Source organism: Calidris pugnax, unplaced genomic scaffold (assembly GCF_001431845.1).
Source record: "Calidris pugnax isolate Ruff unplaced genomic scaffold, ASM143184v1 scaffold68, whole genome shotgun sequence".
Taxonomy (NCBI): Eukaryota; Metazoa; Chordata; class Aves; order Charadriiformes; family Scolopacidae; genus Calidris; species Calidris pugnax.
In genome coordinates this window covers 5330215-5401700 of record NW_015090921.1, presented here as the reverse complement: position 1 = coordinate 5401700, position 71486 = coordinate 5330215, and the positions used below count along the sequence as shown (strand labels likewise).

At 41.4% G+C, this 71486-nt stretch overlaps 2 protein-coding genes across 2 annotated transcripts in view; both read left to right on the top strand.

Annotated features, from left to right (window-relative positions):
* Positions 1-21929, top strand: part of LOC106892841 (cytosolic phospholipase A2 epsilon-like) — a 26444-nt gene extending 4515 nt beyond the window's left edge. Inside the window, exons 3-20 of the mRNA XM_014950383.1 lie at positions 4866-5002; positions 6474-6605; positions 7854-7894; positions 8845-8887; positions 9438-9501; positions 10859-11019; positions 11230-11322; positions 11938-11975; positions 12659-12815; positions 13299-13435; positions 13947-14169; positions 15353-15467; positions 16058-16195; positions 16894-17001; positions 18163-18354; positions 18813-18979; positions 20116-20299; positions 21290-21929. Of these exons, the coding sequence (XP_014805869.1) occupies positions 4866-5002; positions 6474-6605; positions 7854-7894; positions 8845-8887; positions 9438-9501; positions 10859-11019; positions 11230-11322; positions 11938-11975; positions 12659-12815; positions 13299-13435; positions 13947-14169; positions 15353-15467; positions 16058-16195; positions 16894-17001; positions 18163-18354; positions 18813-18979; positions 20116-20299; positions 21290-21528 (2369 nt within the window). The 3' untranslated portion in view covers positions 21529-21929. The remainder of the gene's footprint in view (positions 1-4865; positions 5003-6473; positions 6606-7853; positions 7895-8844; positions 8888-9437; positions 9502-10858; positions 11020-11229; positions 11323-11937; positions 11976-12658; positions 12816-13298; positions 13436-13946; positions 14170-15352; positions 15468-16057; positions 16196-16893; positions 17002-18162; positions 18355-18812; positions 18980-20115; positions 20300-21289) is intronic.
* Positions 21930-25457: 3528 nt separating this feature from the next.
* Positions 25458-70994, top strand: LOC106892842 (cytosolic phospholipase A2 epsilon-like). The gene is made up of 20 exons (XM_014950384.1): positions 25458-25484; positions 26911-26983; positions 50666-50802; positions 54089-54220; positions 54585-54625; positions 55075-55117; positions 55833-55896; positions 56449-56612; positions 56868-56960; positions 57463-57500; positions 58375-58510; positions 60862-60998; positions 61478-61700; positions 62261-62375; positions 62468-62605; positions 67269-67376; positions 68440-68634; positions 69046-69212; positions 70381-70567; positions 70786-70994. The coding sequence occupies exons 1-20, from the start codon at positions 25458-25460 to the stop codon at positions 70992-70994; spliced, it is 2427 nt and encodes an 808-aa protein (XP_014805870.1).
* The last annotated feature ends 492 nt before the right edge of the window (positions 70995-71486 follow it).

The following is a 71486-nucleotide window of genomic DNA, read 5'->3' as shown; positions in this document are numbered from 1 at the left end:
ACACCCACGTTCCAGTCAGGCTCATTGGGGCTCTTGATATTCCTGGACTTGTGAACACTTGCCAGTTCCCAGATTTGGGTGTGTCCCCCATCTGCATCCTGACTCCCTCATGGGGTGAGACTTGGATGTGCACCAATCCAACCCACCCTTAAAAACAGGGCTTTCTCTGCAGAGAATTTCAAATTTCAGTCTCAGCCTCTCAGAATCCTTGGGCAACCACCATAGGCCCAGAACACACAGAAGGGCATGTCTTTTCATAGCGTGTGGTTCAGCTGCGGAACTCCCCACAGCAGGAGATCACGGATGCCAAAGGTTTATGTGGGTTCCAGGTGGAGACTGGACAAGTTCATAGGAGAAAAATCCAGTGAAATTGTGTGGGCTGAGAGAGCATTAAATGATGCTTGCCCTCTTACACTCTTCCTTAGACACCTACCACTAAGTTCTCCTCTGACACTGATGTCCATCCCTAGCAAGACCAAAGATTCTTCCCCAAAAAAGACAAAGGGGCTGAAGAACAAGGTACTGGAGAGAAACAAAATCATTAAGTGGAATTAATAAATTAAGAAAACCCACCCAAATCAGAGTGTTAATGGTTAAACAGAATAGTAAAAATAGGGAACTGGATGGAGATGCCAAGCTGAGCAATTTTAAGCCATCATACCCTGCTTCCTGAACACATCCAACCTCCTCAGCGGACACTGCCTGTGGGCCCTAGGTTAAATGAACCTCAACTGGTGTAGCATTAAAAATATTTTAAATATTGTTCAGCATTTTCTTAGTAAGAAAATTATATATGTTAAGCTTTTATGGGTTTTTGTGGTTTTTTTTGGTTTTGTTTTAAATTAGGTTTGTTATCTTTGGAAACTTTCAAGGTTTGGACTTTTTTTTATATAAGGCTTATATTATTTTGGGTACAATATTTTATAAAATTAGTAAGTATATTTTGTATTTTTATCAAAAAACCATATTTTATGGCATTGGAGTAGCAGAAGTTCTGCCATATATGAGATCAATTCATGGAAAGGGCCTTGAGATCCTAAAAAGAAATATAGCCAGTGAAATATTATTGTTGGAGGAACTATGGTCCAATGGGATATTTATTGCAGGAACCTACAGACTTCCTCCAGTGTTTTGTTTTTGCACTGTTGTTATTGTTTCGTTGTTACTTATTACTTACTTCACCATTTAAGCAGTTGCAATTACATACCAAGAGCCTATTGTTCTAGGTGTTGCTTGAAATCTCATTATAAAATAAAAGGATGTGGACTGATAAAGCTTGACAAAGGAGAAAACAGTGGAAAAAAAAAGTAAGGTTACTTAGCAACCTCTCAGCAAAGGGATATTTTAAGGAGGGATGAAAATGGGACTGATGATACTGTTATAGGGATACCTGTAGGGTCCTTCACCCAGTGTGAAGGGCAGGGTGGGAGAAAGTGTGAAAGCTTTTTGTTGAAGTTTAGCAATTAGGAGACTAATGTTGAATGCTGCCTGGAGGCAGGAACTGATCTCCCAGGTCTGAATGAATTCTGATAATCTGACTATGAAGAGCCTTGAGAAGGAAGATGCTTACTTTCACAGAAGTAACCCGCATTCTTATTTAAAAAAGAATATAAAAGTTACAATAATCTAAATTGACTAATATTCTGCACTCTAGAAAGCAGCAATGCCTGCCTGTTCCACCCACCCTCAGCCAAGGTGAGATCTCTGAGATCTCTGCTCAGCTCCTCAGTGTGGGAGGAAGAAGAAAAATGACCAGCTGGTGGTCATAGTTTGTATTTTGTGACGTGGATGCGCCCAAGTGAGGAGAGATGTGATACAAGGAGATAATCTGGGCTAGCAGTGTGTGAGACCACATTAGTGGTCTGTATCCCTTCAGCCCAATAACAAAAACAATACCCTAACAGTCATGAAAAAAAAAAATCAAAAATCTACCCCCTAGAAAAAACATATAACGTGAGCACTTAAAGGCAGTCCAAGCGGAGGAGGATGTCCAGGTTTCTGCCCAGGTTACTAACAGGCTGGAGGTTGTGTCTGTTAGCACCCAAAAAGGAGGTAGAATTAAAATTAAAATTTTTTGGTTTAGCCCTGTTGGAATTTGAGCTGCCTCTGAGGCAGGTGAGGTTTTAGCTCCAGCCAGAGCAGCTGGTGCCTTGCTCTTGTCTGGGATGCAGCGCGGTGCTGGGCCTACGGTGCTTCTCAGTGTGGGTCATGTCGCTGCAATGCCTTCTAATGGTGAGGCACAATTAAGATCCAGTCCTGCTGCTATCCTGGAAGATAATTAGAAACTTAGTGTAATAACTGGACGAGGAGACCATGCTGTCATAAATACCTGCTGCCACGCCTGCTATTTGGCAGGATATTGCCCCACAGTGATACCACGGCTGCCACCCCAAGCATGTTTGACAGCCGCTCACGTGTCGTGGTCGAGGGGAGGGACACAACAACTGTGTGTGTACCGTGCAGGAGCCTAATCACCGTAGTTAGGTGGTGGTTAGGCCTTACGTACCTGGGAAATGACGATTTGCTGGCACGTGGCTGGAGATGGGGTCTGTGCACAGGGAGAGGCCCTTGGTACCAGGCAACGGGGCACTGTGGTGTGACCGACCGGCTGGGGCACGAGATGGGCTGTGGGGTTCCAGTCCCCACATCTGCTTGTGCCTGCAGCTGGTTGGGCAGAATATAGGCCTGAGGTACTCCAGACGTCTGAAAAAGAACCCTTGGTGTTGTAAGGGCCTCCCTCGTAACACCTGGAAAATGCTTTGCGAACAAGAGGTAATTAGGTTTCAGAGGACGTGTCTGAAGTACAAAAGTCATCGTCCAACATATTTTGCAGATGGGAAGAGGGCAGCATGCTTGTCTAGGGTCTGTGTCAGAAGTCCCCCAGAGAAAGTCAGAGATCTAAGTGAGAAGCCAGGGCCCTGCTGTCTGACAAGCCATTATTTATTAGAGCAGTAGGATACAGCACGGTAGCAGGCAGTGATCACTCACAGAAAAAAAAAATAATTAATGGACTTTTGAAAAAATACTTTGTTCTTCACAACAGATGTAGACAGAGCATGTATTGCTATTTGGGAAATATCATTGAAATAAACTTTGACTCACTCACAGACTTAAGGAATCGTGTCCTTCTGGTCCTCCTACTGGGGACAAGAGCGGACAGCAGTCTGTGCTAATAACAATCTGGACTTTCCAAAAGCCAAAAAATATTTTCATATCAACATTTTCTGTAGGCAGATGAAGTTTGGGAGCTATAAGGACTGTTAGAAGCTCAAGGGATTCCTATGTGTATTAATATTTTATTTTTTTTAGAATTTAGATATCTTTGTACATACCACAACTACCTTCATCAGTCAAAGTTACTCTTTTTTAAACTGAGAATTACTCAAACAAAGATGACTTAAGTCTTGGGGGAGTCAGTTACATATGGAGTGCAATAAAGGGCCAAGTCAATTATTCTGTGTTTCCCAAAGTCAGGTCTGCTGGTAAAACTAAGTGGGACAAGACTTAAGTTTATTCAGATGAATGTGTGTCTGCTGTGCAATGAGAGGAATGCTTGAGTAGGTGGTGTTACAAATAGAGGAAATATAATACCAATGATGGGATTGGCAATTTACAGGCAGTACTGCCCCATGCTATCTTTGGCACTTGTGTAGGTTGTCATCCCTAACTAATAGATCGTGTTCTGTAGGGTGATCATCCCTGACTTTTGAGTGTGGGTTCACAGTATTCTTAATATCATGATTCACATTTGCCTTTTATTTCCTAATAACAATGACAGAACGTATTTGCAGCCAGATTATTCTGACCTCAGAATGAAAATGCTTGTTGATGACGTAAGCACCGCAGTTGGCTGATAACCACTGTTTAATACCCGAGCTTTGGCTCTGAACATCGCTCACCCACCCACAACGGAACTTGGGTAGGAAGCCAAACTTTACAGCTGGCCTCTTCAGCTGAGAAAGGAAAACAAAAAACGCGAAAGTTGCCCTCCCTCCATCTGGAAACACTGAAATACATGGGTGAACTTTATGACCTGAGCACGCCTCTAATTGAGACAGCACAGCAATGCAATCTTATGCAAAGCAGCAACGTCAGCTCGCTCTGTGTGGGGAAGCACAGACAAGCTTTCACCTGCACAGCACGTGTTGCAAATACCTTTAACCGCTCAGACCGATGCATAGAGATCCAGGTGAAAATAGTGGCATCCAGCAATAGTTTTTATACAGCTTTACAGGTGAAAGATCTACCTCAGAACAGCTGCTTCTCAAAGCAAATGCATCAAACTATTCAACATTTCAACGCTTCTTTTTATATGTGCTCATTTTAATCCACTTCACAGAAGATTAAATACAATTCATCTCCAAAATTATTTTTTTTTTTTAATTTTTTTTTTCTTTAAATGGAAGTCCCCATCACAGCTGCTGCTGTTACGCTGTTCGTGTTCCCAACAGGCAGCTGAACCATCCATGATGCCCAGCCTGATGGGACTGCCATGTGTGTGCATGCTCCTGTGCCTACGGATGGCTCTTCAGCATTAAAACCTTTGGAGTCTGATAGAAATAGACAGTTTTGCCGTGGATCTCTTGGAAAAGGAATGCAATGCAACTGCGTATTTTGAATGTTTATTGATTTTGCAGCAATTAAAAGAAGCAGTTCTCAAGAAGAGCAAACTGCCAGGCTTTCACAAGAGTAAAGCGAGCTGGTTGTCTAGCACTGGCTTGATGGTACCTTAGCTGGCATCCTGGCTTGTGTTCTCCATATTGTCCTGTGTATGGAGCCTAAAAATTCACACAGTGCAACATCTCATGGAGTACCTGATTTGTTTCATTGGTCCATTGCTTTCATGCTTTCCCTCTCTTCAACAGTAACCCAGTCTGATTGCTATGTGAACCTGAGCCTGCCAACAGCTTCAGTGCAGCAGTTTCGCACCAAGACAGTCCAGAACAACAAGAACCCGACATGGAACGAGACCTTCCACTTCACCATTCAGAGCCAGGTTAAGGTAGGAGTGTGGCTGTCCCCAGTAGATATTCTTACCCGACATCAAACCTACCATATAAACCTTCCACTCTGCGGGTCTGTCTGAGTTCCCTTATGAAGCATTCACACTCTCTTACTGTAGCTATTTGGCTTTTGATGGCTGGATAGGACACTATCTGCCTGCATAGTCAATAGAGTGGAGCTATCTGCCTGCAGAGTCAATACAGAACAGCTGACAACGTCAGCTCGCTCTGTGTGGGGAAGCACAGACAAGCTTTCACCTGCACAGCACGTGTTGCAAATACCTTTAACCGCTCAGACCGATGCATAGAGATCCAGGTGAAAATAGTGGCATCCAGCAATAGTTTTTATACAGCTTTACAGGTGAAAGATCTACCTCAGAACAGCTGCTTCTCAAAGCAAATGCATCAAACTATTCAACATTTCAACGCTTCTTTTTATATGTGCTCATTTTAATCCACTTCACAGAAGATTAAATACAATTCATCTCCAAAATTTATTTTTTTTTTTTAATTTTTTTTTTCTTTAAATGGAAGTCCCCATCACAGCTGCTGCTGTTACGCTGTTCGTGTTCCCAACAGGCAGCTGAACCATCCATGATGCCCAGCCTGATGGGACTGCCATGTGTGTGCATGCTCCTGTGCCTACGGATGGCTCTTCAGCATTAAAACCTTTGGAGTCTGATAGAAATAGACAGTTTTGCCGTGGATCTCTTGGAAAAGGAATGCAATGCAACTGCGTATTTTGAATGTTTATTGATTTTGCAGCAATTAAAAGAAGCAGTTCTCAAGAAGAGCAAACTGCCAGGCTTTCACAAGAGTAAAGCGAGCTGGTTGTCTAGCACTGGCTTGATGGTACCTTAGCTGGCATCCTGGCTTGTGTTCTCCATATTGTCCTGTGTATGGAGCCTAAAAATTCACACAGTGCAACATCTCATGGAGTACCTGATTTGTTTCATTGGTCCATTGCTTTCATGCTTTCCCTCTCTTCAACAGTAACCCAGTCTGATTGCTATGTGAACCTGAGCCTGCCAACAGCTTCAGTGCAGCAGTTTCGCACCAAGACAGTCCAGAACAACAAGAACCCGACATGGAACGAGACCTTCCACTTCACCATTCAGAGCCAGGTTAAGGTAGGAGTGTGGCTGTCCCCAGTAGATATTCTTACCCGACATCAAACCTACCATATAAACCTTCCACTCTGCGGGTCTGTCTGAGTTCCCTTATGAAGCATTCACACTCTCTTACTGTAGCTATTTGGCTTTTGATGGCTGGATAGGACACTATCTGCCTGCATAGTCAATAGAGTGGAGCTATCTGCCTGCAGAGTCAATACAGAACAGCTGAAAAAAATTATGGTTTATTCATTCTTGAACTTCTTTCCCAATTCCTTCAGGTAAAATGAAATATTAGCGGGATGTTGTTGAACCTTATATAACCTTTCTTGTAAAATTTTTAATTTTCTAATCACAGAACATTCTGGAGCTAAAAGTTTGTGATGAGGACAACATAACTCAAGATGACCATCTCCTCACTGTTTTCTTTGATGTCTCCAAAATCCAGCTTGGAGAAAACATTCAGCTGTCTTTCCAGCTGAATCCACAGGTACAGATAAAATTCAAGGACAAAGCTAAGGGGCTGTGGTCAGGTGAGGCTCAGTTTTCCTCTCACGTGTCCCATGTACGAGCCTTTCTTACTGTCCATTTAGCCACCTGAGTATGCCCATCTGTTTCAGGGGCTGATGCCCGGTGATGCTTCTGTAATTACAGCAAATTTTGGGTGCTGCTTCTACAATGTTATTGGATGTGATTGTCTGGTTGCTGTCCCTGACATCAAAATATCAAGAGCTTACCCCTATAGTTTTGGATGTCCCTTTGCAGTCAGAGCTGGTGGTTCTGAGCTGTGTGTTGTGTTATGTTATGTTAATATAAAAGTAGTGATCTACAGTCACAAATGGCAAACCCAATGTGGCATTCAGCTTATTTGGAACATGAGCGTAACACTTGCACAGTTGAACTATTTAAAAAAGTGAGTTTTTCAGCACGTCTCGATTTCATGTTGTTGAGGCAACTTATTGCTGAAGTTTTAAGGGTGGTGTTTAGGCCTAGAAATACTTAGCTTGAGTGAGTGCTGATTTGATTTGATACCTGTTTTGAAAAGGCTGGCTCTCCATGCTGTATTTATCTTGATGCTCACACTAGGAGGGCAAGAAGATAATGGAAGTGGCACCAAAATCTGCAAAGGAGGAAAGAAATCTTGGCGGGGGCAGAACAATTACAAAAGTCAAAGAGGAAGTCTTGAGCACACAATGATTCTACATGTGCAGGCTCCATGAAACCAACATACACCCTCCAGAATACCCTGGGCTTCATATGCCTAAGTGTGCTGCCATGCTAATGTGCCACCAGGCCCATCTGCACGGGCTGTTGGTCAGGGCCTGGAGAGGGGCAGGATGGTTTGGATGCACTGGAGAAATCCAGGCTCACTCATGCTAAGGCCCAGCAGGGACTGTGAGAGCCTGTGGACAGGGAAGGGAAAGGGGAGTTGCAGGTGGTCTGTGAAATGGGAGCGGTGAACCTGTAACTGCAGAAAGGGGGAGCAAACGCCCAGAGGCCCTGTGGTATGTTTTACATTTGTCCTGCAAGGAGTTTGCTAAAATAAAGAATATGATGTTAGAAGTATGTGGTACTAGAAGTATAACAGATGCATCGTGAAGAAAATTGCCTGTTGCATGTGCAGTAAAAAAAGGTGGACACTGGCTTATAGAGACCTCTGAAGGCCGCAAATTCCTGTAGGCTATCTCCTCTCCCGGAAGGGCCAACCTGCAGTGACTGCCTTCATTCTCTTTTGCAGGGAAAAGAGGAGCTGGAGGTTGAATTCACAATGGAGAGCAGGTGCGTGAGGTCAAATAGGTGATCAACAGAAATGCAAGTCAGAGGCAAAATATTACTGACACAAAACATCAGTTTACACTTGCAGGCCCCCAACTCTGTCACTGTCTTAATAAAACAGAGGGGGACTCTGGGTGCTCAGGAAACGCTTGTGGTAGGGTATTTTATGCAGAAGGGGTGCGTGACAGTGCATGGTGTGTGTGCACCTACACAGGGCATCCAGACACACGAAGTGAGCACAGATGTGATGTCCCTCATAGAGATGTCCCTGGTGGCTGCTGCTCACCAGGCTGCATGGGGCATTCTGTACAGGAGGAAGTTTTCAGTTTCAAACCCCACTTGCTCCTTACTGTGGGATCCCAGATGTTTGCTTTGTCATAAGGATGTGGGAAAATGATACTTGGAAATTTTTTTATTTGTGGGAATAGATTAAAAAAGTTTTTTACTGTGTTTCTGTGCTGACTGTACAGTTAATGAAGAGAATGGGCATGTAAATCAGTCCTAGTGCTGCTGTTGATTTTTAAGGTAAATGGTAATATTTTTTCCTTTTTTTGTTATGGCACATTGGATGAATTTAACCAGTTTTTCAGCTCCTATCCCCCAGGTTTGAACTGATCGATATGGGGAATAATGTAATTATGCCATCCCTGTGTAAATTTGCTTCAGTGTGTCGGAAAAGGATCCTGTCTGATCTAGTGAGGAGCTCCTCCATTTGGCAGGTCTCCATAAATAGTTTAAGTTGAGGCTCAAGCCTGTCAGATACAAATTGGATTGAATCTCCAGCTAGAATTTCTGATGCTCTTTGGCCATGCTGCGTCTCCAAAGACAGACTTTTAAAGACAAAGATAATGTAATAATGATTAAAGAAGAGTTTAGAGAAAAAAGAAAAAGAAACAAACGGAAAAAAAGAGAGTGCTGGTTTTGAACTGATTGTTTTCTATTTTGTCTTTTAGTCCGGATCCTCCTGAAAACATTGTAACGAATGGAGTTTTAGTGGTAATTTTTATTTCGTAATCCTTTCCCTGCCGTAGAGCAGTGCTTATTGCAAAGCTAGGATTAAAGGTGTGGGGCAGTTGCTCCACACGGTGCTATGAAGGCATGGGCCGAGAGGCAAGCTGACACAGGTGTTGGTGATGGCTTTCCCATGTGGTCCCCGCTAGTGACTCACACTGGTGGAGCCACAGCTGTGAAAACCATGAGCTGCCACCCAAACCGAGCTGGGCTCAGGCTGACACTGTCCCACCGTCTGCCCGGGAAGAGCTGGGATGAGCACCCTGCCCCGGGAGCCTTCCCCTGTGGCCAGACCTCCCCCAGACCCTCGTGGGGGCTGTTCCTCCAGGCGGGAGTGAGAAGGTCCCTTCTCCTTCCTCACTTCTGTTATGTGGAAGCCCAATGCCACCTCCCTAGTCCTGGTGGGGGGGATTGTAAGCTGGCACCATCTCTCCCCTGGGGCGCACACCCCAAGCTCCTCAAGGCCCTCACAGGCCGAGGCAGAGCTCTGCTGACAGCGAGTGCCTTTTTCTCTGTCCCTGGTTGTCTCCCACAGTCCCGGGAAGTCTCCTGTTTGGACGTGCAGGTGAACGACGGGAGGCTGAGGAAGGACAGTACAGGTGAGCCTTTCACTGAATTACAGAGCAAAGCTGGATGCTGCTTTATGGCAAAAGCAGACAAGGTTTTTCACTCAAACACCCTGGTTTAAAGTTCTGTAAGATGCAAGACAAAAATCTCACTGATGCCTGTGGCCTGCGGAAGGGGCTGTAGTTGGTCAAAAATACACAGATTGCTGGAGAATGTAGTGTGATGAGCACATGGTCTGGTTTCTCCACAAAATACTTTCCTCTATAATAACATCTTGTCAGATGCTCGTAATTTTCCAAAGTGTTTGTGCAGGGAATTGAATGTTTTTGAGTCCTAAACTGGAGCTAACTCCTGCTGTTTCTGTACTAAGAGACAAAAAAAATAAATGAGCAGAATGAAGACCGGGCCTCTTTTATCAGTTTAACTTCTTAAAATTTCTTTAGGCATAACAATATAAAACATGCCACTGGGTGAAACACGAGACACATAGTATATTACCAAAGCCATTTGTTGCACGTTTTAAGCAGTGCTTCACTACCATGTCGAGTCCATTTTTGTGGACCTGTGTATCTCCTATGCAGTTCTTAAACATCTCACTCTGACATCCCCTGATGGCCCGTCCAGCAAACTGCTTAAGGACTCAGATGATCCAGCTGAGCTCAATTGTCACAGTGAGGAAGTTTGCCAGATGTGGCTGAAAATGCTTGAGTGAGATAATTATTTTAAAGATGGATTATATACCTTTAAGTGTGTGAATTTACAGAGTGTATTTCACCTTGAACCTGGGTTGATTCCGTTCCATTCTATCCTTTTCTCATTGAAAAAGACCGTTTTTCAATTACTTGAGGAGACATATCTGAGGTTTATTATATGAAGGCAAAACCCCACCAGACGTTATTTTTGTAAGTGCTAGAAATTATTTCAAAAGAAGTGTTACAGGTGGAAGGAAAGGGAAACACGATAGAAGGACTGAGACTTTGCTGGTTCCAAAGAGAACTGTGCTCTCCTACAATAGCAAACAGTTCTCCCAAAAGTCTGAAATTTTCAAAATACTTTATTATTATGCTGGAATGGTACTTTGGTACCACATACTGTCTTACTGCTGAGGTACTTTGAAAATGTTAGTCTTTCAGGAGAGAGCACTTCTTTCTGCCAAAACTGTTATCAGCTGTGAATCATTATCTAATGAACAGAGTGGCAGTCTCAGCAGTCAGGGTGTATATGGAAGTGCAGTGGTACTATAGCAACAGTGACTAAATGGGGCATGTTCTGTACATGAGCTCTGAAGCTGAAACTCAAAGGCTTAGACAGGTAAGTCTATTTTTGCATTACTGTGCGAATTACCCACCGCTTTCGGAAGAGCTTAAGTTTGAAACTCCTTTGCTCCAGACAGAAAGTTTGCGTTGACCGTGGACGGGTCGTATGAAGGAACCCAAACCCACACGCTGAGCTCCTGCCTCTGCCCGACCTCCCCGGCCAGGTTCCACTACATCAAGTACAACCAGTCGGCGCTCACGGTGGCTCTGCCCCGGCGGAGGCGGCTCAGCAGGGTATGTGACTGCCACTAACCTCTAGCTTCCTCTTCGCTGTCTATTTCTTTGGGGACTTCCAAGACCTGAGTGTGTGTAAAGGTCTGTGTCTGCAGGGAATTGCTACGTGCCTGTATGTAAGTGAGGTAGGGGAGACTGCTTTAACCTCTTTTCCCCTCCCCCTTTTTGTATAGTGGTTAACTGTCATTATTTTTTTACCTTTTTTTCCAGTCTATATCCAGTCAAAATGAAAGGGATCTGAATGAGTCTGTGACTCTAGCTCTGAACTCGCTTCCTATACAAGAGAAAATAACAATAGCAGAGGTGAGAACACGTCTTTCTTAATAAAATCCAGCCCAACACAGGTTCAGTTTGGTGGGTGATGATTCAGTTCCTGTTAGACATGACACGTATGAATGACAGTCACCTTGCAACTATGCAATATGTATTTTTTTCTTTTGTTCTCCATGTGGTTCCAGGCATGCCCATCAACCCTGTTCTGAGTTTAATTTCCTCAGGACATATCTAGTATGTTCATCAACATAGTATGCGAGCTAACAGTAATGGATATGACAATTTATACTTATATTTGCAAAGGGAAAGCCTGGAGCAGAAGATAAAACAGAGAACATCCGTATGTCTGTGTTTCAGATGCCCAGCTTTCAATGACCTTGCCAGAAAATGGAGGTTAAAGTAGGTGTTCAGCTATGAAAAGCTGAGGGGCCCTAAGCCCACCTGGCTTGGGTGAATCGCCAGCTTCTATTCAACCCAGACCACACTGGAACTCATTATATCTCTCAAAACCCAGACCATTGCTGGGCAGATTTTGCAGCTGCCGACTGCAGAGATAATGGAATTAGGCTCGTTGATGGAGTGGGGGAGGAAGGAGCAGGATTAATGACCTGAGCATGCTTACACTGTTTGTATTGCGATTTTCAGGACAGGACAATTGACTTGTACACAAAGGCAAATGAATGGTAAGTGAGTCTCCAGCAAGACCTGGTCCTGTAACTGGGAGACATTTGCACCTACACAAAGCTCATTTGAAATCAGCAGGGGTCCATGCAGGCTCAGTTGTCAGCAGAGGCGTGTTCATCTTTGGATTGCAGGTGCTTGTTTGCCAGGTTTTCCTTTTTCAGCGATGGAGAATTAAATCATGGGTCCCCTTTCCTCCAAGTTGCCAAGCTGTTAGCACAGCTCAGTAAGGAGATCTCCATTTGTGTGCGCTGTTACACCCACAGATGGAGAGGGCAGCTCCACAAAGAAATCACATTTCTGTGTCACACAAACAAAATAACACCAAGGCATGGTAGCTGTTTCCCTAATCAACTGCAGTGACTGCTGGCAGTGGTTATCTGGTTACAGGCACACATGGCAGGCACTACTGAAACATGAAAAATGATTTCTATGAGCAAGTAAAACCCAAAGTGTGTTGGAGGATCCCTGTTCCCATACCAGGACAGTACGTCATGTTCTGCTCTGCATTCCCATTTGCATTCTTGTTAGCAGCTACAGCAATTAGCAGAGGCCTGTCTGTGGTGTTGCCCTTTCTCATTTATGACATTATACTGTCCACAAACTGGTCTGTAAACACATACAAGCGTAGCTGGAGTTAACCGTGGCGAATAATAATATAATAATATTTGTGCCCTGGTCTCAGGACGCAGGGCCTGTGTTTCAGGCCAAGAGACCTGGACGCCCGCCTGGGGTTTGACCTGTGCACTGATGAACAGAATTTCCTGCAAAACCGGAGGAAGGTGGTTGCTGCTGCGCTGAAGGATGTTCTTCATCTGGAGGAAGATCTGCAAGACCATGAGGTAACAAGGAAGGGCGCTGTTGGGGAATTTTTCTCTCTCCTGTCCTTCAGGCCTGGAGATGAGGAGTGATTTCTCACCTCCATCTGGAGGAGTAAGGATCTCTGTCAGCAGCTCCTCCTTCAGGGCACTGTTTGCAGCCAGATTCATCTCGGCTAGAGAGCTCAGAAGTCTGGATGAGCAATGTCTCTATTTCCACTTCTCTTCCAAGTGAGCCATTTGAAGTATCTTCAAACCAATGAGTTTGGTCTGTGCTTCTTAAAAATCCTTCCTGAAGTGCCAAGATCTTCTAATATACCCCACAGCGACATCCAGCAACTTGTATCATTTCTATCTCACAGAGCAATGTTGCTTTACCTCTAATCCACGTGTTTTATTTTACTAGTGTGTGGATGTTGCTTTTACATGCCTGTCTTCTTTTGACACAGAAGTGCCTTAATGCCGCTTTTTCCACCTGTGCTTTCTGCCCTTCTTTGTGTTGAACAGGTGCCTATAGTGGCTGTGACCACAGCAGGGTGTGGGATAAGAGCACTCACTGCCATGTACGGCAGCATTTTGGGCCTTCAAAAGTTGCGTGTTCTGGATTGCATTTCCTACATCAGTGGCTCGTCTGGCACAACATGGTGAGGAGGCTTTTTGATACTGTGTTTTGGATCTTGTTGTGTTAAGCAAAGCCCAGGCTTTGTCTAGGTTTTTAGATCTATCTTGGTGAGTGCAAAAGGGGTCTAATTGAGTTATTGTTTCCATCTTTGGTCTGTGAATGCCAGGGTCACCCATGAAAGGCCTATTGTGCATCATTCATTTGTTGTCACTGAAGTAACTTATATCCAACCAAAAGAGGAGACTTCATTGGAAGTGCAAACATCCTTAAACCTATGCAAAATGATCCTTTATGGTTATTTACTGTTGGACAGAAATAGCATAGGCGGCTGGTGTCACTCCTTGCTGATCCCAGATGAAGTGACTTTTGACTGATTGCCTTTATACTTGTTTTTCTGCTCAAAGTAAGCTCAAAGAGGGGAGTAACCTAAAGATAAAACACTAAGTGCCCAAAGCTCTTCAAAGTATATCCTCTGAGCTTCAAAAGCATCTTCTTCGTTTCTTTCCATTTTCCATCATGTTTCCTGCCTACAGGACCATGACAAAGCTGTACGAAGATGCTGATTGGTCACGTAAGGATCTTGGAGAAATAATTATTGAAGCTCGGAAGCAAGCATCCAAGTGCAAGATGGGGGCTTTTTGCATGAGAAGCCTGAGGAATTATTACAGAGAGCTGAGCCAAAGGACCCAAGCAGGACATAAAACATCTTTTATTGATCTGTGGGGGCTCATGATTGAGTCCATGTTAAATGATGGGGTAATGTCTATATACCTTTCTTCTCATAAAGTTGGTGACTCGATCTTTATGACCATTACGAGAAATTAAAATGCTAGGAAGAGACACCTGGCCAATAGCATTGTACTTGGTATGTAGACAGAACACTGCTTATTTACATTAATAGCTTGGAGACATAGCATATGTCTACCCTGGAGCCTGAAGTGTGATTGAACATAACACAGAAATGCTCAGACTAGCTCTAAAGTAACCAGCATGCTAATTAACACTGTATTTTTGAGGTTCTTAAGTGTTTTTTATGGCTCCATGCTTTTATGTCCCCATTGTTGCAACATTTACACAAGCTGCAGTCATTTCTTGATTGTACTGCAGATGTACCCCATATATAGTTACTGCACTTTGTGATTTAGTGATGAGACAGTATATAGATCTTGAGACATCTTAGACACAGAAACTGATTTTGCAGGTGTTTTTCAGCTACTTTGGATTTGATGTCTCAGGACCTTCCATTCCTAATTTTGTTGTAATGACATAAACAAAACTTTATATGTAAACTAGCAGACTGATGATAGCTGGAAAAGAGCTATTTTATTTTAAAATTGTGTAAACATGGTTTATATTTTGTCTAGGTGAATCAGATAAAATGAAACACTCTCATTTGATGTCATATTTCCCCTTGTATTTCTAGCTTCAGTGCTACATTGAAAAATTTGCTAGAATTTAATTTGGCTGAAATACACTCAAAATCTCCATTTCATGGGTAAGATAAGTTGCTAGTATTGGACCACTCAAGGATTTTTCCTCTATGGATGTTAAGTCTCAATATGGTTTTCAAAAAAAATCTTGACTGGAAGGGTCATTAACATGCTGCCTTGAAGAAATCATATGTTTAACAGATGAAGTATATGATAACAGCTGAATTACCCAGGTCTGCCCTACTTTTTCACTTACATTTAACAATGCAAAGTTAGAATAGGATGGGAAGCAACTCATTACCATTGTTGTACGCTGAATATAGAACATGGCTGGTTATCTTAACTACAATTATTCCTGTTCCCACTATTTTCTTGCTGTCTTCTATTCAAGCACATGGAAGTAAATTTAGGAGGAAATCCAGCAAAATGATATTCCATATTCAGACTTTATAAGCTGATGTCTTTAACAAGCCAATTACCAGCTAACTTTTTTTTTCTTCCAAATCCAGAAATGCTACCACAGACTTTCTGATCAACGTCGGGCAGTGAACCAGGGTCAGAACCCACTGCCCATCTACCTTGCCCTCAATGTCAAGGACAAAGTCACCACCAAAGATTTTAGAGGTAATGTTTCAATTCTGGAAGAGAGCTATGTTTTTACCTAGGGAGATTCAGCATGGGGATGCTGTAAATAATGATGAATTGTTTTAAATTCTCACTCCAAGCCAGGAGAAGTAAAGAGTAAGTAGGTGCCCACAGGATAGACAGCAACAGTTCAGTATTTTGTCAGATCTTCTGGCGTGTAATTTTGCATATTCAGATGATAGCTTCAGACTAATAACACAACATAGATCTGTGACGCTGTCTCAGAAACAGTGTGAATTCTTAAAGAAAGAAGCTTTTAGTTTGCTTAATATATGTTTTTCATGGTTGGCTGAAGGCAATAAAAGCAATAGAAGTCAACCCATGTTCTAGTCCACCTTCCATGAGAAAAATTCTCACTTGCCAGACAAAGAGAAAGAAGAATTTACATTTTCCCTTAACCTTGACACCGTGCTCTCACAAACCTGCAGGCAGTGTGACAACTGGTTCAGTGGTGGCCATCAGCAGGGTTTGCTCAGCAAGGGCTGATGCCTGAAAGGTTTATTCCACGTCCAGTGGCTTGACTGTTTTTAGTAGTGGAGCTAACATTGATGGTGTGTGTGTGTTGGCAGAGTGGGTGGAATTCACACCATATGAGGTGGGCTTCCTGAAGTACGGCGCCTTCATTCGTGCAGAGGATTTTGGCAGTGAGTTCTTCATGGGTCGCCTGATGAAGAAGCTGCCCGAGTCCCGGATCTGCTTCATGCAAGGTGACTCACCAGCCTGCAGGACTTGCAAGATTTTAATAAAAAACACTAATGATTCTGGAAATTAGTCCCCCAAACCCTGTTGTTCTGCATGTGGCAGGAGAGGTACTGGGTCAGTCAGCCGAAATTCAGCATGTCTCCTGAGATTCACTCAGCTGCCCTTGCTAGCAAAGGTGGTTTTATCATTTGAACTGTATGAAAATGAAACTAAAAAGGCAAACAAGTTGTTATGTACCTTCATGAGTTCTTTCGGAGCATCAGCGTTTCCAATAGCTTGCAAAACATTTTGGAAGTTGGAAATCTATGAGGTTTTGTGGAAGTTGAAGGAAACATTCTTCATGAGAAGAAATAAATAGGGCAAGAGGAGGGGAGTCAGGGAAGAAGCTGTCTGAAAATATTCTTTTATTAAAGGAAAAATGAAGAAAGTAGGAAAACGAAAATTTCTCAAAACTTCTCAAAAAAAGTTCTAAAATGTTCCAGGTGAAACAAGGCAGAAGGAAAAATACTTTGAAATTTCTTCTGAAATAAGTTTGCCTTCTGAATCAGCTCTAACACCGAAATAGATGTCTGGACTTATGCAAAAATTGGATAGAAATATGAAATAGTTAGAGAAGCTTTATAGAAGGAGCAGAAGGGAGCTTTTAAAAGAACTTCCTTGTGTTTACCTCATCACTACTTATTATACCTCTCCCACTTCCTAGGAATGTGGAGTAGTATCTTCTCCAAAAACCTCTTGGACGCCTGGCATGCAGCTGACAATTCAGAGGACTTCTGGCACAGGTGGACCCAAGACAAAGTGACCGAAATAGGTAAATCTCAAGTACCCTTTGACTTATGGCCTCTCTCCTCCAGGCCCCTCTGATAGGGTAACTCTGCTCATATTTCTCTTTCTTTTTTTTCGAGGTTTTCTGTCATTCTGGTGCTCTCAGCCTCGGGGTATGGGAGGAGGCACCAGGAAAATCAAGTGATTTGATTTTACTGACTAGCCAGTGCTTTGCTTAAATAGTGAGATTATTATTAGAAGGGAAAGCACCATGAAACAGACTTTGATGCAAAGGAGGTGGGGATGGATGCATAAGGTGGCCCTGAAGTGTTGTGTTTAAAAGGTTTGGAGAGAACTTTTGACAAAGCCTCATGTCAACTATTTGTTAGCCAGAGAGAAGCTTGAGAGTTTCCCTTTCAATATCTATTCACCCCACACAGCACATCCCTCCCTCAAAATCTGACTGAACTGAAAGATTTAGTAGAGGTCAAATGAAGTCAATGTAATGGAGCTCTGTTACACCAGCTGAGAGAGGCATCTCCGTACTGAAAGACCATTCCTTGAAAGTACTGATGAGCAACTTCCTGTTAAAATTCAAGCAAAGCCAGTGATCTTGCAGTGAACAGATTTGAGTCACGTTTCTGTGGTCTATGTTTTTGGAAAAAAACAAACCCCAAATTCTTATGTCTGGGTTTATATAAATAATTTGCAAGTTTATGTTGAATTCAGCTGGCCACACCCAAACCAAATTGAACAAACTGCTTCTTTTAAAAGTAAAAATATTTGCTTTAAAAAAGAATGTACATATTTTTCTCTTCTTTTCAAAATAAGGTTTGAATTTCATATTTAACCTACACGGAATCTAAAAGCAGCAATTATCTCAAATGTATAATGTAAAAATGTATAAGTAAAATTATTTTTCCTGCTTTTATGTGTGCCAAAATCATGTTGTTTTATGAGTAAAATGCTCCTTTAGTCAAACATAGCCAATCAGTGTTTAGAAAACAAAAGTAGGTTTATATTTTTGTCAAGAAATTAAGCAGAACTCACAGTGGACCATAGGGAAAAATAATGCAATGCTGAGAGCTGCGAACACATGATGGCTATTGGTAGGGAAGAGTGGCTGACCCTTCTCCTCTCTGTGCCTAGCTTCCTCTTAATTGTGGTTATAATTCAATAGCATATCATTTATGCCATGTGTCTCTAGAGGAACAACCGGACCTGCCCGAGAAGCCATATGAGATGGCTACATGCATGTTCACTCCTACAAGTGGCCTCTCCACGACTCTCCGGGATATCCTGACGGACCGCCCTGCTGTCTCCAAGTACCACAACTTCCTGAGGGGCTTCCAGATGCACAATGAGTACATCCAGCAGGAGCATTTCATGAAATGGAAAGGTGTGGACAGCACTCCTACGTGCCTCAGTGGTCACTGGGATGGGCACAGGGGCTGGGATTTAGCCAGGGGCGTTTGTGCGTCCTGAAGAGAAGTTACAGGGCTTTGTGGTTACTGGTTGTTAAAAGAAGAGGAGGGAGAAAAGTAATCCCTCATATCTTTCACTTCCAGTAACACAGCTGTTCAATTTTTGGTACTGGAAGTCCTCACTGGGATGAAAATCACTCTGTAGGGTTCTGCACATATGGAACAGCTGCCTGGGTTTTGGTGCAATTCATGCCTTTGGAAACACCAACAGAATAGGAGTGGAGAGGTTGAAGAGAGCTTTAGGGTTGCTGCACGCTATTCTAAAGCAAAGGGAAAATCCTGGATGGGAGGGAAGTTCTCCTTCCTTTTGCTTTCTAACTTGACAGATATCTGTCTGCAGTTTGCTAATAGCTCTCAATCTTTTACTCCTTAGACACTTTGCTAGACACCTCTCCTAATGACCTGCGAGGCAACTCAGATCACCTGGAGTTGGTGGATGCAGCTTTCTTCTTTGAAACCAGCTGCCCACCCCTTATGAGACCAGAGCGGAAAGTGGACGTCATCATACACTTAAATTACACTGGTGGATCACAGACCGTGGTGAGAAGTCTCAGAACTGTCTCTGTTTAGTAATGGCTTTTCCTTTGCTTGCCACAATTTTCAGACAGGTGACTCTAAAATGTGGAACTCAGTGGAATTGAGTAATGTAGTGTTTCCAAACCTTAGAAGAAGAATTAAAATTCCCAGAGGGGAAAATATCTCTGCTTTTTTTCAAACTATTTATGAAATATCCCTTAGCGCTTCACCAATGAAATACAGAGCAGCACAGTGAAGTTATGACTGCTGAGCTGCAACTTCTATTACAATTATATGTAGGATTTAATAGTACAAATACAGCTGGAAAAACTTTCTGATGCAGATACTGAATTTAATCTGCATTTTCCTTAAATCTCTAAGATTTTATGTGTAATTTTATTTTAATATATAGTTTTCTAGCTGTCCAAGAACATCCTAGTAAGAGAAGAATTTCATCATCTTTATTTTTATCTTTTTTAATAAAAACAATTTTTCTCCTTAAATAGTGGGCTTGAAGCAAGATATTAAATGCATTTATTATGTTTGCAGTGTTTTGTTAGATAATGAAACAAACTTGGTCATCACAAATGAGCTTTCTGATAAATACTTTTAGTGCTATATTTTGAGGTCTAAAATACGTCAGTTTGAAATCTCCTATTATTTTTAAAATTCAAAGTTATGGAAATGGGTAAGCTGGTTTCAAAACCCTGCTAAAGTCTACTGAGGCCAACTCATAAATTATACTGCTATATAAACAGACGATGTGACTGAATCTTACTGTCTTGGACTGCAAATTTAGTTTTGTTTAGATCTGTATTTTTCAGACTTAGCTCTCCTTTGATCAGTGATGCTCTATAACATGCTTTGAATTCATCTCTTCTGTTCCTAAACCATATTCCCATTTTAGTGACGTGTGTTGCTACATATTTAAATCCTGTTTACCATCTTATGTTAGGTGTTTTCCTGTAAGGCTATTTCCAAATAGCTTCTCAGACAAGAGGAAAACAGTCCCTGGGGCTGCAGGTGCTCACGTTATTGCCAGCTGTCCAGTGCTATCAGTCTATTTTGTGCAATTTGGCATGAGCTACTGGGCTTTGGCAGCAGCCTGATCTTGGGTATCTTTTCCATTCCTTACACTGCTGCTGTTGGGCCACGTCCAGCCCCTGGAGCAGGCCTGCAGGTACTTCTCGGAGCAGGGAATTCCATTTCCCAGCATTGGGCTGAAGGACGATGAGAAGAACCTGAAGGAGTGCTACGTGTTTGATGGTGCAGACACCCCGGGAGCTCCTCTGCTGCTTTATTTTCCATTAGTGAACGACACCTTCCAAAGATACGTAGCGCCTGGTAAGTTGAAAGTACCCAGGTCATTTTATTGACCCAATGAACTTTCTCACTCCCTGGGTGTTTTTTCCTCATCCTAATCCAAAAATTGTTTTTTTGCCTGTAATGAACTTTCTCACTCCCTGGGTGTTTTTTCCTCATCCTAATCCTAATCCAAAAATTTTTTTTTTGCCTGCTCCTGCTAGTGAATACATTGCAAAATGGGATGACACAAAGTGTTTGCAACATCAGGTGAAATCTGGTGCATAATTTTAGTTTGAGTCTTGGTGTAATTCAGTGAAAGATGAAACTCAAGTAGAGTTTCCTCATTCCTCAAGTAGAGGAATGGGAATTAATTTCTTCTTGTGATCTTTAGTGTGTAGAACAAAGCATGTTGTTCAGATTATGTATTTTTATGACAGTCAGATCTAGGGGAGAAATACTTGTACAGTATAGAGTGGTTCTATGGAGGGCCACTGTGCTGTCTGTTTGGACAGTTTAGTACGTTGGCTGTACATGCTGGAAAATCAAAACCATAGTACATAAACTAATACTGTCACGTTGTCCTTTTGTGCTAGTATTTGAGATGCAGGCTTTTTTTTTTTTTTTTAAATGATGATTTCTAGGGCTACTAATATTCTGCTTCCTCCTGTACTATATATCTCCTTATTCCTTTTGCCTTTATTATGTATTCTACTCAAGAACCAGCAGAGTAAGACTTCAGCACCTGTGACCACATGAAATGACATTACGTGAGCCAGCCAGTAGAAGGGGCTGGTTGCAATGGAATGATGTTTAGTGACACTATTTTTTAATTTCAGTAGGCTTTGTTCAGAAGTAGATTTTTCAGAGATCACAGCACTGCACTTGCCTTCATAGTAATTGCATCTGTGACCTCTCTAAATCATTTGTGACATAGTCTAGTGTAGTGTAATTCCCTGGGACTATAAAAACACCCTCTTTTTTTTTTTTTTTTTTTTTTTTTTTTTTTTTTTTTTTTTTTCCCCTTGACAGGCATGGCACGTAGTGCTGCTGAAATGGAACAGGGCAAGGTTGATATCTCCAGTTTCCGCTCTCCATACTCAACGAGGGAGGTCTCGCTGAAAGCAGAAGATTTCAACAAGCTCCTGAAACTGGCTAATTACAACATCATGAACAACGAGAACATGATTCTTCAGGCCTTGCGCACGGCTGTGGCACGGAAGAAACAAGCCACGAGCCAGCCAGCATCACAAGCACAGTCTTCTGATTGAACAGCATTTTTGTCTCCTTTACTAAATATTTACCATTACAGCACATATGAGATAGCTACTTCACTGCTCTTGGCAGGTGCCATCTCCTTCTGACTAAGTAAACGTCTCAAAAAAGAAAACTTGAAGTATTTGTTTCAAAGCCACGTGGCTCAGTTTACTAAGCACTAGTTACTTTTTGGTCTGGAGTTGTGATACCAAACACAGCCGCTTATGTTGTTAACACCATCTCACTGTGATGCTCAAGAGGCAAAGATTCAGCTGTGTGTGATGGGGGAAGTAGTTTTAGCTCTGTCTCTGCAATCTCTTATTTCTTGGTGGCTGTTCGCTAGTATTTCTTCATCTGCAGAATATTCTGGTATTTTGTTGGGACCGTTGGTATCAAATCCATAAAACCCTCTTCAGACACTGAAGGTAGTGACCCTGCAGCATCAATTTACATCATTCTACTTGGTTTAAATAACTTGAATTAAATGGTGTTCTACCTTTTAAGAGTTTTGTTTCCCAGGTACTTTTTTGTCATGATCTTTCATGAAAAATATATACATATATCTTATGAAGGATATTCGATTTTCCAAACTTGTGTTGAATAACATATGTACGGATGGTGGCCTTTCAGGTCTTTGATGACTATTATTCTCATCAATTAAATCAAACTTATGAATCGGTTGTTTGAAGGACCATTGCCATTTCCTCTCACAATTAACTGTTCTGTCTCAGATCACGTGTGTGTGCTGCAGTCGTCTCCCTGAAATGCAATTTTGCTTCAGCATCCTCTGGACCTTGTTCAATGTAGTGAATTGAAATTTACTGAAACAAGTAGCATGTGAGGTGGATTGTAGGAACACACAGAACCACACTGGAGAAATGGAGAAAGATTTCAGTGTTCTGTTCACTGCATCACAGTTGTTAAACAACCATAAAATGTAAAATACAGCTGCTAGATACGCTAGTAGAAATTAAGTTTATACGATTGCCACAGTCTAACTAGATTTTTGACAAGTACATTGAAGTGCAGTGGCTGAGGGGAAAAAGCTGGTTTATACACACAAAAGCATAACAGCTCTCAAACACCAGTGCAGCTGCCAAAGGACAGAAGAAATGCCCATCCTGGGAATGCACTAAATGATGCCTGCACACATCTGATAAAGGACCTGGTAAAAAGCAGCACTCCTCTTCAAGCTGTACAGGAGAACGGTTTATAACACAGAAAACAATTGTGTGTCATTCCCAAGAAGCAAGAGCCTTGTCCAACCAAAGCATGGATGTTGATGAACCATCATTGCATACCTGAATGTGGATATATAGTAGAATAAATATCTTGCATTTCTTCCTCTTCAGCTAATGACACATTTCATAATCCTTTGTCCTTTCGGACAGGTTTTCAGATGTTACAAAAAAATATTAACTGTTTGGACTAAAAAAGGAAAAGCCCAGGTGTTTTGAGGAGAAGGGAATCTACTCAAACACACTAAAGGCCAAGAAAGGTCCAACAGAGAGACTTCTGTTTCTAGTGTGACTTATTCCTCAGAGGCAAGTTACTCAAGAAAGATGCGATCTTTTCTAAAACCAGAGCTGGTTTAGAAGCTGGTTTTTGTTGTCTTTTTGGTCACAGCCCCACAGAAGTGTTGTGAAAGAAAGACAGGTGCTGTCAGCTGGAATTTTGTCAACAGCCAGTCAGAATGAGCCTTACAGGAGTCTCTCACCTCCTTGCATAGCCTGGCCTAAAAGAAGTAGGCAACAGCTACAGAAGAGTCTTTTCTCTCCACAAATTTCCCAAGAAGTTAGTCACATAGACAATTTCAAACTTATCTTCCAAAATCCTGTCCATCGTTTTATCTGAGAAGCCACTGATCAGCTCAAAGTAAGATACCCAAACTGTAAATATGGGCATCATGACAGAATCCTTAATGCCCACCAGAGAGGCTGTCATCATATTTGTCAGAGTCCTCCTGTTATTGCAAAGAGATCTGGGTATTGCCTCAGCTTCACAAAGTCTGTGGGCTCCGTGAGGTACTCTGGTTCAATTTCACTTCTCAACTGTTGGCCCTCATTGGGGATTTTTTTCATCAGGATTAGATGCTTGACTTTGCCTGGGGATTTTTTGATAATAAATGGTGAGCATCTCCTCCTTCCTGGTTTTACCAGCCTCAGACTGGTCAGAAAACATGTATTCCTGAGAAAAGGGAAACAGTTCTCTGCAGATTACAGCCTGTTCCATCTTCTTTATGTCCCTTGTCAGAATTTGTGATGCACCCTAAAATCTCAGATAATCTGAACCAAACCAGGAATAGCAGTTTCTCAGACAGTGGCATGGTGTTTTGGGCTACTGGATTCTCCATTTGCTGTATGTTCACCTTGGATGCCTTGTCCCAGGTGCCTGCGCTGGAACTACTGCTAGGTCCCCTTCAAGCAGAGGCACTTGCCAGTGTCTGGGATGGGCTCCCTCCAGCTCCATGCTTTGCAGCACTTACTGTGGAGGAAACTCCTGCAGAGCGTGCCTCTTGGGTAGGAAAGGTGATAGACTCCTAGAGATTGGCCCTCCCTTTTTCTTTCCTTAAGTTATTCAAGAAGTAGTTATTTCTCAGCTGTTTTAGGGTAAGCCAGTCACCCCCTACATCCTTCTCTACCTCAGCAGGACTCTCCTCAGTGTTGTTTAGTTAGAATTGTTGGGGTTTTCTGAGGTTTTGTTGGGTTTTTGTGTTTTGGTTTTGTTTTTGTTTTTTTTTTTTTTTAACCTGTGGGCAGACATCATCTTCCATAGTCTTCATTCCTTGGTCAGACTTTCTCAGGGAAATGGCTCAGGTAACATCAGTTCAGATGCTGCAGAAGGTAACAAAACAGTCCAGGTTTAGCCAATTTCATATTAGTTTTCTCAGTTTGGGGATAAATAGCCAAGGCTGCTTGTCTGATTGAGGATTGTCTTGTCTGATTGTCTTTTTTGCTGGACACAATGTTAATGGGAATGTTATCCTGTGTCGTTCAACATCTCTTTATTGCAAAGGTATTGAGGGTAGATTTCTAATCCTGAAGTGATTGATGACTAAAGTCATTTTCATTCAGGGAAAAGTTGTAAGGCCAGAACTGGCTCTCTTTATTGTGTGTTTTCATGAAAGGGATGGGTTGTGAGTACCGAGAGGATAGAGTATCACCTAGAGTTTTCAAGTGGTCATTTCACATTGTGTGTCTGGGCATGTTAGTAGCTGGACCTGGGCAAAGGCTATTCACCTGTGTATCTGCTGCTGCAGTTTTCTGCCAGAAAATTGATAAGTTTGCTGTCATTTTTTTAATCATAATTTGATGATACTATCTTGGTTTACTCAGAAATTTTGTGTTTGTGGAAGGGTTCTGAAAGCAGGAAAATGTATGTCTACCTGATAAGTATCCAAATGAAACTGGAGAAACATATACCAGCAAGCAACTCAAACCTCTCTACCTCCAAGAAAAGGAAAATAAAGAACATTTTATTGAAATAGAAGGTCTTTTAAAGTTATTTAATCCACAATACTTTTGGTTGTCAATTGGGGTGCTGTAGAGCTCTGTTTTCCTCCAGCCTACATATAGCTTCTATTATCTTCTCTGATTTGTGCATTGCTTAGGCTGCCAGGTCGTTGGTATCCATGAATAAGTGCTATGTGTTATCACTCCCTTATCTTGAATTGCTAATAACTCTTGGCACCTTGGTGTGTACAGCCTTCCCCAAAAACCACACCTCTGGTGTTTAGCTGTCAAATAAGCTCAGCAAATTCCCTCCCCTTCTCCCTTCATACTTTCCCTTTCAGGCAATGAGGAAGGTGGGGCATGGATTAGCCACTGGGTCCTCAGCAGGTGCCTCCTTAAAGTTCGCAGAGGTACTTGGTGAGTCACTGGCAGCTGTTGTCTCCAGCAGTGAAGTGACATTCGTACCTGACTTGTATGCAGCAGGGAGCACGATGGGATCGTACTGGAGTGCTCGTGAGGTAAGAGTGTGAAAATTCGGACCATAACTCCTTAGAAGCTGAAGATGACCTGAGGCAGGCTTGGTATTGGGATTGTGGTGCCTAGAAGAGGACTTGGGAGCTGTTAGTCCAAATTATTTTACTTATTTATTTATTTATGTCAGTATGACTGATAGTTTTGCTGCTATTGACTGCCTTCTGGAGGAAGCACTAAAACTGCCTGTTGGACCCCAGGGAGTCAACATACTCTGTTCTCAGCTCTGAAATTAACCTGCTGTTTAACTATGAGCAAGTTATTTAATCAATCTGTGCCCTGCTTCCCCTGTTGTAAAATGGAGATTACAGAGCTTCTCTCCATAACATGGACGTGTGTTAACTTTAGTGTGCATTGGTGTTTGGAGACCTCCAGTGTGGGGTCCTCATGGCTTAACAAACGATAAGCGTGAATGCCTAACCAAACTGGTTAAAGAAACACTAAGGATCTACTGGTTCATCCTTTTGAAAGGAGGCGAGAGTAATGAACAGAGTCTGGCGATGGTCTATGTGTGGGAAGTACGCGTAAAAAGCAAGGAACAGTACTGTCATCTCTCCTCTTCCCCTTGCCTTTTACCACTGAAACAGCCTCATGGGACAGAGTAAATGTAGAGGCTTCTGGGTGATGAGGGGGCAGGAGAATAATTCCATCCAGAACCTGAATCCAGACAGAAGACATTAAAACATGCCCTTCTGTTTTGGAGCCAGACATAAAATACAGACTGAGGTCAGTTTATCATATTGCAAGAGTGATAGAGGAGTCTGTATCCAACTTCTCAGCTCGGTCAACTCCTAACTGGAAGAAGAGAAGTGGCATAATCCCCCTAAAAGGATTTAATGGAGTAATTTTGCTAGCAGAGAGTGGAGGGGAATTAGTGAAGCAATAGCTAAAGTTTCAGGTACTAAAACCTGCAAGAATGAATAATTTGTTTGGGTTCTGTCTAGTTATTTGTCTTTCCTTCGGTGCTTGATGTTTCAGCTAATGATCCTTTCTACAAATATCCAGCATCTGGTTTGGGTGGGGAAGTTTCATTAACATCTCTTGCTAAGCTGTTTTCTTTCATGTAGGTGCTGCTGCATTTTGCCAGTGGTGCCTCACTCACTGACCAGTTTCATTTTCCTTTGTGGTCACGATGATTTTGAACATAGCTAAGACATTGAAGCCTGCAGTATCATGATTATATTATATTATAGTGTTATTTCTTCCATTAATAACGTACATACATAGAATAACATTTCCTCTTTTTTTAACTCTACATAGACGTGATTTTAACTTCCAAAGCAGTGCAAGTAGTTTATCTTCCAATTTTTCTGCACAGCTTTGAAAACTGCAACATACACTTAGGGCATGTTTTATGAAGCGTGAGCAACCTAATATTCATCTGGGTAAAAACTTTCTCATTTTTTTCTGCAGACTGAAGAATGCCCGTGCTGCTCCCTCTCTGTGAAAATCATAAGAATGAGAAATCTGAGAAAGGCAGATCTGTGTGAGTATCACAGTCTTTCCTTGCAGTTCCTGGTAGCTCAGTTTGGAAAGCAGAGGGTATAAGCAAACGCTGTAACTTGTATCTGTGTATGAAGTGTCACCATGGTTTCAAATATTGATGCATGTTTGAATTTGGACTATTCTTAGAATACAGCTTTGTATAAACAATATGTTTCTGTTTATAGAATGTTATTATGACTGGAAATATCAAAGGTCTGCTGTGGTGTGCTGTAAAGTCTCTTAACTGCTAACAAGCTTTAGAGCCAGTTTTGCTGAACCGATTCAGCTGTTAGTTCTCAGTTGCAGTTTTTGATGCACCGAGATGCAGGCTGCATCTCTGCTTCCTGACAAAAATGGCAGCAATGATGTCGAGTGGCTGCCTGTGGGGTAACATGGGAGCTTTAGTATCATGTTCTGTACCTGTCTGATTTTGCAGACAGCAGAAGTACATGCAGACACCTCTGAACTTCGATTTCTTTCATAAAAAAAAAATATATATATAAAAAAATATATAGAGAGAGAGAGGAGCATTATATATCTTACTGTAAAACAACTTTTTTTTTTTTTTTTCTGTCAAATGTTTACTGAAAAGTATTTGAAACATCAGACTTTCAAGGCAAAACCAGTATCATTGAAATGTTTCTGGGGACTTGGTGGAATGGGTGGAAGTCAAGAGAGAAAAATCTCAGCAGTTACTCAAGTAGGAAAGTAAACTGAAGGTCAACTCAAACATCTGCCTCAGAGAGAAAGAACAAGGCAGGAACACAACAGATAGGAAGTGAATATGAACCTTTGCATATAAAGTAAGACCAAGTGAACTCAGCAAAAATGTTTGCCTCCATAGAGATCACTATTCAATTCTTGTTTTTCTGCTGTTAAGCTTAGTTCAGGAATATTGCCTTTTCTTGAAAACAGCACATCTTCAGAGAAGAATGAAAGGATAGCTGAGTTCCCTTTCTGTCATTTTAATCTCAGCTGAGCTGTTTTCTGGCATAAATTATGGCAGTCCAAGATATCCCCGACAGCAATAGCACCAAGATAACCACCTGCAGAGTTGATAACCAAATATCTGCCTCTGGCCTTAAAATCAGGGATGTTTATTTCTTTCTCAGTATTTTATAATGATTGGAAATGACAACCTTTACATTCTTAAGGACCAAAGAACTTCCAGAAAACCATAGCTATTTATCTTAGCTCTTTATCTTTTATTAGTCTTTATCCTGTATCTTCCTTTTGAGCAGATATTTGGCTGCCTGATTGCAGGTATGGAGCTATATCACTGGAGATTTGCTTCCAAAACCAGATGTGGAGGAAGGTCTTTGCATTGTGCATGAATAAGGTCACTGGAATGTAGCAACAATGAGTTAAGAAGAAAGTAAACATAACTACTTAGGGCTACATATCCACATTTCTGTAGGCATTACTTTCCCAGGATTAGTCTTTGCTCAAAAGGGATTTTATTTTTTTTTAAATACTTTTTGTGGGAATGTATTAGTCATGTAATCCGTGTGTTTATTCAAATATTTTTAAACATTTCAAATATGTTTGGCTCAAAATGTATTTTGGGAAAAGATATTTCCCACCTACATTTATTTGTGTCATCGCTATTTCTGTACAATTTAAAGTTAAGAGAGACAGAGATGAGGACAGAGAGCTGAAAGATGTCACAGAAATAATTCAAACTGCAAGAGCCATGGGTGCTTTTTGGAGTCAGAGTCTGATTAGACCAAGCTGTGGGTTTTGGAAGACTGCCCATCAAAGATGTTTTTCTTCAGCTGTGGCACTGTGCAGCTAAAGTGTCCTCTTTGTGTAGGAGGGGCTGCTGCACACAACCCACAGTGTCCAGGCCTTCTTAGATGTTGCACATGCTGTATAATATAGGACTTGGGGTTTTTTTATTATAGGATAGCTGTGGCAATCATCTATAATCACGAGCTCCTGAACTTTTCCCTTTGTGTAAGACAGAAGGTTTTATTTGTACATGGTGTGATCACAATAACAAGAATTAGGCTACTAATGTGTGTTGAAATCTGATAGGAATAAGGCTTACTCATGAATCAGAAGGATTTGCTACTGCGTTATGTGGGTTATCAGGCAACTGCAATCTGAGCAGTTCCTATCGCTCCCAAGACACAGCTGTTGTAATTTCTGGACATGTTTGAGTTTGGCTAAATTCTCCCTGTCAACATTTGTAAGAATAGTGATACCATACTAGTCCAAAGTTTCATCTGGATTGACAATACGTCCCTGGAACTGGTCTATGACAAATGCTTTGGGGCAGGACAAGCACCAAAGCATGTTTTTACCTTCCCTGCTCTCCCAAGAGACCTGTGGTTCATGAGGTCTGTGGCTCAGAGGTCTGGCTGTCAGTCAAAAGTAGTGTTTGCATTTAATTGCTGTGCCCAAAATGCTTGGCACTGGGAAGCCACTAAAGGGTTTTATTTTGGTATCTTTCATCTCACTTTGCACTGCACAGGAACCCAGACACTCTTTCTCAGTGTCATAGGAAAACACCAGGCTGTTTCAGGATGTTATTCTCCAGGGAGGTCTATATACTTGTATTGCTAATTAAGTGCTTATGGGTATTTCTGTTTTCTCCTCTTTGCCTGGCATGGGCAGCAAAAATGCCTACATGAGAAAAGCTAGTCCTTTTCTCCCTTTTGTAGAAAGGCCTTTTCTACATATTAGTTAGGGTTAGCTCTTAAACAAAGACAACTGCCCCCTTGTATTTATTCCAAAAATGGCAGAAAACTTACCATTAACAGCTGCATGACTGCAGCTGTCTCTTGCTTTAAAACTGCAAACACTTTGTGGCTGTCACAAACCTTCCTAAACGCATCCATGACAATTCTATGCATCAACAACGGTCTTTGTCCAGCCTCTGGTTTCCATGTCACAAAAATCTTTGCTGCTATCTCAATGTCTCATCCTTGTAGTGCCAAAAATCAGTGTTGCCTTCACTGCTGAAAGGTGTTGAGTTTGTTCTGCCATCCAGCGACTTCCCATGACCATCCCTTACTTTCCCTGCCAGCTGAAGGAGCAGAGATTGATGTTCAGAAGGCTTCCCTCCTGTGGGAAGGGGCTGGTTTTTGCTGAACTCTTGTTTTCCAAGGGCTGGTCCACCAGCGGAGATCACTGCAAGAGGACATAGCTTTCATCTTCAAGTCCCCCCCACCCATTTCTTCACAGAAGCCTTTGAAGGCCCCTTGAAGCCACCTTTATACAGGGTTCTGCGTTTCCACCGTTTAACCATGGAAGAGTTCCTTCCCGGAGAGTCTTTTCTGCTGGCTACGGCTACATTTCACCCTCCGTGCGTTCATTATGACAAGAACTAGACCCACGCTGTGTAAATTCCCCAGACCAGATCTTTTCAGCGTGGCTGCCCAGACCTGCCTGGCTGTTCAGGGTCCCATGGGAGCACACCTGGCAGTCACAGCCGGCAAAGCCGGTTCAGCGCAGCCCTTTTCTCAGCGGCAGGGTTCACAGGCCTTCCAGGAGGGGAAATAAATATCTTCTATGCAGCAAACTGACACAGACGGGAGAAAAATCTGTTTGTTTCATGGGCTAGGAGTGAGATAAAAAGTAACGTTTTCTACATACATGTATTGCACAGAAATATTCTCTCCAAGAGACAAAAAAATGCGTTCAAAAATACTGGCTTCCCCTACTTAGTATTTAGCTAAGTCCAGAGCTCCAGAAAACTTTTCCTGGAATCTTATATCTAACTTTTTTTTTTTCTTTTCTTTAATATGTCAAGGCTCATTAGGTAAAGCCTTAGGGCTTAATTCTGGGTCTTGTTAAATCTGTTGCTATGTAACTTCAGAGCAAACTCCCTCTACTACACTGCTGATTGATTTAAAATTTGGAAGGCGGTATTACTAATGTTTTTACTTACATCACCTAAATCCTACGTAACGCCATCAACACTTTTGTTGCCGTGCTCTCAACTACTGGGTGCAGAAAGGACTGATTGAAGACGTGCACGCAACAAGACGCATAGAGTTCTTTGTACCCATTCCCCCCAACTGTAGCCCCAATGCAAGGGGGTGGCAGCAGGGAGGGCAGGTAGCGTGGGCAGCATCAGCAGGCACTCTCCAGGGCTGGCCAGTGCTAACAGCATGTCTGCTTTGAGGGCTAAGTGACTTTACTGTCAAAGTGGACGTGGTCGCTGAGTTTTGCCATGGATGCGAGAAATCCTGGCACTCTGTTTTTTTGAAAAAGAAAGAGCGCTGGCGTCTTTGCAAGATGTCTCAGCTAACTTCCTGGTGCCCCTGGCTGCTCAGACAGGCTGGGTTTGCATTTAAGGAGAGAAAACCTAAAAGCAGCCCAGGACAAACACTCGGCAATAGGAATCTGCACAGTTAGTGGAGCAGTAGTTCTGTGGAAGATGCCAAGTTCCAACAAGACCTGTAAACAAGGATTTCCTCACTGGTTAAGAAACTGAAACAAACAGGTACAAAAGCAACTGTTAATCACCAGAAGCTCCTCCCTGTGATGTCATATCCTGAAGCAGGGCTTTCCTTACTGTAATTGTAAGCAGGTGACATCAAGATCAAGAGCTAATTGCATAACTTCTAAGGTACCTGTCAAAATGGAGCCCCGGTCCGGTCTGGTGTTTATAATAATAAAGTCATAACCACAGTTAATAATATGAATAACAAATTAATGGATAATCTCAATGAACATAATGTGAATCAGCTTCACAGTTGCAGTTCTTAACAACCTCTTCTCTTCTCCATTCAATCGTCTGTTTGGTTTTATCCACTCATGTTACCCAACTCTGCTCCCATTATCCTCAGTTTATTGCTACCATCTAAATACATGCAAAACCCTAGTTCCCCTCAGATCACCCATTTTCTGCTCTCTAGTCTAAGAGATTATTTCAAGGTTTTTTTCCTTTCTCAAGTCTTTAATGTGTTGTTGTCAGAAATTCCATGGTGGAGTATATCATATAGAGTGTAGTGTACATCATATTGTATGCAATTGTATTGTGTGGTATACATAGTAAAAAGTATGGAGATGAAAAGCTTGTGCTGTGCCTCCGTGGTATCATAAGATGCCACAAAAAAAGACAATGTTATGTATAATCGAGGACCTCATTAATATGTTATTTGTTTAGGGCTCTTGGTCAGGGCACATCCTTAGAGCTATGGAAATAATTGCATCTCTACTGCTAGGTATCAGTGGTTTGTATGTAGGCACATATGCCAAGCCAGCTCCTGTGGACTTCTGTTTGCAAGAACAGAAATCTGTTCTGGTGGTTAAAGCTATTATGTGTGATGTTCCCTCATGATTTCCTCCAGACTCTTGGTGTAACCTTAGAGAAGATTAGTTTCCTCAAAACCTTAATTCCTCATCTCTAAAGCAAGGAATGCAGCAAGGGCATTAGAAGCCAAATAGGGACATTAGGAGAACTAGTTGATTGCTGGCTGAAGGACTGGTAAAAGGAGTAAAAAACCTTAAAAATGTTAGACTCATCTCTGTCTCAAAGGCATAGGTGAGAGCAGCTGCTGTGCTCTAATACCATAGCAGCATGGGTGATACTGCAGCTGTTGTCCTCCGCTGAACAAGGGTGGTCTTTAAAACCTTTTATGATGGTACTACATGTTCCTAGTAGAATTCATTATCCTCTTTAACAAGAAGTTGAAATAAGGTGTTTTATAATGTTTTAAAGTGTCAAAACCTGTTTCAAAACAGGTCTGAAAAGGGTGGAGGCAATGGAAATGAACAAGGGAGAAGCTCAGGTGGAGAAGAGAGGCTGGAATGAGTAGGTGATGGTAGCAGCAATGTAGAACCACACGGTGCTTTGAGAGGACACAGGTTCACACAGCAATTCATGACTCTTCACTCCTCCTCTGCCATTTGGCTTGTGGGGTTCAAAGGCAGTGGCAGACTCTGCTCAGGACACGAGGTTCTAGTTTGCACTTGGAAAATTCCAACCGACCTGGACGGACATTTCTGCAAGAGCTGAGACACATTTCATTAAGTGCTGTGCTAATAACTAACACAGATAGCACAAGACTAGCATGCAGTTTCTTTCAAACATGTGTAAGCAACTTCAGCAGTTGTCAATAGATAATGACAGTGAAGTATGTGCTTTGATTTCTGAATAGGCTTTCTATATTTACAAATTTCTTTGGGCTGAGCTGTGTAACAACTTCTCACCGCTTACGAAACTAAGCTGAGCATTGCTTTTTCCCATGCTTACAGTCTCCCACATCTTCTTAAAAGTTATTGCACCTTGGTGTTTTTGATCATCCTTGATAAGGACCGTCTTTTACTCTATATCCGGCTTACTGTTGCACAACAACGTATTGAGTTTAAGATCAAAGTATACCTTGCCTGACACTGAGCAGTAACCACAAACTGAATATCAGCAGATCCGTGTCTACAGGGCTATTAGTGGTTATGTGGGACATTCAAAGAAGTTAATTAAGACTATGAAGATTGATACAGACATTTATTTATGGCAGGACTTGCTTCAGGATTTTTGAGGTATTCCTTTGATGAGGAGAAGAAGGTACAACTTCTCATCTTTGGTATTTTAGTGTGGAAAATACATTTAAAGGCATTTTTGTTTGTTGATTCCCGATAGATTTTCTTATACACTGTTAAAGAACCTGCAGAATCTGTTCCAGTTCTGTACTGGCTGTTCTGGTTTCATCAAGACAGCAGTATCTGCAGTTCATCCAGTTATGCATTAAGCAGTGTGACTGATATCTGTAATCAGTGATTCATTCTTTCCCATACCCTCCGAGCAGAGATCTGCTTTGTTTTATGCATCTGTGCTCTCTTTCACACGTGTCTTGATGAGTGCTGCTGAGGTGAGCTGCACGCTCAAAGCACGGCGTGATAAGGCCTGTGGTATATCTTGGTCCCTGTGGAGGTTTATTCTGAGGACTCAGAGCAGTGCCAGGGAAAGCCTTGCCCACAGGCGAGATTCACCGGGCTCGAGGACCTTTATCAGCGATGGTCTCCAGAGAGGAGCTTCAGGCAAACTTTTTTGCTGAACTGAGGACATTGTTTATCTTGTAGATAAGGACCGAGAACCCATATGTGATTTGCTATTATGTGGGAGGCCAATGTAAAGTAGGGAGGTTAAATTTAACATGGCTGTGGTAGTCTGGATTGCTGAAAAGACACGGGAGGGTGTCCGTGTCAGACTATGGCTTCTCCCCAGGCACTTCTAGGACTGTATCCTCAGCAATAAAGGAGCCAATAAAGTAGTGCCACAGTAGTAACCAGTGAGGGGTAACAGTAAGATTCACTCACAGATGTTGGTGATGGTGCTTGCATTGTATTCTGCTATGAAATGGGCAGTCTTCTTAAATGTCTGCCTGCCAAAGGTGTCCATCTTTTCCTTTTTGTTCAGGACCAATCTTGACTACTCTTTTTTATAGACTTACCTTTCAGTTCAAGAATGAAAACTAGACAAAAGGGGCCTTGGGTATAAATGTTCCTTTTAAGCCGGATATATCTGTTTTTAATGCTTTCATTCCTTCTTTGCTGGAAAGTTGCTGTAGGCTTCTAGATCAGTTGGGAGCCCTGAAGGACTCCAGCCAGAAAGTGAGCTCATTAAATTTCACTGTGAAAATAGGATTAGTTCTAGCCTTGTGCTAAAAGACGGTCTGGAAGCTGTGTGTTTATCTGTGGCTTACTTTTATGTGAAAGAAAGTGATGGTGACATCTTTGTAGAAAAGACATATAAAATGTGGAGACTTGGCTGCCAAAAGCAAAGTGCACGTTGTCAACGCATCCAAGTCATAATATTTATGTCAGGATGAGCCATTGCTGCAACGTAAGCTTTTAATCCAGGCTGAATGAGCTCTTCCCTTAACAAATAAACCAAAACAGTAAAACTGTAATCTTCACCTGTGCTTTGTGCCCTGTAGGTCCAAAATTTGATTCACAAAATGGTGACTGACATTTACAGACTTTGGGCTTAATTCTCAGGCACACAAAGACCCATTTATGTTGTGGTTTAAACACTCCTGCTTCTAGTGAGCTGTCCCTATATGTTATGGAATCTTTCTTACCAAATTAATTAATCAGCATCAACATCTTTACCTTTATTTTGGCTGCTGCAAACCATCCTGTGAGGGAATGAGGTGACTTAATGCACCCTACTTTTGTTACTTAGTTATAATGATGTGCCTTTATTATTTCCATGCTGTTTCCTTAGGCATAACTCCTCCATCCCCACCATAAAAAACCAAAGAACTTCTACAGGTATCTATTTTCATTTCTGTGCACAGGATCTACAGTAAACTCCTACGGGTTATCAGTGCTAGCTGCTTCCTGCAAGTGAGACTTTGGGATATTTTTAACCTCATTCATCAGATTTGCAAACATTTTCTGGTTTTCAGATACATTAAACACAGCGAAGGTCCCCGCCGCAAAGTTTATTTATTCAGTAGCAAAGTTTTGGTTTCAAAACTCTGAGTCTCAATTGAAAAATGCAAATCACAACTACTGCTGCAGTACACTGCTGGTGCTGCAGCACTTTCTGAAGAAAGATAATTTGTGATTGCTGATTTGTTGTTTCAGCTGCTTCAGGTATTGATTTTGTTCCCACTCCCATTTCCTTTGAAATCCAAGGCACTACTGTGTTTTTCTTGCCTCTTGCCTCCAAGTTTGTTTCCATGATGTTTCCCTCTAATGATTTCTTCAGATGCCCAGCAGTTCTAACTATGCACTGTGTCTGCATTAACAACGTCAATGTCTGGCCAAGGCTTAATTTTCAGTTAATTTATTTTTAAACAGAAACAAAAGAACTTTATAAAAAATACTTTCCAGCCATAAATTTGAGATTGTACTATATATCACTGCAAGAGGGTCCGATGTAGAACAAATGAAGTCTGACCTCTTAGTGGTGCCTCTTGGCCAAAAATATACAGCTTTTTGGTTCCTACTGGCTGACAGAGTAGGAACAGTGAGACAGTGGCAATGCTTATGAAAGGTCTAAAAATGGGTGTGCCTATGGAAGGACATGATTTCTAGTTCCACTTTGCCAAAAGAGAGCATACGTCAGGGTGATTTAATGACATCTGTGCCTCTGTTAGTACGTACAAATCTTGCAAGAACAGCTACACGTACTCAAAATGCCACTTGGGTAATGTAATTTATCCCCTGTAGCTTCATGGAGAAGCTTGAGGGGATGTGAGAAGTAGCGCGGCTGTCCATGGGCTTCTCTGCATTACACTGTGTTGCTTTGGCATTGTTTCCTTTTGACGATTATATTGGGATGGTACATGGAGGCTTTGGATAATGGATTTAGGCTTTTTTAGTTTGACGCTGCATGTGTTTAGTAAGGAAAGGCAGAAACTTTTCCAATGAACTTACAGTCTTACTTTGTATGTGTCAAAGAAGGAGGTTTGCAGTAGTTTAGGAGACAGTGCACAGCTATCTGGGAACTGATGTCTTGAGCTGGTGTACAGTGTAGGGATGCCCTGTCACTTCCTTCCCTGACAGTCAAGGCTGGCAGGGAGACCGGTTAATTGGTTTCCATGCAATATAATTGACGTGACATGATTATCCTGTTTATTGCCTGCCAGCATAAACATGGGCATCACATGGCAGCAATTCCATACGACACCTTGCAGGTTCATCTGGGCTGGTTCTCTTCTCCTGAAGCAGGATCAAGTTTACCTTGTCTGTCACTCTTTGATACGTATCTGGGTACTGATACCCTCTGAAATGAGTTACCTGGAAACTGTATAAAATCTCTCTCACTAGAGCTAACTCTTTTAGAGCTGGGACGTTTTTTCTAACATTTGTCCTTGTTTATTACCTTCTGGTCACACAGAGCAACAGATCATTGTCCTCTTTGTATCAATTATTTGGACATTACAGAACTGACTTGTACCATGTTATTTGACAGTCTTTGACAGTTGCTGTTGAATTAGCGAACTCAATTCTTTGAGCTCTTTCTCATATGCTAAACTGTCTAAGGCAATCCTTTTCAATCTGGACATGTTTAATTTTAGTAGCTGGTAACAGTTACAGCCTTTTATGGTGGAGGGAGGAAAAGAGTGAAAGAGAACTGCAACATGGAAGACACTGAGCATGCATTTGTTCCTGTCTAGGGCTGTAGAGATCGTTTAATTTTAGTACCTCGTAACAGTTACAGCCTTTTATGGTGTAGGGAGGAAAAGAGTGGAAGAGAACTGCAACACGGAAGACACTGAGCATGCATTTGTTCCTGTCTAGGGCTGGGAGTGTATGCAAAGAGATCTCAGTGCTAAATCTCATCAACTGCACTGAGATCTCTTTGCATGAACACTTGAACATTGTGTATTTGGGATCTGGTCCAAAATTTATCTAAATCTATTTTGAATATAAGTAATCAGATAAGTCCTGCAATGTTATAGTTCTGATGCATAAATTGTTATTCTTCACACAGTGACCTGGCTGAAGTTGCCTGTTTTCAGATGCAAATATCTTTGTCTCTTACCTGCATTCTTGTCTTGGGCTATGTTGAGACTGAGACCTTACTGGTTGCTAACTGAGCTGATGTTGCATGTGGATCATCAGGTTGTGGCACTTTGGTTTTGCTCTTATTAAGAACGAACAGCCTTGCTAAAGACTGAACTAACTTATCAAGTTGGCTGTAGGTCTAATGTGTTCAGAGAAGATGAAGGACTGAACAGAGATCCCACTACAGCTCTATCTAGATAGAAGATTATAAGTCATAAGTTTAGAGCTTCATTTTTTTTTTTTTTTTTCTGTCAAATGTTTACTGAAAAGTATTTGAAACATCAGACTTTCAAGGCAAAACCAGTATCATTGAAATGTTTCTGGGGACTTGGTGGAATGGGTGGAAGTCAAGAGAGAAAAATCTCAGCAGTTACTCAAGTAGGAAAGTAAACTGAAGGTCAACTCAAACATCTGCCTCAGAGAGAAAGAACAAGGCAGGAACACAACAGATAGGAAGTGAATATGAACCTTTGCATATAAAGTAAGACCAAGTGAACTCAGCAAAAATGTTTGCCTCCATAGAGATCACTATTCAATTCTTGTTTTTCTGCTGTTAAGCTTAGTTCAGGAATATTGCCTTTTCTTGAAAACAGCACATCTTCAGAGAAGAATGAAAGGATAGCTGAGTTCCCTTTCTGTCATTTTAATCTCAGCTGAGCTGTTTTCTGGCATAAATTATGGCAGTCCAAGATATCCCCGACAGCAATAGCACCAAGATAACCACCTGCAGAGTTGATAACCAAATATCTGCCTCTGGCCTTAAAATCAGGGATGTTTATTTCTTTCTCAGTATTTTATAATGATTGGAAATGACAACCTTTACATTCTTAAGGACCAAAGAACTTCCAGAAAACCATAGCTATTTATCTTAGCTCTTTATCTTTTATTAGTCTTTATCCTGTATCTTCCTTTTGAGCAGATATTTGGCTGCCTGATTGCAGGTATGGAGCTATATCACTGGAGATTTGCTTCCAAAACCAGATGTGGAGGAAGGTCTTTGCATTGTGCATGAATAAGGTCACTGGAATGTAGCAACAATGAGTTAAGAAGAAAGTAAACATAACTACTTAGGGCTACATATCCACATTTCTGTAGGCATTACTTTCCCAGGATTAGTCTTTGCTCAAAAGGGATTTTATTTTTTTTTAAATACTTTTTGTGGGAATGTATTAGTCATGTAATCCGTGTGTTTATTCAAATATTTTTAAACATTTCAAATATGTTTGGCTCAAAATGTATTTTGGGAAAAGATATTTCCCACCTACATTTATTTGTGTCATCGCTATTTCTGTACAATTTAAAGTTAAGAGAGACAGAGATGAGGACAGAGAGCTGAAAGATGTCACAGAAATAATTCAAACTGCAAGAGCCATGGGTGCTTTTTGGAGTCAGAGTCTGATTAGACCAAGCTGTGGGTTTTGGAAGACTGCCCATCAAAGATGTTTTTCTTCAGCTGTGGCACTGTGCAGCTAAAGTGTCCTCTTTGTGTAGGAGGGGCTGCTGCACACAACCCACAGTGTCCAGGCCTTCTTAGATGTTGCACATGCTGTATAATATAGGACTTGGGGTTTTTTTATTATAGGATAGCTGTGGCAATCATCTATAATCACGAGCTCCTGAACTTTTCCCTTTGTGTAAGACAGAAGGTTTTATTTGTACATGGTGTGATCACAATAACAAGAATTAGGCTACTAATGTGTGTTGAAATCTGATAGGAATAAGGCTTACTCATGAATCAGAAGGATTTGCTACTGCGTTATGTGGGTTATCAGGCAACTGCAATCTGAGCAGTTCCTATCGCTCCCAAGACACAGCTGTTGTAATTTCTGGACATGTTTGAGTTTGGCTAAATTCTCCCTGTCAACATTTGTAAGAATAGTGATACCATACTAGTCCAAAGTTTCATCTGGATTGACAATACGTCCCTGGAACTGGTCTATGACAAATGCTTTAGGGCAGGACAAGCACCAAAGCATGTTTTTACCTTCCCTGCTCTCCCAAGAGACCTGTGGTTCATGAGGTCTGTGGCTCAGAGGTCTGGCTGTCAGTCAAAAGTAGTGTTTGCATTTAATTGCTGTGCCCAAAATGCTTGGCACTGGGAAGCCACTAAAGGGTTTTATTTTGGTATCTTTCATCTCACTTTGCACTGCACAGGAACCCAGACACTCTTTCTCAGTGTCATAGGAAAACACCAGGCTGTTTCAGGATGTTATTCTCCAGGGAGGTCTATATACTTGTATTGCTAATTAAGTGCTTATGGGTATTTCTGTTTTCTCCTCTTTGCCTGGCATGGGCAGCAAAAATGCCTACATGAGAAAAGCTAGTCCTTTTCTCCCTTTTGTAGAAAGGCCTTTTCTACATATTAGTTAGGGTTAGCTCTTAAACAAAGACAACTGCCCCCTTGTATTTATTCCAAAAATGGCAGAAAACTTACCATTAACAGCTGCATGACTGCAGCTGTCTCTTGCTTTAAAACTGCAAACACTTTGTGGCTGTCACAAACCTTCCTAAACGCATCCATGACAATTCTATGCATCAACAACGGTCTTTGTCCAGCCTCTGGTTTCCATGTCACAAAAATCTTTGCTGCTATCTCAATGTCTCATCCTTGTAGTGCCAAAAATCAGTGTTGCCTTCACTGCTGAAAGGTGTTGAGTTTGTTCTGCCATCCAGCGACTTCCCATGACCATCCCTTACTTTCCCTGCCAGCTGAAGGAGCAGAGATTGATGTTCAGAAGGCTTCCCTCCTGTGGGAAGGGGCTGGTTTTTGCTGAACTCTTGTTTTCCAAGGGCTGGTCCACCAGCGGAGATCACTGCAAGAGGACATAGCTTTCATCTTCAAGTCCCCCCCACCCATTTCTTCACAGAAGCCTTTGAAGGCCCCTTGAAGCCACCTTTATACAGGGTTCTGCGTTTCCACCGTTTAACCATGGAAGAGTTCCTTCCCGGAGAGTCTTTTCTGCTGGCTACGTCTACATTTCACCCTCCGTGCGTTCATTATGACAAGAACTAGACCCACGCTGTGTAAATTCCCCAGACCAGATCTTTTCAGCGTGGCTGCCCAGACCTGCCTGGCTGTTCAGGGTCCCATGGGAGCACACCTGGCAGTCACAGCCGGCAAAGCCGGTTCAGCGCAGCCCTTTTCTCAGCGGCAGGGTTCACAGGCCTTCCAGGAGGGGAAATAAATATCTTCTATGCAGCAAACTGACACAGACGGGAGAAAAATCTGTTTGTTTCATGGGCTAGGAGTGAGATAAAAAGTAACGTTTTCTACATACATGTATTGCACAGAAATATTCTCTCCAAGAGACAAAAAAATGCGTTCAAAAATACTGGCTTCCCCTACTTAGTATTTAGCTAAGTCCAGAGCTCCAGAAAACTTTTCCTGGAATCTTATATCTAACTTTTTTTTTTTCTTTTCTTTAATATGTCAAGGCTCATTAGGTAAAGCCTTAGGGCTTAATTCTGGGTCTTGTTAAATCTGTTGCTATGTAACTTCAGAGCAAACTCCCTCTACTACACTGCTGATTGATTTAAAATTTGGAAGGCGGTATTACTAATGTTTTTACTTACATCACCTAAATCCTACGTAATGCCATCAACACTTTTGTTGCCGTGCTCTCAACTACTGGGTGCAGAAAGGACTGATTGAAGACGTGCACGCAACAAGATGCATAGAGTTCTTTGTACCCATTCCCCCCAACTGTAGCCCCAATGCAAGGGGGTGGCAGCAGGGAGGGCAGGTAGCGTGGGCAGCATCAGCAGGCACTCTCCAGGGCTGGCCAGTGCTAACAGCATGTCTGCTTTGAGGGCTAAGTGACTTTACTGTCAAAGTGGACGTGGTCGCTGAGTTTTGCCATGGATGCGAGAAATCCTGGCACTCTGTTTTTTTGAAAAAGAAAGAGCGCTGGCGTCTTTGCAAGATGTCTCAGCTAACTTCCTGGTGCCCCTGGCTGCTCAGACAGGCTGGGTTTGCATTTAAGGAGAGAAAACCTAAAAGCAGCCCAGGACAAACACTCGGCAATAGGAATCTGCACAGTTAGTGGAGCAGTAGTTCTGTGGAAGATGCCAAGTTCCAACAAGACCTGTAAACAAGGATTTCCTCACTGGTTAAGAAACTGAAACAAACAGGTACAAAAGCAACTGTTAATCACCAGAAGCTCCTCCCTGTGATGTCATATCCTGAAGCAGGGCTTTCCTTACTGTAATTGTAAGCAGGTGACATCAAGATCAAGAGCTAATTGCATAACTTCTAAGGTACCTGTCAAAATGGAGCCCCGGTCCGGTCTGGTGTTTATAATAATAAAGTCATAACCACAGTTAATAATATGAATAACAAATTAATGGATAATCTCAATGAACATAATGTGAATCAGCTTCACAGTTGCAGTTCTTAACAACCTCTTCTCTTCTCCATTCAATCGTCTGTTTGGTTTTATCCACTCATGTTACCCAACTCTGCTCCCATTATCCTCAGTTTATTGCTACCATCTAAATACATGCAAAACCCTAGTTCCCCTCAGATCACCCATTTTCTGCTCTCTAGTCTAAGAGATTATTTCAAGGTTTTTTTCCTTTCTCAAGTCTTTAATGTGTTGTTGTCAGAAATTCCATGGTGGAGTATATCATATAGAGTGTAGTGTACATCATATTGTATGCAATTGTATTGTGTGGTATACATAGTAAAAAGTATGGAGATGAAAAGCTTGTGCTGTGCCTCCGTGGTATCATAAGATGCCACAAAAAAAGACAATGTTATGTATAATCGAGGACCTCATTAATATGTTATTTGTTTAGGGCTCTTGGTCAGGGCACATCCTTAGAGCTATGGAAATAATTGCATCTCTACTGCTAGGTATCAGTGGTTTGTATGTAGGCACATATGCCAAGCCAGCTCCTGTGGACTTCTGTTTGCAAGAACAGAAATCTGTTCTGGTGGTTAAAGCTATTATGTGTGATGTTCCCTCATGATTTCCTCCAGACTCTTGGTGTAACCTTAGAGAAGATTAGTTTCCTCAAAACCTTAATTCCTCATCTCTAAAGCAAGGAATGCAGCAAGGGCATTAGAAGCCAAATAGGGACATTAGGAGAACTAGTTGATTGCTGGCTGAAGGACTGGTAAAAGGAGTAAAAAACCTTAAAAATGTTAGACTCATCTCTGTCTCAAAGGCATAGGTGAGAGCAGCTGCTGTGCTCTAATACCATAGCAGCATGGGTGATACTGCAGCTGTTGTCCTCCGCTGAACAAGGGTGGTCTTTAAAACCTTTTATGATGGTACTACATGTTCCTAGTAGAATTCATTATCCTCTTTAACAAGAAGTTGAAATAAGGTGTTTTATAATGTTTTAAAGTGTCAAAACCTGTTTCAAAACAGGTCTGAAAAGGGTGGAGGCAATGGAAATGAACAAGGGAGAAGCTCAGGTGGAGAAGAGAGGCTGGAATGAGTAGGTGATGGTAGCAGCAATGTAGAACCACACGGTGCTTTGAGAGGACACAGGTTCACACAGCAATTCATGACTCTTCACTCCTCCTCTGCCATTTGGCTTGTGGGGTTCAAAGGCAGTGGCAGACTCTGCTCAGGACACGAGGTTCTAGTTTGCACTTGGAAAATTCCAACCGACCTGGACGGACATTTCTGCAAGAGCTGAGACACATTTCATTAAGTGCTGTGCTAATAACTAACACAGATAGCACAAGACTAGCATGCAGTTTCTTTCAAACATGTGTAAGCAACTTCAGCAGTTGTCAATAGATAATGACAGTGAAGTATGTGCTTTGATTTCTGAATAGGCTTTCTATATTTACAAATTTCTTTGGGCTGAGCTGTGTAACAACTTCTCACCGCTTACGAAACTAAGCTGAGCATTGCTTTTTCCCATGCTTACAGTCTCCCACATCTTCTTAAAAGTTATTGCACCTTGGTGTTTTTGATCATCCTTGATAAGGACCGTCTTTTACTCTATATCCGGCTTACTGTTGCACAACAACGTATTGAGTTTAAGATCAAAGTATACCTTGCCTGACACTGAGCAGTAACCACAAACTGAATATCAGCAGATCCGTGTCTACAGGGCTATTAGTGGTTATGTGGGACATTCAAAGAAGTTAATTAAGACTATGAAGATTGATACAGACATTTATTTATGGCAGGACTTGCTTCAGGATTTTTGAGGTATTCCTTTGATGAGGAGAAGAAGGTACAACTTCTCATCTTTGGTATTTTAGTGTGGAAAATACATTTAAAGGCATTTTTGTTTGTTGATTCCCGATAGATTTTCTTATACACTGTTAAAGAACCTGCAGAATCTGTTCCAGTTCTGTACTGGCTGTTCTGGTTTCATCAAGACAGCAGTATCTGCAGTTCATCCAGTTATGCATTAAGCAGTGTGACTGATATCTGTAATCAGTGATTCATTCTTTCCCATACCCTCCGAGCAGAGATCTGCTTTGTTTTATGCATCTGTGCTCTCTTTCACACGTGTCTTGATGAGTGCTGCTGAGGTGAGCTGCACGCTCAAAGCACGGCGTGATAAGGCCTGTGGTATATCTTGGTCCCTGTGGAGGTTTATTCTGAGGACTCAGAGCAGTGCCAGGGAAAGCCTTGCCCACAGGCGAGATTCACCGGGCTCGAGGACCTTTATCAGCGATGGTCTCCAGAGAGGAGCTTCAGGCAAACTTTTTTGCTGAACTGAGGACATTGTTTATCTTGTAGATAAGGACCGAGAACCCATATGTGATTTGCTATTATGTGGGAGGCCAATGTAAAGTAGGGAGGTTAAATTTAACATGGCTGTGGTAGTCTGGATTGCTGAAAAGACACGGGAGGGTGTCCGTGTCAGACTATGGCTTCTCCCCAGGCACTTCTAGGACTGTATCCTCAGCAATAAAGGAGCCAATAAAGTAGTGCCACAGTAGTAACCAGTGAGGGGTAACAGTAAGATTCACTCACAGATGTTGGTGATGGTGCTTGCATTGTATTCTGCTATGAAATGGGCAGTCTTCTTAAATGTCTGCCTGCCAAAGGTGTCCATCTTTTCCTTTTTGTTCAGGACCAATCTTGACTACTCTTTTTTATAGACTTACCTTTCAGTTCAAGAATGAAAACTAGACAAAAGGGGCCTTGGGTATAAATGTTCCTTTTAAGCCGGATATATCTGTTTTTAATGCTTTCATTCCTTCTTTGCTGGAAAGTTGCTGTAGGCTTCTAGATCAGTTGGGAGCCCTGAAGGACTCCAGCCAGAAAGTGAGCTCATTAAATTTCACTGTGAAAATAGGATTAGTTCTAGCCTTGTGCTAAAAGACGGTCTGGAAGCTGTGTGTTTATCTGTGGCTTACTTTTATGTGAAAGAAAGTGATGGTGACATCTTTGTAGAAAAGACATATAAAATGTGGAGACTTGGCTGCCAAAAGCAAAGTGCACGTTGTCAACGCATCCAAGTCATAATATTTATGTCAGGATGAGCCATTGCTGCAACGTAAGCTTTTAATCCAGGCTGAATGAGCTCTTCCCTTAACAAATAAACCAAAACAGTAAAACTGTAATCTTCACCTGTGCTTTGTGCCCTGTAGGTCCAAAATTTGATTCACAAAATGGTGACTGACATTTACAGACTTTGGGCTTAATTCTCAGGCACACAAAGACCCATTTATGTTGTGGTTTAAACACTCCTGCTTCTAGTGAGCTGTCCCTATATGTTATGGAATCTTTCTTACCAAATTAATTAATCAGCATCAACATCTTTACCTTTATTTTGGCTGCTGCAAACCATCCTGTGAGGGAATGAGGTGACTTAATGCACCCTACTTTTGTTACTTAGTTATAATGATGTGCCTTTATTATTTCCATGCTGTTTCCTTAGGCATAACTCCTCCATCCCCACCATAAAAAACCAAAGAACTTCTACAGGTATCTATTTTCATTTCTGTGCACAGGATCTACAGTAAACTCCTACGGGTTATCAGTGCTAGCTGCTTCCTGCAAGTGAGACTTTGGGATATTTTTAACCTCATTCATCAGATTTGCAAACATTTTCTGGTTTTCAGATACATTAAACACAGCGAAGGTCCCCGCCGCAAAGTTTATTTATTCAGTAGCAAAGTTTTGGTTTCAAAACTCTGAGTCTCAATTGAAAAATGCAAATCACAACTACTGCTGCAGTACACTGCTGGTGCTGCAGCACTTTCTGAAGAAAGATAATTTGTGATTGCTGATTTGTTGTTTCAGCTGCTTCAGGTATTGATTTTGTTCCCACTCCCATTTCCTTTGAAATCCAAGGCACTACTGTGTTTTTCTTGCCTCTTGCCTCCAAGTTTGTTTCCATGATGTTTCCCTCTAATGATTTCTTCAGATGCCCAGCAGTTCTAACTATGCACTGTGTCTGCATTAACAACGTCAATGTCTGGCCAAGGCTTAATTTTCAGTTAATTTATTTTTAAACAGAAACAAAAGAACTTTATAAAAAATACTTTCCAGCCATAAATTTGAGATTGTACTATATATCACTGCAAGAGGGTCCGATGTAGAACAAATGAAGTCTGACCTCTTAGTGGTGCCTCTTGGCCAAAAATATACAGCTTTTTGGTTCCTACTGGCTGACAGAGTAGGAACAGTGAGACAGTGGCAATGCTTATGAAAGGTCTAAAAATGGGTGTGCCTATGGAAGGACATGATTTCTAGTTCCACTTTGCCAAAAGAGAGCATACGTCAGGGTGATTTAATGACATCTGTGCCTCTGTTAGTACGTACAAATCTTGCAAGAACAGCTACACGTACTCAAAATGCCACTTGGGTAATGTAATTTATCCCCTGTAGCTTCATGGAGAAGCTTGAGGGGATGTGAGAAGTAGCGCGGCTGTCCATGGGCTTCTCTGCATTACACTGTGTTGCTTTGGCATTGTTTCCTTTTGACGATTATATTGGGATGGTACATGGAGGCTTTGGATAATGGATTTAGGCTTTTTTAGTTTGACGCTGCATGTGTTTAGTAAGGAAAGGCAGAAACTTTTCCAATGAACTTACAGTCTTACTTTGTATGTGTCAAAGAAGGAGGTTTGCAGTAGTTTAGGAGACAGTGCACAGCTATCTGGGAACTGATGTCTTGAGTTGGTGTACAGTGTAGGGATGCCCTGTCACTTCCTTCCCTGACAGTCAAGGCTGGCAGGGAGACCGGTTAATTGGTTTCCATGCAATATAATTGACGTGACATGATTATCCTGTTTATTGCCTGCCAGCATAAACATGGGCATCACATGGCAGCAATTCCATACGACGCCTTGCAGGTTCATCTGGGCTGGTTCTCTTCTCCTGAAGCAGGATCAAGTTTACCTTGTCTGTCACTCTTTGATACGTATCTGGGTACTGATACCCTCTGAAATGAGTTACCTGGAAACTGTATAAAATCTCTCTCACTAGAGCTAACTCTTTTAGAGCTGGGACGTTTTTTCTAACATTTGTCCTTGTTTATTACCTTCTGGTCACACAGAGCAACAGATCATTGTCCTCTTTGTATCAATTATTTGGACATTACAGAACTGACTTGTACCATGTTATTTGACAGTCTTTGACAGTTGCTGTTGAATTAGCGAACTCAATTCTTTGAGCTCTTTCTCATATGCTAAGCTGTCTAAGGGAATCCTCTTCAATCTGGACGTGTTTAATTTTAGTACCTCGTAACAGTTACAGCCTTTTATGGTGTAGGGAGGAAAAGAGTGGAAGAGAACTGCAACACGGAAGACACTGAGCATGCATTTGTTCCTGTCTAGGGCTGGGAGTGTATGCAAAGAGATCTCAGTGCTAAATCTCATCAACTGCACTGAGATCTCTTTGCATGAACACTTGAACATTGTGTATTTGGGATCTGGTCCAAAATTTATCTAAATCTATTTTGAATATAAGTAATCAGATAAGTCCTGCAACGTTATAGTTCTGATGCATAAATTGTTATTCTTCACACAGTGACCTGGCTGAAGTTGCCTGTTTTCAGATGCAAATATCTTTGTCTCTTACCTGTATTCTTGTCTTGGCTATGTTGAGACTGAGACCTTACTGGTCGCTAACTGAGCTGATGTTGCATGTGGATCATCAGGTTGTGGCACTTTGGTTTTGCTCTTATTAAGAACGAACAGCCTTGCTAAAGACTGAACTAACTTATCAAGTTGGCTGTAGGTCTAACTCTCTTAGAGCTGGGATGGCTTTTCTAACATTTGTCCTTGTTTATTACCTTCTGGTCACACAGAGCAACAGATAATTTTTCTCTTTGTATCAATTATTTCGACATTACAGAACTGACTTGTACCATGTTATTTGACAGTCTTTGACAGTTGCTGTTGAATTAGCAAACTCAATTCTTTGAGCTCTTTCTCATATGCTAAACTGTCTAAGGCAATCCTTTTCAATCTGGACATGTTTAATTTTAGTAGCTGGTAACAGTTACAGCCTTTTATGGTGGAGGGAGGAAAAGAGTGAAAGAGAACTGCAACATGGAAGACACTGAGCATGCATTTGTTCCTGTCTAGGGCTGTAGAGATCTGCAAAGAGATCTCAGTGCTAAATCTCATCACCTGCACTGAGATCTCTCTGCATGAACATTTGAACATTGTGTTTTTGGGATCTGGTCCAAAAATTATCTAAATCTATTTTGTATATAAGTTATCAGATAAGTCCTGCAACGTTATAGTTCTGATGCATAAATTGTTATTCTTCACACAGTGACCTGGCTGAAGTTGCCTGTTTTCAGATGCAAATATCTTTGTCTCTTACCTGCATTCTTGTCTTGGCTATGTTGAGACTGAGACCTTACTGGTCGCTAATCAAGTTGGCTGTAGGTCTAATGTGTTCAGAGAAGATGAAGGACTGAACAGAGATCCCACTACAGCTCTATCTAGATAGAAGATTGTAAGTCATAAGTTTAGAGCTTCTTTGATACTCTGAAAATACCAAAAGCCTGTCTTCTAAATGAGGATTCATAGCTAGTATGTACAACAAAGTGATATTCCAGACCATAAATAAACAAATCCTCTAAAACACACAAATATCAGTTGTCTGTAACTGACAGATGCAGTTGCTGAAGAAACAGATATTCTCACTCTTACCTGCTTCTCTGGCACCATCTGAAGAAGTAACTATGCAAAGTTAATGTTATCTTTTTTCAAATATTAAAAATCAACAGAAGAATAATAGAAAATATTGTCAGAGAGAGAGCTAGAGAAACTATTTTTTCATCTCCTTTACCACTGAATTGTTATCTACAGCTACATTGTACATATTCTGCATTTTAAAATTGCAGTAATAAATCTAAAAATATCCTATTATTACTTACAAGAATTATAGAGATCTGCACTTGTGATGTTAAACTAATTTCTTCCCTGCCATGGACAGTAATGGGGAAACTATCAAATGCATGCTGAAAAACTGGAAGATGTTTCGTGTTCAGACAGTATCAGAAGACTTGAAAGATAAATCACACATAATCTGATTGCACAAATTACTTTAAGCAACACCTATTCATTGCCACATGGGTTACACCACAAGTTTAAAGAAAGTGTGGAATGAGAATCAAGAGACTGGTAGAGAAAGAAAAACATAATTACTGATAAGGCACTCTCTTCTTGTGGGTTATGTGGAAATATAATAGTTATTTTTTTGTATAATGCTTTTAATCAGGGGGTGTCGAAGCAGATTACGAAACAGGAAAGGATTGTTATCACTGCTTTATTGAGGGGGAACTGTAGATAGAGAAGCAAGATAAATTTAAATGGAAGCAATTGTCCAGAGTGACTGAGCAGCCCGGACCAGAGCTGGGACTGGAGCCAACATGTCATGACACCTTGTCCAGCAGGTTATCCACCTGGTCGTGCCGCCTCTCAGCATGTATCCCAGAGTACCAAACTGGCTGTTGTTACACCCAAATCTGGCCTGTTACTGTGATTACAAGACAATTTCTTAGAGCTGGAGGCATTAGAGAGATCTGTAGTTGCACAGCAGGCAAAGGAAATGTCTGTTGTCTAAAAATAAGTGCAAAGAGTTTAGAGGACTGAAGGACATCAGATTTGCTCCAAATAGGAGGGCTGAAAAGGGTGACTGATAGTGTAGATAGAGTGAGTCCCACCACTCTTCACTGTCCTTTCAGGGTCTCAGTTACTACAAGTTCATGAAACATCATCTCTTTTATGCACCTAGGAGCAAATGCCCAGCACTGCTCCCTGCTGAAAACCACATCATCTTCTTAGCAGTACCAGAGAGAATCCTAACCACCAAATACTCCACATACATCAGATGAGCACACAAGAGGAAAGTTAGCTGCACAGACATACGAGTACACAACCTGCCTCTCACCTCAACACAACTGGTCAACACCCCGTGGCAGTGCTTGTCATAGCTCTGCTTCCCCAGTCGGGAGGCTGTTTGCCCCAGCTTGGGGCTGGAGGTGGTTCCTGAGAGCCCACCCCAAAGCAGCTCCTGTGTATTATGTATGTGTATTGCCATATTTGTAGGTTTAATGCCATACTTGCACATAACTTGCACGTGTGTTCAAACCTACATAAAGGTAACACCTGTCTAAGAAATGAGAGGTTTCTTCACTATCAAGGCTCAGAGTTTAAATCAGTAAGACAGAAGTGCATTGCTACTTTTGCATACTTGTTGGTGATGAAGAGATGTGATCACATGTTGGGTGAGACAGTCGGCTCATTACATGGACTGGGCTATAGGTACGTGGGGGCAGCAGAACAGAGAGGGAAGATTCTTTGTGCCCAGACCTCCTTCAGCTCTTCTGTTCTCCTCTCAAGAGCAAAGGACAAAGTTAGACTCTTATCTAAATGCTCAAAGAGCTAAATAAGTATTTTACCCTTTAAAAAAAGGTTTCTTAAAATGTAAAACTTTTTCTTTTCCATCACAGAAATCTGTTGATTTGCAACAAAGAGAGGATTGTACCAATAAAGGTTTTGTTAAGTGAAACTAACTCTGCATATTTTTTTTCTTAGCAGTTGTCTTTATTGTAGTAGCTTCTTTGAATCTCCATCAATGACCAGAGCTCCCACCTGCAGAATGGAATAAATAGTAATGACTGCTATGGAATACAGACTGCTAAGAAAAGTCATAGAAACAATATCTCCTTTTTGCAGCTTGCTGTCTGTATGGTACTATAAGGCTATGCTCTAATATATTTATAGTAATCTGTTAGTTACACTATATCTTTTCAAAGACAGTTAGCCAAACTGATTGCTATGTAAGCCTGTCCTTGCCCACTGCTTCCCCTGAGACTGTCCGGACCAAAACCATCAAGAACTGCAAAGATCCGGTGTGGAATGAAACATTTTGCTTCAGGATCCAGAGCCAAGTAAAAGTAAGATGCAGAGTGCATTTGTTTTTCTTTTGGGGCAAAGATTTCATTGTGTGATCAATATGTAGGATACCATAAAAATAAATATGTGTGAGAGACTACAGGGATATGGGTGAGGGGTTGTGGAGTAGCATGCAGCAGCAAAATCAAATCTTATTTTCTGATATATAAAGGATAGCCAAGATATTTCACAACTATTCATATAATGTTCTATCAGTTTTCACTTTTTCTTATTTTTTTTTTTAAATCACTGCTTTTCAAGAGTAAAGGTGAGAATTTCAGAGTAAATTGAACAGCATAAAGACATGTTTGAGCTAACTAGTGGAAGCATCACGGTGTTGTACTTTCTTACTATTCCTTTGGAATTACTTGCAATTAAAAAAAAATTGCAAAACAACAATTAAAGTTTGCAAGAGAAGACCAGCTGAGCTTTTACCATGATGATAAATGTTAGAGCTTAAGAAGATTTGCTAGTCCCACTATCCACTCCCTCCAAAAGACAGCGTCAACATCAGAGTCTAGCAGTCCACAAAGATCAGTGATAGACCAAGTAAGCCAAACTTTACACCTGGAGCAATCAAACTCTGTTTTACACCTTGCACCTTTCGTTTCCTAGTGCTGATGGCAAAGCAGGACAAAAGCACTTCTACCAAGTGCCAAATCAGCAGGCCAGTCCCCTGCCTCTCTTAGGCATCAATAAACTCCTCCAAAAGAGCATTCAGAATAGCTCAAAATGTTGCTACACCACGGGGTCTCCAGTGAATGATCCCTCTTGCCCTTGTCTGCACAAATTGCCCATGATATAAGTTCTCTGGCTTCCTTCCACAGAGGCAAGGGACAAACATTGCAGCATGGGAACAAACACCCACGGGTCTGCAACTCTTGCACCAGGACACCTGCTCCTTGCAAATGGTTTATGGCTGACAGGTCTTTCAAAACTGCAATACCACACATAACAGCTGAAAAAAAATGTCTTGGCCACAGGAAGGTGCTTGAACTAGTCCTTCATGGAGTAGTATTTGGGAACATCTTATATTTACTTTGCAGTTAAGTTTGCAGCAGGTGACAAGACACGTAGCGTTAGCCCAAATAATTTTAAGCGTGTGGCAACAGCAGCGTTCTAGTGGTTCAGTGTGGGCTGCTCAAAATGTGTCCTGGGGATCTAGGATAACCAAAGTGTTCTGGCACGTCTGTCACTGCTGCTTCATTGCTCTCTGGGCTCTCACAGGTTTCTCTGTATATACTATAATTGCTTTGCTCGTTACCCTCTGAGCAGAGCCAGAGTCTGCTGGCCTGGTTATTTTCTCCTTGCCTGTCTTGTGCATCATTGAGGTATTCATTGTCCTAAATTATGGGAGACAGAGCTTGGTAAAATAATGTAATGCACTTTTGGGTATGTTGGGCTGGTTCCCATCAGGAACAGGAGTGTTTGGTGAAAGGTTTTGATGAATGTCTGACAAAGCATAGCCAGTGAGGAAGGGCTTCCTTCCCTCACCAAGGGCCCTCCCTGGCTGTGGGAGGGCCACCCCAGTGATGCTGCCCTTGCACCCTCTGTCAGGAGCAGACAGAAATGATCACTCAGCTCCTTCCCACTCAGCATCCCAGAGTGGAGCTGAAGAGGTCCCTTAGCCAGCCAGCACCCCATGCATGCCCCCCCTGGCTAGCTGGGAGTAACTGAGGGACTTCAATCAATTGGTCACTAAGAAAATGTCAGCCATTTTAGCCAAATAAGGACAGTCTGATGTCCAGAAAATTTATCTGCTCTTCAGTGTAAGTCTGCCTTCTACAAACTGCAAGCTGTTGCTTTTAAGCATATCCCCTCCATCATCTTCCATAATCCTAAAAGGATAATCCATAATCCGTAATAAGAAGCTATTTATGGCTGGCCTGTAAACCAAGTTGCTGTGGCTGCTTCTCTCTACCTCTTGCTGGTATGGCTTTTTTAGCAAGTGTGATGGGCAAGAACCCACCGCTGAAGTTGCTGTGGCTGCTTCTCTCTACCTCTTGTTGGTATGGCTTTTTTAGCAAGCGTGATGGGCAAGAACCCACCGCTGACTGTCAGCCCCAAACAGAATTGATTTTCTTTCTGCAGCACAATGTGATGCATTTACATATAGGGCAGCAGCCTTTCTGTCTTCTGACAGCAAACTGCAGACTCGAGTTCACTACAGCTTGCCATCTCCCACTTGCTGGTTTCTTACACAAATGACAGATGCCAAGATTGAATATTTGGATTGTGTATCATCTTCCTTTCAGTAGATTTGTGTATTCAGTCACTTATCAGATTTAGTTATGGACCATCCTGTGATTCATTATAAATGTTTAAGGCAACAAAGCTCATGTGCTCACTTTTATTTGTGCATGTGTTTGTGTGTGAGACCACGTGTGTCTTTAATAAGCATTGACCCTCTTAGCAAGTTACAGTTAAATCTGATGGAGAAGTAGGAATCTCTGAGATAGGAGGTCCCTGTGACTGACACGAAAATGAGCTGCTGAATGTATGGAGAGAGGTCTGAATTCTTTCCCCACTGAGAAAACAGCGGTCGATGTTAATTTGCTCAGCACTCTGGGAGGCACATCTGAGCATGTGCAGCTACCAACCAGGCACAGCTGGGGCTGTTACCCCTCCTGTCCATCTAAACAGTCAGGTGGCAGATGAGGGAGAGGAGGAGATTTCTGCAGAGGGAGGAAGGAAGAGGAGATTGAGAGGTGTGGGATATAATTTGATTGAAACAGGCCTTTGTTCTGCTGCTTTCTCTGCATTTTGTCACTGATTTAACAAAAACATATCAGTTTCTGTAGATTCCATAGCAATTATCTCCATGTGCTCTATTTAATAATTTGCAGGATATAATTATGCAACCATACAGTAGTTATATGGTGCTTCCTTAATGTATTTTAGTCACTGCTTCTATCCAAGGGTATTTTTTTTTTCACCAATAGCAATAAAGTCCCGACCACTAGATGGTTTCCTACAATTATTCAGGGGAAAGTGATGACCTCAAACTGCACTAGAGGTCAAACGTGTTTTTCAATATGGGAACTACATATTCGATGATTCTACTAACCTTTGTAATTTAAATTACTCTGCAGGGGAAAATCAGCAATGAACTGAATTATGTGAGGTTCAGAATATCTTTCTTTAGCTCTGTGTGGATGAAAAGGTTGTGCATGCTCTTGCACTTCTCCCCTTCCTTTCTCTCTCTTCCTAAACATGCTGAGCACATCATCTTGTGCCTTTGTAAGGTCTCAACATAAAATGTTCCTAAGCCTGTGCCTCTGTTCACAGAATATTCTTGAATTGAAAGTCTACGATGAAAATGCAGTCACTAAAGATGATCTCCTCTTCACCGTCCTCTTTGATGTTGCTAAAATCCAGCTTGGAGAAACTGTTCGCTTGACTTTTCAGCTAAATCCAAAGGTGAGGAATGAAACTGCCTTGGCCACAGGAAGGAAATACATTTTTGGTATTATCTCCTAAATAACTTCTTGTAAAGCAATTGTAGGGGAGTGTGTGTGCTGTGTGTAGGAGTGTGGGGGGTTCCAAACCTTGTTCAGCAAAGTGGAAAATGTTTACCTCCCTACCTTGGACATAATTCTGAAGGTTTTTACTAGCTCCTCAAAATCACTCTAACTTGATTGCTTTTACTCATCTGAGCATACCCTAGAGCAGGAGGGAAATTTGATTTTAAGGGCTGTTTCAGGAGCCAGAATAATTGTTGACAACCACAGCTAGTGAGAAAGAAAATGAATTAAAATACTTACAGTGAATTAATCTTTTACAGACACAAGAGTTGCTGGAGGTTGAGTTTGCATCGGAGAGCATGTGAGTAAAACCCACGCAGAACTGGAGAATGGTACTTTGTAAAAACAAGCACTTAAATACATGCTAGCATTTAGTATAATGTAGTTTAAAATGCTCTGCATCACAGAAACAGCTGGTGTTTATCAAGTCAGTTACATATTGGCTACACCACTGTGTTCCTTATCTACCAAGAATCATCCTGGATGTTAATTTATCCCATTATTTGCTGGGAGAGAGAGAAGGATTATAAGAACTGCAGCCACTGTGCTTATTACTATATTTTTTTACCATTATATTTAAAAAAATAAGGAATGCACATTTCAGATGTCTCCCAAAATTAAGTATCAGTGACATATTTGAGACTATGCTGGACAAGGCAACTTTTAAGGAAACTGTTATTCCTTGGTGTTATTTTAAGGACATATTTAGGTCATACTCTGATTGTATATTATTTTTCCCCTCTCTTTCAGTCCAGTCCCTCCTGAAAAGCTTGTCACTAACGGTGTATTAGTGGTAATTTTAAACTATTTCTCTTCTATGTTTGTTTTTATGCTAGTGATGGGAGTGGTGAATCTGCCAGGTGCCCCAACACCTCGCTGCAGGCAGGGCTGAAGGGGAGGGAGATGGAGGGTTGGACACTGGCAGCCATCCTGTTGATGCCTGTGGGAGGGTGTATTAGGAAATAGTGACCACAGTTATTGTGGGTACCTGGAGACCCCTCCACCACCACCTCTTGACAAAGCCTGAAGTTCTCTTTCATTCACTTACTGCCTCTGTGTCATTCCCTCCGGGGACTCTTCTAGGGACCCTCTCGTGGCTGTCCTGTTTTCCCCACCTCTATAAAGTGATATGGAAGTAGTTTTCTCACTGCCTCTAACACTGTTTAGAGGAGGTGTCCAACCTCACCAAAGTAGGGCTGCGAGGACAGCCCTGGGATCTGGCAGACCTCTCAATCTACCCTCCGGATGCCTCAGCACACTCCCATTCCCTCCCCATTATTTCCCCTCCCTCCTCATCCCCACAGAGGGACCACAGCCATTTTTCTTCCAGCTGAAATGTGGCACATCTTCAGATAGCCAAGGTGTTTCTCTTATTAGCCTAAAAACCACAGTGGGGAGAGTTTTCCAGACGCCAGGGACCCAGGTGACCAAAGATAGGTAGCAGTGAAGTGTCTCAGATATGGCATGTTTTAAACACTTAATTCTCTCATCATTCATCCCTGCTACAGTCTCGTGAAATTTCCTGCTTGGAAGTCTTAGTGGATAATAGATGGACAAAGAAAGAACCTTCAGGTTAGACTTTAAGCTAGAAACAAAAAATCTTATTTTATAGTAAACTGAAAATTTCTCATTTTTTTTGTCATTTTCTTCTCTGGTAATTTTCCTACTTGGATCTTACAATTAGAGCACAGGAACTGGATGGTTAGGAGTATAAACAGAATCAGAGATCCAACAATTATAGTGGGTCTATGCTAACTAAATATAAAAACTGGACATTGAAATTAGCGGGAATGATTAGAGCGATAACAAATCTTATTAGTGCTGTAAAATAGAAGTAAATATGTATTTCTATCTCAATAATTTACATTTTGCTCAATTTGCCTGTATGTCTGAGCTTTTAAAACAGCAGTTGCTGTTTCATAAGCTCTTTGTTTTCTTTCTCCCCCTACCCTCCCACCTTTTTTTCCTTTTTTTCTTCTTCTTCCTGTAATGTTCCCTGGTTGGATAAATAGAGTCTGGGAGCTTTTAAGCATTGTTGAATGTTTTGTATATTAAAATAACAACTTCTATTTCTGAGATCATACTCATTAACTTCTCTTATGCATTTTTTTTTTTTTTTTTTAGAAAAAGACTTCCTATTTTCAGTTAAGGGATCCTATGAAGAGAACCAGACCATGTCACTGGGCTCCTCCCGGCGACCCATGGAGGCCCTGGACTTTCATTACATCAAGTACAGCCTGTCAGAGCTGCGTGTGGCTCTAGCAGAGAAGAAGCCTCGTTTCAGCTTGGTATGTGATGGTTAATTTGAGTAAGCAGAGTAAATTAATGGTTTTTTGCACTTTAAGAATTCGTATTTTTAATTGAAAGCCATCTTTTGTGATCTTCTGCTGCGGAAGAGCACTGTGCCCCCTAAGATGCCTAAATATTAAATGCCAAATTGGAAACTGCTGGAGGGTGACCCCATTTGAAAAAATAAGTTGGCAATAGTGCTTTTTTGTGGTGTCTACATTAAATATTTTTCTACATTGTAATTTATTTTTCAGTGTACCTCAGGTGAAGAGAAAAAAGACTGCCATGCATCCCTCACTATTCCTCTGGATTCACTTCCCTTCAACGAGAAAGTAGCAGTAGCAAAGGTGATCGATACCAATTTTTTAGAATAAATGTGAAGCTATGGACCAAAGATCACAAAGCATGAGTTAACTAGATCAGTGTGAAGTAGGGATTTAGATATCTAACTGCTAATGCCCTTACATTCCTAACAGAGAGGGTTATCGACCTGTACATTTTCATATGAACCAAGTAGAACAAAAAACCACAGTCAAATATTTGACAGGGATTTCTGTGACCAGCTGGGGGACTAATGCAGGTCAGAGCAAATCAGATAATGGGACACATTGGTAGAGCTCGTGATGGTTTTTAGTGTATACTGCTCTGTGTATCTTTAGTATAAAATAATTCGAAGAAAATGAGATGGAGTTGGAGATGTTTTAAAAATTGGATGTTTTTTCTGATTATTATGGCTTTGTGGCTCCAACATGGCTCTTAGAAAAAGTGAGGGGCTTCAAAGCTGACTGAAAGGAAAGGACAGGACATAAAATCATCTCCAGTGCTTATATTGCGTTGGTTTTTTTTCAGGATGAAACAATCAATTTACATGTGAAGTCAAATGACTGGTAAGAAATTCTGTCTTGGGGTTTTATGGTTGTGAGAAAAAAGATGGTGCCCAGATTTTTTATCTTCTTACTTTTTTCTGTAACTAAGGGAGAAAGTATTTAGTCAATTACAATATTTACCCCATGTTAGTTACCCTTGTCCAGAAGGTGAATGTTGTTAACTGTGCTGGGTGAAATTTCCTGTTATGCTACCATGCAGGAGTTCAGTTTGGATGGGGAGAAAAATCTTTTCTGGCTGCAAAATCCATGGGCTTTAGAAAAGTATATGTTTATACTTCACTTTCCTTACTTGTATAGAATCCAGAGTATTTGTATTGAGAAAACCTGGAGGTTTTCAGCCAAGTCTTAAATATTCCACTCTTCATCCTATCTGTGTAGGGGTTGCAGTATTCATGTTAGAATCTTCTTGAAAATCAGTGTAGCAATAAAAAATATTTCTGTTTTGGCTTTTGGTTTTTTTTGGTTTTTGTTTTTTTCGTTGGGGGTGTCCCTGCTGACTGCGGGGAGGTCGGACTAGATGACCTTTGGAGGTCCCTTCCGGCCTGGGCAATTCTATGACTCTATGATTCTATTCCACTGTTCATACTATCTGTATAGGGGCTGCAGTATTCATGTTAGAATCTTCTTGAAAATCAGTGTAGCAATAAAAAAAATATTTCTGGTTGGTTGTTTTTTTTCCTGTTGGATTTTACAATTTTTAACTTTCTCAGCTTTTTCTCTCCCTTGTTTATACAATCCGTAATGTTTTTTTCTGGGGGGGTGCAATAGCAGCTTTTCTAAGCCTAATACTAGAGTTTGCAACTTGTAAGCATGGGTCCAGACATTAATTGTAAGTGATGATGCACATCCTATTTAACACTGGACTTTGTTTGAGGTCAAGAAACTTAGATGTTCGCTTGGAGTTTGATCTGTGTATGGAGGAGAAAAATTTCCTACAGAAACGGAGGAAGTTTGTGGCTTCTGCTCTGAAAAAAGCACTTCATTTAGAGCAAGACCTACAGGACCATGAGGTATGGGAAGCACCATAGGGACTGGAGTGTGCTGTGTAACAGGAATGTGTTATGCTTGTAGCCATTCACCTATTCTTTAACCAGCCCTGATGTATACCAGTGCTCCATGTAATCTTCTTGAAAATCAGTGTAGCAATAAAAAAAATATTTCTGGTTGGTTGTTTTTTTTCGCAAGACCTACAGGACCATGAGGTATGGGAAGCACCATAGGGACTGGAGTGTGCTGTGTAACAGGAATGTGTTATGCTTGTGGCCATTCACCTATTCTTTAACCAGCCCTGATGTATACCAGTGCCACATGTAAAGCACTGAGAAATGTTTAGATGTGAGAGCGTGGGTAGTATGAAACCCACTTGCTACGTTTGTTCAGAAAACAAACAGAATGCTATAAATCAGCACTTTTCCCCTGCCTTATTTATTTTTCATCTGTGAATCACAGACCTGGATAGTCCTACTCTCTCAGCTGAGCATTCAAACACCAAGGCCCCATAAAGTATTTTATATTATGAGACTTTGGAGGGGGAAAACCTAACAGTTAAAGTGACACATAACACTGACTGATGAGGATGTTTCTTGTCACAGACTCTCTCCTCTCGTGCCCATCATCTCCCTGGATAGTCCTACTCTCTCAGCTGAGCATTCAGACACCAAGGCCCCATAAAGTATTTTATATTAAGAGACTTTGGAGGGGGAAAACCTAACAGTTAAAGTGACACATAACACTGACTGATGAGGATGTTTCTTGTCACAGACTCTCTCCTCTCGTACCCATCATCTCAGCTGTATTGTCACTCTAACAGCACAAAGGCAACATTTTTCTCTCTCCTGCCTGACAGAGTTAGGGGTTTGTATTTGTTCATGTCCATGCAGGATGGTTGGTGCTTTAGGGAGGGAACATGGTCTGTGATCAGGCACTTCATCAGCTGTATTGTCACTCTAACAGCACAAAGGCAACATTTTTCTCTCTCCTGCCTGACAGAGTTAGGGGTTTGTATTTGTTCATGTCCATGCAGGATGGTTGGTGCTTTAGGGAGGGAACATGGTCTGTGATCAAGCACTTCAGAAATGAAGTTTTCATTTTGAGAGGGTTTGGTTTTTTTTCCCACTGGTGCTTTTCCCTTTGTCCAGGAGAACGGGACCAAAGGCACATTCAACATTATATGACAGAATGGCTTTGGATGCTATAAATTATGTTCCTGCTCAAACACTGATCACATCAGTCTATTATTTCTCATTATCACACTAATTTCAGTGGAAAAAAGTGATTTCTTAAGTATAAGAATTTCTGGGAAAAATAATTTTCCAGGAGAACGGGACCAAAGGCACATTCAATATTATATGACAGAATGGTTTTAGATGCAATAAATTATGTTCCTGCTCAAAAACTGATCACATCAGTCTATTGTTTCTCATTATCACACTAGTTTCAGTGGAAAAAAGCGATTTCTTAAGTATTTCTGGGGAAAATAATTCTAACTGCTAATTTCAGATTTTCCAACAAGAGAATATTTTAGCATAGTCAGGTAAACCCAAATCATTGCTTTGACCTGAAATTCTTGATTTAAATCAAGTCATTGATGAGTATTTCCTTGATGCAATTACCTGGAAATGTGTATGGGAAATGTCATTTGGCTTCTCCTTTTTCAGTGCATTTCTTGGAGGAATTTGTCTTTCTGTAACACAATTTATAATTCCATGCAATTGGGCTTTGTGGTTCATCACTGCAATTATATACTCTAGGCGCGATATAGGAAATATAATCACATTGATGAGTATTTCCTTGATGCAATTACCTGGAAATGTGTATGGGAAATGTCATTTGGCTTCTCCTTTTTCAGTGCATTTCTTGGAGGAATTTGTCTTTCTGTAACACAATTTATAATTCCATGCAATTGGGCTTTGTGGTTCATCACTGCAATTATATACTCTAGGCGCGATATAGGAAATATAATCAAGTCATTACACTTGGCTTACAAGAGAGGATGAGTTCAGCTTGCTCTCAAAATAGAGCTCTCATGAGACGATGTAGAACTAAGGAAAATGCAGTCTAATATTGAAATGCCTTGAAACAATAAGTGTTGAGCTGTTTGGGTAACCCAGCATGTAATAATTTAGAGTCAAAATTGATTGATTTTGATCAAAAAAGTAAAAATTAGCAAATTACCGAATCCTTTTTATTATTATTTTTCTGTGCAAAATACCACATTTTCATCTTTTTCTCCCCTGCTTGGGGAAATGGTGAAACATTGGAATTCCTTGTGGGACAGAAATGCTGCAATTCACTCAATTCTGATCACGTCTGCTGTGAAACTAAGTTGTTGCTCACCACTGCTGTGTTGATATTTAAACAGGTACCAGTTGTGGCAGTCATGACAACAGGAGGTGGCACCCGGGCACTGACATCTCTGTTAGGAAACCTGTTGGGTCTTCAGAAGTTGGATCTCTTAGATGCTATTTCATACATTACTGGGTCATCTGGTTCAACATGGTAAGGAGAGCCTGAACAAAGACATAATTCATCACCTCTATAATCTGCTATGTGAGAGATTTATTCTCCATTTGGTTAAAGGAAGCTGTACTACTTCAGTTTCGAGCTTTTTTATTGCTACATGAGGAACATATTGCCTGAGCCGGCCTATGGCCTAAGCACTGCTTACAGGGAACAACATTTTCCTCAATCCTTTTTTTGGTCTGTAAGATCTTTCCTAGTGAGTGACCCTGGTGCAAATCATAGCCTTGTGCATAAACCTGCATAGCATGGAGGCGCTTTTTGCAAGGCCTCGGGTTTCACTAGTGATTTGTGGGCGTCCTCTAAATCATAAAATCTTTTCTCTTTAATAATAAACTGAGCCCAAAGGATGCTTTTAATGAACCTCAGCTAGTTCATTTGATGTGGTCCTCAAATCCAAATCTAAAAAGGAAAAGAGTTTAGAGCGTATGACAACGTACTTCCTTTCTTTTCCTCAGGGCCTTGTCACATCTGTACCAGAGCCCTGACTGGTCACACAAGGATTTGTCCGGACCAATTCGTGAAGTCCGCAGGCATATGACCAAGTGCAAGCTAAGCTGCTTTTCCCTGGAGAGCTTGAAGTACTATGACAAGGAGCTAAAACTGCGGAAGCAAGAGGGATACCAGATCTCTAGCATTGATTTTTGGGGCCTTCTGCTGGAAAAAGCACTAAGTGATGGGGTAGCATGTCTATGTTTTCCCTAACAGCTACTGAACACTGTTGCATGATAAATTAATCTTCAGGGACAGATGCTAGCCTGACAGCATGCCAGCATTATCTAGCAGATGATTTCTGCTGACTGATAGAGGGGATTTGTCCCCCCATATTTCTCAACACATAATTAGCAGCCCAAAAATAGAGCAGAAAAGCTATGTCTACTGCCACCAGTATGAGTATCCGAGCACCTAACATCAGAGTCCTGCTTTTGGTTTCTTTTGCTCTGTTCCTCCCTGTGAGAACTTAAATAATCCATGTACAGTGGATACATTTACTGGGAAGAATGAGAGACCATTGCGCCACAAAATATCCTACAGCTCACCTGTAATTAGATAAGTTTATGTGGATGTGTAAATGTTTAGAGCACTCCTTGGTTAAAAAAATGTCTGGACACAAAATGAGTGGACAGAATAAGAAAATGAAGATGGATATGGGCATTTATTTTGCTGTAATCTTGCTAACTCATGCACCAAGCCAACAAGGTCCCTTGGTTTTGCTCTTTCTGTTTCTGGTCAATTCACAGAAAAACAACCACAAACTCTCAGATGAGCGACAGGCATTGAATCAGGGTCAGAATCCCCTACCTATCTACATGATTCTTAACATCAAAGAAGACTACAGCCTTTCAGAGTTCAAAGGTGATGGCAAAACTGGGCTGTATCTGGGCTTGGTTGGTGTCCAAATGATCTGCATTATCACTTACTGCAAAGTTTGTTTTGTGCCTCTGCAGAATGGGTAGAATTCACCCCTTATGAGGTCGGCTTCTTAAAATACGGCGCCTTCATTCGTGCAGAGGATTTTGGCAGCGAGTTCTTCATGGGTCGCCTGATGAAGAAGCTTCCTGAATCCCGCATCTGCTTCATGAAAGGTGATGTGCTCCATTGCAAAAATTTCAATTGCTTAAAAATTTAATATATTTTTAATGTAATACAGACCCTGTGTATTGCAACCGGTGCCCTGAAACATGAAGGATTGAAGGAAAGTATAGAACATGTTGTTCTCGCCTCTGGCTGAATTCCTTAGACACTGGACATGGGCTAAAAAGTACTTAGAGAAAATATTAAATAACACTATTTACTGTTGCTTTTGTCTTGAATAGTGACTCTTGTGCTGAAGTTTCAGGGCTGCTTAAGGAGGTTGGGTTTGTTTTGGACCAATCAGCAGCAGAGTTCCACATGGAAAATATTTGTACTTTGAAACTGGAATCTTAAAACCAAATTTGTCTACGAATGGCATGATTTTATAACAAGAAGCAATGTTGTTACTGGGTTAGTTATAAAATACGCAATTTTGAGTAGTTTTTCAAACTGTTACTGGTATTTTTGCAATTCTAGCATTTTAAATCCTTTGTAATTTTGGTAACACAAGTATATCAGTGAGTTTTGTTGTCCTTATTTATCACCTCTATAATCTGCTGTGTGAGAGATTTATTCTCCATTTTGGTAAAGGAAGCCGTACTACTTCAGTCTCAAGCTTTTTTATTGCTACAGGAGGAACATATTGCCTGAGCCGGCCTATGGCCTAAGCACTGCTTACAGGGAACAACATTTTCCTCAATCCTTTTTTTGGTCTGTAAGATCTTTCCTAGTGAGTGACCCTGGTGCAAATCATAGCCTTGTGCATAAACCTGCATAGCATGGAGGCGCTTTTTGCAAGGCCTCGGGTTTCACTAGTGATTTGTGGGCGTCCTCTAAATCATAAAATCTTTTCTCTTTAATAATAAGCTGAGCCCAAAGGATGTTTATAATGAACCTCAGCTAGTTCATTTGATGTGGTCCTCAAATCCAAATCTAAAAAGGAAAAGAGTTTAGAGCGTATGACAACGTACTTCCTTTCTTTTCCTCAGGGCCTTGTCACATCTGTACCAGAGCCCTGACTGGTCACACAAGGATTTGTCCGGACCAATTCGTGAAGTCCGCAGGCATATGACCAAGTGCAAGCTAAGCTGCTTTTCCCTGGAGAGCTTGAAGTACTATGACAAGGAGCTAAAACTGCGGAAGCAAGAGGGATACCAGATCTCTAGCATTGATTTTTGGGGCCTTCTGCTGGAAAAAGCACTAAGTGATGGGGTAGCATGTCTATGTTTTCCCTAACAGCTACTGAACACTGTTGCATGATAAATTAATCTTCAGGGACAGATGCTAGCCTGACAGCATGCCAGCATTATCTAGCAGATGATTTCTGCTGACTGATAGAGGGGATTTGTCCCCCCATATTTCTCAACACATAATTAGCAGCCCAAAAATAGAGCAGAAAAGCTATGTCTACTGCCACCAGTATGAGTATCCGAGCACCTAACATCAGAGTCCTGCTTTTGGTTTCTTTTGCTCTGTTCCTCCCTGTGAGAACTTAAATAATCCATGTACAGTGGATACATTTACTGGGAAGAATGAGAGACCATTGCGCCACAAAATATCCTACAGCTCACCTGTAATTAGATAAGTTTATGTGGATGTGTAAATGTTTAGAGCACTCCTTGGTTAAAAAAATGTCTGGACACAAAATGAGTGGACAGAATAAGAAAATGAAGATGGATATGGGCATTTATTTTGCTGTAATCTTGCTAACTCATGCACCAAGCCAACAAGGTCCCTTGGTTTTGCTCTTTCTGTTTCTGGTCAATTCACAGAAAAACAACCACAAACTCTCAGATGAGCGACAGGCATTGAATCAGGGTCAGAATCCCCTACCTATCTACATGATTCTTAACATCAAAGAAGACTACAGCCTTTCAGAGTTCAAAGGTGATGGCAAAACTGGGCTGTATCTGGGCTTGGTTGGTGTCCAAATGATCTGCATTATCACTTACTGCAAAGTTTGTTTTGTGCCTCTGCAGAATGGGTAGAATTCACCCCTTATGAGGTCGGCTTCTTAAAATACGGCGCCTTCATTCGTGCAGAGGATTTTGGCAGCGAGTTCTTCATGGGTCGCCTGATGAAGAAGCTTCCTGAATCCCGCATCTGTTTCATGAAAGGTAATGTGCTCCATTGCAAAAATTTCAATTGCTTAAAAATTTAATATATTTTTAATGTAATACAGACCCTGTGTATTGCAACTGGTGCCCTGCAACATGAAGGACTGAAGCAAAGTATAGAACATGTTGTTCTCACCTCTGGCTGAATTCCTTAGACACTGGACATGGGCTAAAAAATACTTAGAGGAAATATTAAATAACACCATTTGCTGTTGCTTTTGTCTTGAATAGTGACTCTTGTGCTGAAGTTTCAGGGCTGCTTAAGGAGGTTGGGTTTGTTTTGGACCAATCAGCAGCAGAGTTCCACATGGAAAATATTTGTACTTTGAAACTGGAATCTTAAAACCAAATTTGTCTACGAATGGCATGATTTTATAACAAGAAGCAATGTTGTTACTGGGTTAGTTATAAAATACGCAATTTTGAGTAGTTTTTCAAACTGTTACTGGTATTTTTGCAATTCTAGCATTTTAAATCCTTTGTAATTTTGGTAACACAAGTATATCAGTGAGTTTTGTTGTCCTTATTTCAGTAAGGTGGGTAGCTTCCAGTACTGCAGGAAAGAGACAGCTTTGCAGTTTTTATACAATTCTTGTTAGTAGTCCAACTGGTGGCTCTGAAACACACTAGTTCAGATGCAGCCACCAGCACTAGAAATACTAAATCCAGAAACTTGAGCTGCTGAAGAGTACACTGGAGAAGAGATCCTGTAATACTTTCCATTTTCTTGTATTCTTTCATTAAGCACTCTGTGCTGACCACCAAAGGTAGGAGGTAGATTATAGAGCTAGGTGGGACTACAGAGCCTTCTTTGAGAACATTGTGCCTTCATTGCAGTTTCATGATGACAGTGGTGTGCTCACACCCAAGGTGGCCAGGTAGGAATCACACCAAACACATCCAGTCTGGGTTGAGCTCTTGTGCTCTCACCCTCTGCACCTGAAAATTAGGCTGGTGACCCCACAGCCATAGGTCCATCTTTAGGAAGGACAGAGTGGAGAGTTAAAGCAATGTTGCCACCTAGTGATGCAACATGTAATGCCCTCTTGCATTGCGATTAAAATGTGCTATTAGTTACAGCGTGATAGTTTAAGGATAAAAGCAAGGTGTCATTTGCAGGAAGACACAAGGCCTTCTGTAAGAGCAATGGTGAAAGCTGGAGAGATTGGATGGGTTTATGGGTATACAAGACCCTCAGGTTTCCAGAAGAAAGGCTGGGGTGCTTGAAAGCTTGTCTGCTATTTTAAACTCTGTCACCCTAGTAAAAGTTACAGTCTCTTCCCATAGTTCTTACTTCAGCAAATATAGGTACCATGAAAATTCAGTGCAAGAGGTTAGGAAAACATTGCTATGGAATTATGACCAGGTTCTGGGGGCACGACAGTGTTTGGAAGATATTAAAATACACAAGTAGCATATAACTCCTGGGGCTTGGGGAGCTTGAGGAATTATGGAGTGAAAAGGCACCAAGTGAAGACAGGATAAATGAGAGGAATTGCCTTCTCTCAGAAGGCCTGGACAAAAGCTTCATAAGCTGCAGGGAGATGAGGTTGTGTTGGTGGAAACTGGCCAGTAATTATCTGCAAATGAACTCTGATTGCAAGTTAAATGTAGAGCCAAAGAGCCCCTATCTGATTTCATGCATTTCTAACGTTTCTCAAGGGAGTCACATTCTTGTGGGGACTTCTTGTGAAGCAGAAGACCCTTGGGTTCTTGTCGCACTCCAAAACAAGCCAGGTTTAAAAGGGAATTGCATTTCTGTTACTAATTTATGGAATGCATAGTTGTTGTATTGTGCAGTGGGAGTTGTTTCATCCTTTGCAAGGTATGGCTTTTGCAAAGCTTTCAAGGCAAAGCTCAGCACTGCCTTCCCTGGCAGAATTCCTCTCAGTGCCTGTGGCAGAGCTGTGAAAGAAGAAATGCTTTTCAAGATCCAATGAGCTTCTGGGGGCTTATGCACTGAGGAGACATTTTTAGATGTTCTTTTAAGTGAGAGGGCAAAAGTGGAAGAAGGGCTATGGGGATGAAAATAACAAGGAGAGGGAGAGGAGTCTCACTCAGAAGAACTTGTGTCAACAGAAATCTTACAAGGAACAGTGTAGATGTTTTGTTTTAGAGGATTACTCTGCAGACTATCCCAAATTGTGCTCAAACCACGTGAATCTTGGCTGTTCAGGAGCAGCCTCCAAAACTTTAACTGAGTATACAGTTGTATGTGACATACTTTGTAGACCAAACCCTTATTTTATGGGAAATAGTATGGTTTTAGTCTCTGGTGACAGCTGTTTATAGGACAGCGCATGTTGGTTTGCAGTGTATTGGCAATAGCTGTATGCAGCAATGAATTAGTGACTGAAATTTTAAAAACTATTCAGGTTCCTCTTTGAGGACAGAATGTGTGTTGCCGAAAAAGAACTTCATACAGGTTTTGGTGAGAGTTTGGAAACCTTGATTCTTTCTGGATACATCTTGCAAAGCTAAAAGTTTATTTTTTTAAATGCTTATTTTCCATTAAAATATTTCCAAAGCAGTTTCCCTGTTCTCTACCAACGCACAGGTCTGTGGAGTAATGTCTTTTCCTACAACCTCTTGGATGCCTGGCATTCGTCAGATCCTACAGAAAGGTGCTCGCTGAGGTGTACCCAACACAGGACTGTTGATGTTGGTTGGTTACATTTGTATTTCTACGTTACCTGTTGTCTTCTGAATCTTTACATGAATGTTATGTTCAGATTCATATGGTGTGAAATGTTTGTGAGGGCTTTTTAAATCTTAAAACTGAGGCCAGTGCTGCACTGCAGGTTGTTTTGGTCATGCCCCCCCCCACCCCCCGACTCCCCCCAAGTTGTCATGTTGCCAGAAATATCTAATTAGTTTTCTTCTCTGAATTAATTCATAGCAACATTATTTCCATTAGTCTGCCTTGGACTGAATTTATGCAAGTGATAATTTCCCAACAAATATGAAACTACTGAGGTTTTTTTAACAGATCATCTTTGCAGGGGCCTTTCAGTGAACCTTCATGTTGTAACAAACATCTCAGTGCTGTGTTCTCTCTCTGCCTTGGCAGATGGTACTTTTCGTATGCTGTTGTTGAAGCCTGGGATATATCAATTACATGGAATGCTATTTCAATTTTCTTTGATCTTTTTGTAAACGTGTGTGCTTCTTAGAGGTGTTGGCTGTCCTTCGTGTGCTCAAATGTGGTTAGTGAGTTTGGTTTATTGGCTTTTCATCACTTTCTCCATGGAAGTGTTGCAGGACCCTCAATAAATGCCTGTGACAGAAAGCCCTTGGCCCTCTTTCCCAACCTCATGAGGTGCCATTTAGCACAATCCTTTTTCTGTGCTTTTTTTCTGGGTGTCTAAGTCTCCTGACAGCATTTTTTTTCCAAAGCCAGTTTGGTCTAATTTTGAAAGAAACTGGTCCAGATTCTCAGGCTACCCTGACCTACACACAGGGAATCCACCTATGACTTTTATAAAGGAGTAGATTGCTTTTTCCAGCTTTAGGATGTTTGTCGCCACTCGGACTTTGTTTTTCATGGAATATGCTTTACTGAGGATTGAATTTCTTCTTACTCCTACTTTGACATTGATTTGATTGTATGTTGTCATGTCTTTTTAGGATCTTCTTTCCTCTAGCTAATATTAGATGCCTTTTGGTATTTTAAGCATTGCAAAGAACTGTATCAAAACAACAACTTGTTCCTATCCTCTACCCTTCAGAAGGAGACGAGCCTTCTCCACCAGGCAGGAGCCATGAGTTGGAGACTTACTTAGTCACCCCTGAATGTGGCATCATGGGCATCATTCGGCAGGTCCTGACTGAGCGGGTGATGGTTTCAAAGTTCCACAACTTTCTGAAGGCGTTCCAGATGCACAATGAATACCTTCAGAGCAAAAGCTTCTGTATATGGAAAGGTAAACATCCCTGAATATTAATTTTTAATCTGCTTAGATGGTTGGTGTTTTCATCAGTGAAGAGAAAGTGGAGGATGTACAGGATTTATTCTTCACTTTGGAAACAAAAATTTAAAGATAACTAATGAAATTCCATCCAGTCAAATCAGCTCCAAGAAGTCCCTCGATTCCAGGGAAGGGGAACTACTGCTCATTGGCGATGAAAGAAGAGCAGCGTGAGAAGTGAAGGAACCCTTGCCTTGGACAGGTCTTTCTTTTCTATGTCAAGGCTGAGCTTCTGTAGTGTGGCAGGGTTCTTAGAAAGCAAAAGTAATGGGGAGACACGAGGCATTTTTTCTTCCCTTATTAGCCAAAAACCAGATATATCACTTTTTCACTGAATTACTCACCATAACAAATATATCCTTTTAGATACTGTGCTAGAGAATTTCCCCAACCAGCTGACAGAAACAGCAGAGTTCATGTGCCTGGCAGACACGGCGGGATACATCGATATCAGCTACCCACCGCTCATGAGGCCGGAGAGGAAAGTGGATGTTGTCCTACACTTAAACTACTCTTCTGGATCACAGACATCGGTGCAATGACCACTATTTTCTTTGATAATGACTGCTGTCTTTTAGCCCTTTAGCCCCCTGACTCCAAGGAGTCAGAATAATTTATATATAGAAACTGATTATGAGAAAAAAGGATTCTTGGTGTACAGCTCCATTTTGTAGATGCTTAAGTCCCTCAGTGATGCTGGTATACCATGGCAAATCCCCTAAGGAGAACAAGAGTAGTATCAGTTTTCTAAATCTTTTATTTTAATTAACACTTTAATAGGCAAATGCTATCTTCTAGACTTCTGTGCTGCTGGGATCTTGATATGTCTATCAAGGCTACACTCCATATGGAGCATTTTTCTGGAACTAGTACCACCACTGATGAACTCATTGTGTTTGTCTTGTGATAACCATCTAAAGATGTCAACACGCAGTTGAATTAGAAGTAATTTGTCCAGTTGTCTTTAGAACAGTAACTGGATTTTTATTTTGCTCTAAATTCTGGAGAAGAATTGTCCTTTGATGCCATATGTGTTTTTTCAAATACCAGCTAATAACCTGGTTGGTAATTCCTGTTAGTAGATATGGACAAGACAGAAGTTTTTGAAGGCTAAAATTTTCATACGCACCAACCAGATGCAGGAATAAAAATCCTATTTTCAAAATGACTTACACACCCGCAAGATTAAATTAACATTTCCATCAAGATGATGTTTGCTCCCAGATGCCTACATCATTTTTCACAACCATCTTAAGGCATCTAAGACAGTTAGAGGCTTTAAAATATTTCATGCCAAGTCAACAACATTTTTGCACCTTTGTGAATCCATGTTTAAAAACCATACCACTTCAGATTCCTGTCCGTTCTGCTCATGTCAGGATTTTCTCTTGTACAGGGCATGATTTTTTTATCTTAAGCAGCTAGGCCACCCTTGCCTGCAGCCACGAACATCTTATTTATCTTGCAGATAAAGGCTGATGAGGAGGAGGATATAGGACAACAATCAGGAGTGCAAATTGGAGGCTGGACCTGGAACTGTTTTCTGTTAATAACTGGTACTAAATATCTCACACAAGAGACAAAGGACAGAAGAAGTACTTACAGCAAATGCTGCTCCCAGAGCCCTTGTGTTGTGCATCAGGAAAAAGTTAAGGGGGTGGCAGAATTTCTAACCTTTTCTTTTTTTCTGTCTGAATGCAGCCTTTGGAAGAAGCCTCCAAGTACTTCCTAAAGCAGGGAATCCCATTTCCCAAAATCCACCTGAGTGAAGAAGAAAAAAAGAATCTAAAGGAGTGCTACGTCTTCGAAGACACAGAGACCCCAGAGGCACCGACAGTGGTGTTTTTCCCGCTGGTGAATGACACCTTCAGAAAATACAAAGAGCCTGGTAAGCTGTGGGACAGAGATGATCCTCCTAACACCTGGCCACGCTTTGGCTGTCTCAGGGTGGGAGACATGGTCTAGCATGGTCCCCTCCCTCCCCTGCTGTGGCTCCTATGGGAGAGAAATGTGCGTGTCCAAGTAACAAGGAGCAAGGTTGTGCCCCATCTAGAAAGAGGGATGTGAGACCACATCTATAACCCATCAACAATCTTTATTTGTCAGGTGTGGAGCGGAGCCCTGCTGAGATGGCACAGGGCAACGTGGATGTTTCCAGCATTTTTTCCCCATACTGCTTAAACAGTTTTACCTACACAGAGGAGGAGTTCGACAAGCTGGTAGAACTGACCAGCTACAACATTCAGAACAACAAACATCTGATCCTTCAGGCTTTGAATTCAGCCATAGAGCAGAAACGTCAGCATAAAAAATAAATGCCATCCTGAGTTTCAGAAAGATACACAAATATTTTTTTTTTCCTGCAGAAGAATCAAGACATTTTTGTGAATGAACACAACAGACTTGGGAAAGTACAAAGACTTGTCTCAGCCTGTGGCTCCTTGGCACATGTGGTGATCCTAGATAAACTGATCAAACAAAATAATGAATAGTCTTGTGTTTATTTATGTTGGATTTCACTGCTGGTGAACATGTACATACAGTAAATCAAAAGTTAAGAAACGTGGGTCTTATTAACGAGTTTTTTAAATGCATCACTGTCGGAAATCAATACCAATTCTTTAAAAATTTGCTGGACTGGTAGAAGTTATATGTGAAGACAAATGAGCCATAGATTTATTCCAAATCTAGTGCAGCAGAAAAAAGCATAATAAATGTGGATAATTTAAAAGAAAAAAGAAAACCATATTTTGCTATGGTGTCAGTAATAAATTTTGTTGGAAATAACATGCAAAACTAAACATAAA

Excerpts from the sequence above, each read along its gene's own strand:
- LOC106892842 (XM_014950384.1), top strand. The coding sequence starts at position 25,458 with ATGGGATCGTACTGGAGTGCTCGTGAG. Across the intron at positions 50,803-54,088 it reads GGATCCAGAGCCAAGTAAAA|AATATTCTTGAATTGAAAGT; the intron begins GTAAGATGCAGA and ends CTCTGTTCACAG. Across the intron at positions 69,213-70,380 it reads CTTCTGGATCACAGACATCG|CCTTTGGAAGAAGCCTCCAA; the intron begins GTGCAATGACCA and ends GTCTGAATGCAG.